Source organism: Copadichromis virginalis, linkage group LG11 (genome assembly GCF_057382275.1).
Source record: "Copadichromis virginalis isolate Kocher_CV1m ecotype Utaka linkage group LG11, C_Virginalis_male_GT1.1, whole genome shotgun sequence".
In the NCBI taxonomy this organism is placed as follows: Eukaryota; Metazoa; Chordata; class Actinopteri; order Cichliformes; family Cichlidae; genus Copadichromis; species Copadichromis virginalis.
The window spans coordinates 15,121,869-15,193,957 of NC_140628.1; the positions used below are offsets into that span (position 1 = coordinate 15,121,869).

The window sequence follows — 72,089 nt, forward strand, 5'->3', positions numbered from 1 at the left end:
GTCAGTCAGCGTTGGATTAAAGCACTGCTATTCTTTTCCAAGTAGTCGAACATTAAAGGAGGCTTGTCCTCAGTTGGATGTCAGGAAAGAGCTTACTCACCTTGGAACACTGTGAGGTTACACCACATGTGTCAGAAAACAATAAACATATTTTGGTGTCTCCTGTGAGTTCCCATGCATTAAAAGTATGTGAAGTGTAATGCTATCGGGATTCACTCGAATCGACACATTTCTGTTGTTCTCTTGGCGTGTGGTATACGTGGTTTTTCTGTTGTTGCCTATTATCTAAGAGTTGTTAAGGTTAAGTTGGAACAAAGGAAGGGTTAGGCCACTGAGCTGGCCTTGACTCAGTCTTGAAGGAAGACGTTTTTAGCATTACTAAAAGGTTTGGGTGGTGCAGCTCTGGTTTCTTAAAGCAGCTGTTGAATATTTGTGGTCTGTGTTGTAATGTCCATGTTGTTGCATTTTCAAGCCCAGTCAATAGTAACTGATTAACAGACTGCACTGACAAATCAGCTGTTTGTCTTTTTCCAGACTGTCAGGGCTAAGATTGAATAGTTCTTATCTCTGCGTAAGATTACAAAATCTTTTTGGGGTGTCGCAAGTTTTATCTAAAGACTTGCTAACTCAAGTCCTAGGGATCCACACGTAAAGCCTTCCAGACAGCTGATGTAAATGATTTAAAATGTCCACTTAACACATCTGTAATCTCATAGTAAACCCACCTTTACACTTACTGTTATTAACCAAATACAATCAGTGATGAAGATGTGTGTTTGCATGTATTTATCGCAGTCATCTTATATGTGATACAGTGGAACAATCCTTGTACTTTTGCCTCTTAAAAGCAATGAATACACTGACCAGCTCAGTCACACTAAAACACAATGGAAGAGAAGGATAGGAGGGGAAAAAGTCAACACAGTGTGAAGTCATGCTGTTTTGCAATGTGATATTGCATCCATACTGGGACACCAAATATCAGTATTTTATTAAAGAAATTAAAATACCAGTAATAAAATGGCCTCTCTCATGCACTACCATCCTGAGATAATGTTAGTTGAGCAAACTTATTAAATGACCTCAACTGAAAAACAATCCAAAACTGGACACACTCAGCTTGACAAAGATACCTGCTAATTCGAAGTAAGCTAATGGTTTAGTCACACGAGTAAAGGTAGGACAGCAACCACCTTGGATATACTAAAATAAATAAATTAATAAAACAACCTGCCTGGTGATTGCACAGGTCACCTGATAGGAGGCACCTTTCTGCAAACAGACTGACTAGGAGAGACTGCAATTACTCTCAGAGATTCTCAAAGGTTTGCAAATAATTTAATCTAATTTAAAACATTCCCATTTATAATGTTGCCATAAACATGTTTGCAGCAGTCTGAATCAGTCTCAACACCTTCAGTGGACTCGACTCAACTGACTGCCAGCTGGTTATTTTCATATGGAACAGGAATTGCTGAGCACAAACGTAAATATTAAATGTGAATTTCTGTCTATGTAGTCCTGACTATTTATCACAATTAATTGGTGAGTTATGAGAAACCGATTGCATGTAACTCCCAACTAGAGCAGGGCGATATGACCAAAAATATTTATCACGATATACATTTGAAAATTTGCAATAACGATATAACTGACGATATAACTGACACTAGACAAAATACTTTACAACTCCACAACTTTATTAGTGCAAAAAAACCCCCAAAACATCAATGTATTTTCACTTAAACAAGCAGGTGTTTTATGTGAATTAAAGTTATATAAAAATGTAACAGTGCAAATTCAAATTCCTTGCTGACAATTGTTGAGACAACGCCGGTCTCTGCGATTCTTTTGGTCCTGGTAGAGATCACGCTGAGATGTTTCCATGTTTTGCACAATCCTTTTATTACCAATTATTCTTACAGATGCATCTGGAGATCAGCACACTGCAGTTCTATGCTAAAGGCTGATCTCTAGAACTCCACACAACAGTTACAGTTATAACCTCTGGTCTCCTCCCCCCTACAGTAAACATCCCCACAAATGGAAATACACTAGTACAGTGGCCAAGGGTGCTGACACCCTGACCCCCATCTCCTTTTATGGTAGTGCCCGTTTGCCCTTTGTCTGCTCCTCACCCTCAGTAACTCTTGCTACTGTCCTGGGGGTGGGGGTTGATTGTTCTCCTGCCCTGTACCTCAGTTCTTTGTTCCCATTCCAAGCCTATTTTCTATTTTGTATTCTTACACCCATTAACCGCAATATTATAATGTTGCAAGCAATCACAAACTATATTCTCTTTAACTCTGATGTATGTTAAGGAATCTATTCTCAACACAGTTTAACCAAAAGGCATTTCCAGTGGAAATTGGCCGACATATCCTCAGCATAACCATGTATAATATCCACAAAACTTAAAAAGAGGTCATACACACACAATACGGTAATATTATGTTGAAGCAGAGTACGTATCACTCCGCCAGGCTCCTGACTACGATAGTAGTAATGCTCCGATAATCCATCAAGCAGTCCAGGTTCGTGGCTTAGCAAAGTCGTACTGAAACATTTGACAGATTTTCGAGCGCCGTGTACCACATAAAATCGTTTCTTTTTTTTTCTTTTTTTCTTTTTTTTTTTTTCTCGTTTCGAGGTCAGTAAACACAACCAGAATTCATACATAAGGCACACGGGATTATAAGGGGCACTGTCGATTTTCAGAAAAATCAAAGGATTGATTTTTAGTGTGCCATATTTTCCAAAAAACACGGTAATAACGACGGCCCGCTAGCATGCGCTACCAAAACTAGTGCTTTGTTGTGTATCTGACGGACGAAAGCTAAACCAGTTCCACACCACTGAAGTTGCGTTTCATTCAACGATTTGCTTTCGCTGCCATGCTTTTTCCGACGTGTGCGTATGAAAACAAAGGCACTGCGCATGCGCGTCTTACCCATATTCTATCGCGATATTTCATTTTTCTATCGTTGCCCAAAATTATACCGGTATTACCGTGAACGGTATGATATGGCCCAGCCCTACTCCCAACTTGATCCCATTCAATCACAGACGATGGCAGACTGACTCCGACTTAGGACAGGTTTTAATGACAGCATTGTTATGGCTATTATATTATTATATATAATATTATGCATTATCAATCCTGTCCAGGTATTTGTAGTTTTTTGTACCTCCTTAAACCACTGTCTACTACAACTAGAGAACATGCTTAAAATATTCTAACATGTCAACACCCTTGTTATCCACCCATATTAGTTTGTCCATTTACTTTTAAGCATCTGAAAATGGGGGACTACATATAAAAATGACTGTCACTCTGAAACAGTTAATGCAATCATTTCTTAAACCCCTTGAATTAAAGCTGAAAATCTGCCTTTCAATTTTATGTTTGTTTGATTGATTTAAGATCCTATGAGGGGATGTAAAGACACAAAAATACGAAAGCGACGTCGTCCAAAAACTTCTTGACCTTACTGTATCATTGTTGCAAAACCTGTGACATAATGAAAACGATGAAGTTGGTGGAAACTACACCTTGTCCTTGAGCCCTGGCTCCACAGCACGATGATATGTTGTTCCCACCATGTGGAATTTTGTGGCCATAACATAGTTGATCCTTGTGTTGCTGACCTAGTTATTACTGAAACTTAACTTCAAAGTACAGTAGTGCTCGGTCAGCATTACACTTGTATAGCAATGACACATCCTTCATTCAGGTTGCTAAATGTGACACAGTTCAATTATCTCAAAAGGAAAACACTTGAATGAAACTATTTAATAACAGCGTTGCTTTGTTTTTCTGCTTTTGTTGACTGATATCGGCAAATAGAATGACATTTATAGAATGACAGGCGTTTATTTTTTGTGCCGCATCAGTGTTGATCTGGTTAGTGGTTCTAGGACAGTGTGACGAGGCATTAAAAGGGGGAAAAAAACGTAAAAAAAAAGGTTTTGAGTGATTAATAAGAACAGAAAAGTGCCATTTAAGTATTGGTCCAGGACATAAAACCGAAAAAAAGAGGAATAAATGGCATCAAAAGCAAAACAAAGATAATAAAAATATCAATATTGGCATCACCTGGTATTAGCATCAGCTGCTAATAATAAAGATGCATGACGCAGTGTTTGCATTGATTTACAACAATTTTAATTTCTTTAGAAGTTGTGATAACTAAATTAAGACTTTTTTTTAAAATTCAAACATTAATTAAAACATTTAGGTTTTGACTTGCAGTACAAACTGTGGCTTGGTGTATGTTTTGCAGAGACTGTTGTCATTAGCAACAATATTTGGGCCTTTTATGATGTACATTTGCCCTTAAATAATGGAAACTCTGTGACCTAAATTCTGCTTCCCACAATGAGATCTTACTCAGTACTTCTGAGAGGAGGCCTTGGTGGAAAAAAAGACAGATGGTGAGAAAGAGAAGGAGTGTGGGGAAATACAGGGGAGGGAAAGGGAGTTTTAAAACCACACCTCCATGTTTTTTTTTGTGTTTTTTAATTAATGATGATCAGGAGTGAGCGTGTTTGAATGGCTTAAAGAGAAACGTAGATGAGTTCCTCTTGCTTTGGCAGCCTGGAGAGTGATGTGACTTGTGTCTGCCTTTTAGCTTGTTTCCCAGGTTTCCTTTTATCATAGATGCTGTGGCTGAATTGTTGTAGTTTAATTAAACAGTGACTTAATGGTAGTTATCCACTGCGTCACATTGGCACATTGGTTTTCCTTATACTGGAGTATGTGATTTAGAAGCATTTTTTTGAGGTGATGCTCTGGATGGCGTTGACAGTATACTGAGAGGGTTTTCTAGTATTTCATTTAATCCATGTATTTATTTATCTACCCACGAGTCACAACCTGTTAAAGTAAAAATAAAAACCTAATTATAACCTCCTCGGGCATAATTTTAGTTACATGCCAATTTAACTGGTTTACATTAGGTCATAGCGGTATACCTGACCAGCTGATAAGACAGGTTAAAGTCATGTCTATGACACTGTCTACACTCGAGCATGTGCACTGCTTCTTAGCCAATCATCCATCATGCAGAGAAGTGTGATACCATGTCCATAAATACTACAGCTTGCCCTTGTGTGATTGAGAAAAAGAGAGGATCTAAATGTGTTTTCACAGGGCAAACTAAATAATATTTAAAAACACACAGTTTTAACTTGAGCTGGTGAGATGTTGTGCTTTGTTTTACATGATTTTGCTTTTTAAACGCTGCGATTTTAACATAAGCGTTGCTAAATGTAATTCTTTGTCCTGTCTTTCAGACATTGTCTCTGCACGATCACAGGAGTCTGGTTTCGCAGCTGCCCCGTCTGTGCCTTGCTGGTGAGACAACCTGACCATTTCCGTCCTCCCCTGTCAAATAAATGCGCTCAGGACACTTCTAATTCAGTTTCTGCTTCGGCGGGTCCAAGTTTGGTCCATGGCCGGTCCTGTTTTTAATCGGTAATCACTCAGCGCCAAGCTGGACCCGAGGGCTCAGACTCCCCCCACCTGTTCCTGCTCCCCGCCCCCTAAACAGCCTTCCGAACACATACACGCATCCCAGCTCCGTAGCCAAGCGCGCCGATTGGCCCGTGAGGAGGAGGAAGAGGAGGAGTATGTCAGTGAGGCTGCACTTCAGAAGTTCACGGCCACCTACACAGATGCTGAGACCATTACTGGTAATTGCTGCATGCATATGTTATAACTGTTGGCAGACAAAACTTACTGGAACCCATTTGGCGCTGTTGTATCAGCACTGTGTGCAGACATGTGTATAATTCATCTGTCAGAAATGATCTCCTTTGGTCCTTTACAAGTCCATTTGGCTGCATTAATGTATTATAGAAGTTACACAGTACAGCACAATTTAACCCAATTAAAAGTTTACAGTAATGCCAGCCCCCAGTCTCTAATGGTTTTGGAGTAAGGTGTTAGGAAGACTGCAGGCTGATGGAGGTGGTTTGGATGAGAGTGAGGCCTTTGGAGCTGTGAGAAACTGTCCCTTTTCTGTGACCCTTCTCTAATGTAACATCCTGTCAGTGAAGCAGCTCCAGGGGACTTCAGCTGTGTGTGAGCCAGTATGTGAAAGAGAGAAGAGCTCTCAGTGGACTGTTTCCTCAATAGAGCAGGATGACACTAGTGTCCAAAATGTTGCTGTGCACTGGCCCTTCTCCTTTCTCTTTACAGTCTGGGAAGAACACCCACCAGACACTTTTAATTGAGTTGGTATTACATACAAAATTAATGAGTATTGATTATTTTTCTTTCCTTCTTTTTGCTATGCTAATCATGCAGAAGTCTAGATTAAAGGAGGTTGGGATTCTGCGGATCATTAGGGAGGGAGAGGGAGCTAAGTAGAACCTGGCTAAAAAGCTACTTCAGCACTTCATAAATGATGCCAAGCACTTATACAGCACAATAGTGTGTAACGTTCATACTCACAGGAGCAACAGGAAAAGACCCTCCCAAAGACATTCTTTTTCCACCCTTGGGCATGATCTCAGTTCCTTGTATTATTTTGAACAGCAAGGTCTCGCTTATTTTTATGTTACCAAAAAGGTCATGTAGGAAAGTCATACTCATATTTAGATTTAGTTACACTTTTAGAGTCAAATCGACTGCCAGCTCACCAGACAGAGCACCTCTGCTCGTTCAGCATGACCAAATCAAAGGTTTGCGCTTATGGCTTATTGGTGACCAGGTACACACATGTACTGTAGCTGGTGCAGTGTAGGGTTTCCCCATATATAGAATTTACTTGGGCAGGCCACCAAAGTAAATTAACACCCACCCAATATAAATGGCGATTCATATTATCCATTCTAGAGAACAGGGCCATTCTTGGTCTACAGCAGGGATGATAGTTTTTGTTCCTTTAGAGATCCACTACAAACTGAATGAACCGAATGGAAAGTTGTGAATTGTTATGAATTTGACGATACTGGTGTTTAGTGTATTCTGCCCAACAATCATGTTTTTAAGAGAGCTGAGCAAATCCCATGAAAAACATGCAATCATTTTGAAAGTGAAACATAAATGTTGCGAAATCTAAACTTTCATGGAAAACAGGCCGAAGTGCTTAAAGAAGAATTAATGGAAAGAACTGCATGTCTGAAAAGTGTTATATTTACTGTTAGAGCCCGACCGATGTCAATGGGGGTCAATAGCAGCCATTTATTGATATATCAGTATCAGCATTTACAATCACCTATAAATTAAAAAAAGAGAGAGAGATGGGAGAAACGCCCTTTAACCATGTCATGAGTGTTATGTAGGGCACTCTATCACTTCCCTGCTGGCAGCTCGTAAGCGTAAACGAGTAATCCCTGACTTGTATAATTAAAGAAAGATTAATTTTAAACTGCACTGTAATGCGATCTTAGTGAGGACTAATAAATTACTTCACATAATAAAAGTGAAGGATTATGTTTATGCTTTGTGTGTCTAAAGTAGAAAATATCTGCCGATATATCAGATGTTTAAATCACCCATTCCTCTATCGGTGATTCTCTGGTACGGACTTTTAGAAGACTGAAACCCCACAGTGCTGTGTACATTCATATGACAGCTTATTCGCTAAAAGTCAGTGTCCGACTTTTGTAGGTAGTCTGTTATACCCTAAACAGCCCTATAAATCTATAATATTATTGCTCTTTATTAACTTAACTTAATTTTCCTTTAACTGTTGGCTTTAATGCATAATTAATGCATGCTGTTTGAATCAAAAGGACGGTGTTTTTCTTTTTCTTTTTTCTTTTTCTTTAACATATACGTGAAACCCAGTTCTTGATTTCAGGCTGACAGGCTCATTCTTTAACAGGTCACTTGTATTTACAAAATCAAAGCTGTGGTAGGATCTACAGCAGCCCAGTTTTAAAGTTGGCTGAGGTGTTCAGGACAGTGCTGCCACCTGCTGGTTTGTGTTCAAATTTGCAGTTGTTTTGTTTGTGTCCTCATGTTTCCCTCTCTCAGCCTTCCATCTGTCATTCTGCTTCTCCAACTCTCTCTTTGAGTCTCTCACAGAAAGAGAGAGCTGGTGTGGGAGTGGGTACGGGCGAATGAATGAACACAATGAGCTGAATAGAGCAGCTCATTGCCATGCGGCAGTTTCTGGGTGTGAGATGAATTCTCCGTGGTTACCAGCCTCCGATGATGTAAAGAGTTGAGTAACAGTGAAATTATGGGATGTCTGATGTGGAGAGGACGATTGGGAGCAAACAGACACATAGAAAAGTGGCAGAGGACGGATAACTTTGGTAAGCGGCTGGCAAAGTTATGGCAAGTGGAAAAACGGAGTTTGAATCTGATCTGATGGGTATGGTCCCCTGGCTCTCATCCAGTCACAGCACGCAGAAACATCCACTGTGCTGCTATTTTTGTTTTTTCTCAAAGGAGTGCAGGGTTCTTCTTGTGTTTTCACAAAGACGAGTTTGGACCTGTGCTGACCCACCAGAGCCTCAGTAAAGCACTCAAAACACTGTGTGTGGAGATTAGCCTCTGTGAGCTAGTCAGTCTGACCAGTGCAGTCACTGTTTGAGGGAGTGTAATCATGGAGTGGAAAATTTTGACAGGGGGGGAGGGGCTGCTATACACATAAACTGAGGGTTGCTATGGCTACAATGTTTTTGTACATAAAAAACTATGAATAATCCAGCAAGAACAACTGGCTGACTGCACACTTTACAGAACAAACTGAACCTCATTCGTTTGGATTTTATCAATTCTGTGGACTTGAAAAATATTTAACATTGAGTTGAATCTGAATTTAACATTTATAAAATATGCACTGAGTTTGTGCCAGATGTAGACAGATGATCTCATCTGGAAACAAATGGAACACAAATAAGTGATTTCAGATATTTACATACTGTATCTGATGTTCTGTGAAGCTGATGCGTCTTTACTATTCTGGCTGATGATATTAAGGGTTAGGGTTAAGTGTTTACATATTTTATGTATTTTAATGTCTAAAGAAAAGTATTCCTTTGCCCTCCATTTCTTGTCTGTTAAAGCTGTCCTTTAAGCTGCGTCCACACTGGAAACGATTGGCTCGTCGTGCATCGCTTTGTAGCCAACGGCTGGTCACTTGTGAACGTTCCAGACTCCTGTTGCCTGCATCTGTATTTGTATAGATATATAAGTTGAAAAAATATCTCCAGTCACAGCTACTTTGTCTCGTCAGCGAATATTTTGCCCATAGTCGCTTGAAGTCACCGAACGGGATTGACTCTCTGTGGTCTCTGGTTGCCATGTCGCTTGCGGTGTGATGCAGCGTTGCCGTGTCATTCCACAGGATGACCAACTAATCAAAATCGCCAGCTCACATTTGTATCCAAGTAAACAGATTTGTATTATGTGGATTCTTACTTTTAAGCGCACTATTACTAAGAACAGATTGGTGTAACTTCAACATTCGTGGATGTTACTTAGACACACATCACCGGCACTCCCCGACAGCTGCTTCCTCCACCAGCTGGAGAGTTCACAAACAGCTTCAGAAACCAAGACACCAAAGCGCTGATCCCAATCTGATGCAGCATCTTCAGCTTGCCCCGGAACAAGCCCCTTCGATAGAGACCACTATCTTTCATCCCACAGGACTCAAATGATCCGGTGCCAGACCCCACAGCAGAACCACAGATCTCGTGCAAACATCCCTTGACCAGTAGGCACGATTGAGCTCTACACAAAGGAAGTTGGTTTTGCTCTGTGATTCAGGTTATCAGAAGTATAGTAGGCAACCACAGAAAATATATGCACATGAAAAAAAAATCTCTTTGTACTAACTGCACAAACCAAACGAGAAGCATTGCTGTGTGGAATTTTGCATGGTTTTTGTCCTGGAAGAGTGGGAGTCACTTGACCAAATATTTGTGATTTATAATCCACAGTTAAATCCTTCTTTGATGGAAATTGTAATGATTTATTGGGAAATCCAACAGCCAATCCCATGTTACGTTTGTCATTCAAGATGTTTACTTTCAACCTGTCAGGTAGGACTTGAGGGATTTTATTTTATTAGTAATAAACTTTTTATTTACAAAGAAAATAACACCTTAGCAAACACACTAGGCGCAGATTCACAGGGTTAGTGACATTTGAAAACCCTGGTTCGCCACCCACGTGTAGATGTGTGAGCTGCCGGTGACATTTGATAACACTGACGTACTACTGCGCTTTATTTCACGAGTGCACCCTCTGTGACCAGCAGCTGCTTGTGCTGCAATCTAAATCTGGATAACACTCTGCTGCAACTCCACAGAGCAGCACTACAACTTAAATGGAGGCAATTTTCTAAGTGTTAGTGGATTATAGTTTGCATCAAACCACCCACCAACTTCTGTACTTCCTTTTACTTGAAATTACCTCATTTCTAAAATGAAACATCTCAAAGATCAGTTACTTTGTGCACCACCCTAATCGCTCACATTACCGTGAAGTTTGGTAACTAGTGATTCTAAACTGATTAGTGCAGCTATTAGTCTGCTTCCAAGACTATTACGCATCAGCTTAGGATAACATGTAATCATATCGAGCTTTGTTTGGTGCCAAAAGCTGGGATCTGTGGGATTACAGGGAAAAATCTTGAGTGGTGTTTTGGCAGGTTTTCTGCTGGAGCTTTGCTCCTGTCGCGCACACACTGTGATTACTGCTGTAACGAGGAGAAACCTTTTCCGCTGGTCTGTTTTTGTGGTAGTTTAACACTTGCTCTCTAATATAGCAAAATCTCCTTTATGTTGAGTTTATTATCTTTTGGCTCAGGCTGTGTTTTCACCACACCTCGAAGCACACGCACACTCACACTTTTAAAATCTTGAAAGGCCCAATCTCTTGATATTAGTGTTTTAGTAATGGAGCTTGAGCAGCATCAGACCTGGTGTGGCCACAGTTGGTTTATACAGGATAGGGAAAGTAGTGTGTGTGTGGCTTTCAGCTTGTGTGCAGAGCCCAGCTGGGTTTGTTGGCTGCCAGAGTGTGGAAAAGTGAGAGAGTGGGGCGGTCCATGTGATCTCTCGTCATTGGCATGTCAAGCATGATGGGACCAGTTTGGTTGGCTCCGGCCGCTCCTCCCTCCCTCTTTTTCCGCCTCTCTTTTGGTCTCCTGCACTCTGTACTGTCCTCTAAAACTTTTAGTACTCTGCTCTTCCCATTTCCCACCCTCCCGGCACCTCTCTCTCTTTCTGTGTTATTTCCTGCGACCTTGCCCTCTCCAGGATCGCTGGAAAATGTAATTGGAGGGCAAGAGGGGGGCAGTGGTTGTCGTGCTCGGGCACCATGAGTGAGTACGCTGTGTGGAGAATGGTTTTCTAGCAGTTTCAGCTCATCTCTAGTGATAGTTATGAGCAGTCTGACTAACATCTGGACAGCTTGCTCGCCGTATCTTCTGGCTATCCCTTTTGTTATCTGTTTGTCGGGGACTGTTGCTTTCTTGTCTTTTTAACCTTGTATATTGAAAGGGGTGTTAAAGAGCTGGCTTTGCAAAGGAAATGTTTTTATGTTTGAATTCTTTCAATCTGTGAAAAATCAAAAGTGTCACATGTCGTCATGTGGGTTCAGTTTTATAGTAAAAGATAAGATTTCCAGGTTTAAACGGCTAAAAGCCTGTCAGTGAGTGTGTTTTAGGAAGAAGGGGAAAAAACCCTGGCTTTTCAAGCCTTGACCTCAGGGGGCAGAAGTGCATTGTTTTGGTCAACAGGAGGCAGCCATGTTGCATTTCAGATCTATGCTCTCTAGTTAAAGATTTGAAAGTCATGTCTGGGAGATTGAACGGTCTGACACAAACAACTCGTGACTGCTAACATTTCAGCTGATCCTAGTCAGTCAGTAGCTTTCCTTTAATATGATAAAACCCTCTCTGTGTCTTCGTAGCCTGCTCGCTGTGTTAGGCGGTGTGTTTATCGCTCAGACGGAGGGTGTGACAGGCCTATTTTTACATTTGAACTTGAACTTTCTTGTTGTGGTGTCCTCACAGCTTGTGTGCTTTGTGCCTCCTCTGTATTTACTTCAAAAGGTTTTACTATCCACTCTCTTATGAAGAGACGGTGCGATACAAAAAAAATACAGATTTTTTTTAAATGGTCCATAGTAAATGTAAAGGTCAGTTGTGTGATCTTCTTTCTGTCACATGAAAAAATAATTTCAAAAATATTTTTATATGTATAATTGTTGCATTTCCCAAGAGGTCCAGGTGATCTGCTTTCATTGCTCACCTATTCTAAGAGGGAGCCCCATTTGTTTCAATTTTTACACTGGACGCCCTTCCTGATGCAACCGAAAGGGACTTTTTCTCCTCCCAGGATCAAACCTGGATCTTTCTCTTGTTAGGCGAATGTGTAAACCACCACACCGTGGAGACACAAAGTAGTCTGAGCCTAAATGCTCAGTAGTATCAAATCACAGGCAGTTGGTACCTACAGCTGCAGAGAGAGGAGGAGCAATGGCTGTAACATTTATACATTTTCTATATATGTTAATATCAGAAAACACACACACGCATATTTCATCCTGCCTTTCTTTTTGCCTTTAAACAAAGCTCAAAACCTTGTTGGATGATATTTGCAGTGTTACCATTCTTAAACATCACCCAGTTTACTGTTCATGTTTCATATCAGAATCCAAATATTGCAGTACATTTAGGTATATTGAATTCATGCTCCTATAATGTCAGATTGTGCTCTGCAGGAAAGCTTTTAATACACTTCAGTTACAAAACTTCAGTGTCAATATAATTTTATTTGCTGCTGTACTTTGCGTAAAACCAAATGATCTGCCAGAGATGCGCTAATCAATCATAATCTTACTCAGAGAACTTTTACACAAACCAGAGGCAGCACAAAGTGGCAAAATCCAGAAAATTGTGAAATGTCACTTGTTCTGATGGAACTGGGTATTCAGCACTTACATCTGTGTTGAAATTTCTCTGGCTGTGCTTGCTAAATGTTTCCCCAGCCTCTGCTGTGAGTGTGTGTGTTCCCCTTTTCAGCACAGTCAGTCATTCAGTCTGCATTAGAAAAACTGTAAGAGCGCATTGTTGGGGAGACAGACAGACAGACGGGCAGATAGAGAGACAGAACAAAGAAACAAAGAACTTTATTTTTACTGTATGTTAATTCCCATGTTTAGTCTCCTTCTGTCAGTCCAAGAGCTTCTCTGTTCTATATTTGTGGAGGAGGGAAAAAGAAAAAACTTGATTTGTGTGTAAGCAGAGAGAATGTGTTCTCTAATAGAGCCAAAAATGGATGACGCTTTTAATAGCACACTAAAGTGATGTGTGAACAGAGAGCTGCATAGCTGAAAGCTTAGGTAAGGTTATTTAAGTTTGCACAGCAGAGCACAATTGTGAATCAGTGGTTCACAGAGGAAGGCTGCTGTTGATTTTGTGCAGGGGGAAAAAAGAGAGCACAACTGAGTGGCTCGGTGGTTAGGGCTCACGTGCCTCGATCCTTCAGTCCCCTCTTAAATCCCAGCTGACTGGAACTTTTGTGGCGTGTAATGTCATCCATCCATCTCCCTTTACTATCTCTAATCACTGCAGCTGTCATACAAGGGCTGAAAACACCCAGTAATTATTAAAATGATAAAGAAAGAGGCCATACAGAGAGCAATCCCAATTTGGGCTATAACTATGTAAGAGATGTATACATTTCACATCTTTTATTTTTATTTTTCACAGGAAAATATAGGAAAAAATTAAGACTGTTGATCTCAGGTTACTAGGGAAGCCCTGCAGCTAGTCGACACCTACTTACATCTGTTTATTTATTATGTCTGAGCAGGTTAATCTCGTATCAGTTGGCTGCAGAGAGACTGGAGACCTGATTTTGTTTTATCTTGTTTGGTATGCATGGCATCTTTATCTCTTTCGGGGTAATAATGGGCTTAATTATGGCAGAGAAATTATTTATTGTCTTAGATAAGGATGTGGCACAACACTGGATTCAAACTTAATTTAAACTGTTTGGCAAGCCAGTATTTTATAAAAATGATTAGAAATGTCTGACATCTAGCTCATTTCAAGCCTTTACAATCGCAAAGCTACGGTTAATTAGGGATACAAGGGCTGAAAACACCCAGTAATTATTAAAATGATAAAGAAAGAGGCCATACAGACTGTAGCTCAGGTGGCAGAGCAGGTCAGCCACTAATCAGAAGGTCGGTGGTTCGATCCCAGGCTGCCTCCTGGCTGCATGCCAAATATCCTTGGGCAAGATACTAACCCCATGTTTGCCTACTGGTGGTGGTCAGAGGGCCCGGTGGCGCCATTGTAGCCCCAGGGCAGCTGTGGCTACAATGTAGCTTGCCATCGCCAGTGTGTGAATGTGTGTGTGAATGGGTGAATGACTGAATGTAGTGTAAAGCGCTTTGGGGTCCTTAGGGACTAAAAAAAGCGCTATACAAATGCAGGCCATTTACCATTTACCATACCAACTCAACTTTTAGCTGGTCTCCTTTTTGGTTTTCTTTTTCCTGCAATTAAAACCTAACCAGTTCCTCAGTGGGCCACTAGAGGGCCTCATACACCCTCCGGTTCAGAAGACTGCATGAGTGTACTAAATGAAATATATTGTCCTGATTACTAAATTGAATAACTCAGAAGTTCTGGTGTTTCCTGTGTCCACTAACTTGATGAAAATGTGAAAGTAAATATTTCCAAAGAAAGCAGCAGTTATTCTTCACTTTGTCTTCTCTCCTTGTGCAGATGTGTGTAACAATACTGATTTGCCGGAGCTCGAGATTATCAGCTTATTGGAAGAACAACTGCCGGTGTACAAGCTGAGGGCTGACACCATCTTCGGTTATGACCAAGATGATTGGCTGCACACTCCCCTCTTGGGCCCTGACGCTGCCGTTGACCTGACTACTGAACAGATTGAGGAGACCCTCAAATACTTCTGTAAGTTCGTTATGCTGCGTTTTCAAAATATAATAACACGCGTGTCCTGTTGTTGGAGAGTGACAATGAGAGATCTGAGTGTTATGGCAACGTTAATGTTGTGGAAATGAGAGAGGGTGTTGACTCCATTGATGTCTCCGTTAGTGTGGGTGAACCAAGTGACCGTGGTTGCCAAAACAAAATTAATAACTGCTGTCTATCTCACTCTGGTTAATGTTTTACTTTTTCGTGCACTCAGTGCGCATGTTGTGTGGTTTTTTTTTTTTTTTTTATACTATCGTCAGCACTTGCCTTATCAAACTGTGGCTTTTGATTGCAATCTGTGCCAGCTAGAGCACGTACAGACCCACATACACACAATTTGAATTAAACAAACATGCACAGGCTCGTGATAACATGTGCAAACACTGCACATGGCAAACCAAGGGAGTGTAAAGTGTTTTTTTTTTTTCTTCACAATTAATTATTAATATCTAACTCATGTCTACTTGGAATAGTGACTCAGGGTAAAACATGTTCTAAAAATAAACCAAGCATCTTATAAATAGGCTTAATCAAGAGCTGCAAATACACCCGGTGCCCCATTGCCTGCACCTTCAATTTAGTATTGACATTCATCACAGAGAACCAGCCTATCAGGTGATAGCGAGGGGGCAGAAGAGCCATTATTACAAATCATGAAAATAGTTTTTTGCTGTACAGTCAATACCATCACTGTGATTTGTCATCATCTGTATCTCCACTTGGACTTTTACTAGCTATCCCCATCTGCTTCAAGGAGATGGCTCTGTATCGGCACCCTAAGCAGGAGTGATACATGAGCTAAGATCTTTAATGGTAAAGCTCAACTGATCTTGAGTGTCTGATTGTACAGACCATCACAAAGTGCCAACGTGTTACCATTTTTAAGCATTTATATAATGAAAAGTCCAGCCCAACTTGCATCTTAATCAGGAGCGCTGTGGGGGAGGGGGATATAGTACACGCTGTTGCATCATCCGAGTAAACATTGATTCGATCTGGTGCCTGAGAAGGATGAGTGTGAGGAGGTTGTGACATGAGGCAGCTGACCGATCGAAGGCAAATCCATGCTGTGATGACATAAAATGCACACGTAACAAAGACTGTAGACTGTCTGATTGGTAAATTTGTTTCACAGCCTCAGCTGGTGATGGATATTTTGTCAACAGAGTAACAGATAACATGTAGGAGATGTCATTTTTAAAAAGACTGAGGTTTTAATTAGAATAGCTGTATGTTCGGGATTGCGTTGTTTCCTATTATTTTATCTTTTGATTCAACTGCATACCTGAAATCAAATAGCAGCGCACAGATACGTATAAATGCAATGATAATACATGTATTAATGTGCAGGCTCACTTGGCAAGCAGCTCTAACTGATCCTGTAATGGGGTCTTATGCAACCTTACTACATTACATGAGTAAGCAGTTATATGACTCTACTGGCACATTAGCATAAAACCATGCATGTCACTTAGTTAGCAGCAGTTGCTTTTTTTCACACTGTAAGAAACACTGGCTGTTTTTAGCAAGCAGCAGGTTCACAGTATGTTGTTAGCCTTGTCTTAGCCCATCCTGTGAGCATGTAGCTGCTTTACGCTGTAGTTTCATAATGTGCTTCTCACTGGTTCCTCTCACGTGCTTTCTGCCTCCCATGCATGCGCTTCATCACTCCCTATATGACAAATCCCAGAATCCCCATTTTGGTTCATTCATTTTGAGTTAGCCACGTCACCCCTGCCAACGCTACACTGCCTTCTCTGCATCTACATGCTGCTCAGCCGTAGGCTTTGGAGTCTGAGGCTGTTTCCATAACAACGACGCAGAAGGACAAAGTAGAGGAGAGGAGGGAGGGCGAAATGCTGACATGTGAATGGTGGGCGGGAAGAAGCTGGTGAAATTCCCCCCCCCCTCGGCTACAGACATCCTTTTAGCCCACCCATCCCACTGTGTCGTCATTCTCATCATTTCTGCTGCAAAACCCGTGACTGCTGCTGCTGCCTTGCTCTCTGTATCTCTGTGTTTATTGAGTCATTGCTGGAGATGCGGTTGTCCATGTGTTGAGCTAAAGAATGTTACAAAAGGGAAGGAAAAGGTCATTTTGCGAACATGGCCAGAGTAACAGCTGACAGCAGCCGAAGGTGGCCTGACATGAAGCTATAAGTGGATGGACCTGATTATTTGCTCTGATTTGTTTTGGAGTGACTCTGGAAATGTGACGACAGAAAATAAGGAAGATGAGGGACATATTTGGCAGAAGATGGAAAATTTGCTGAAAATGGTAAAGACTACCTGACGGACTAAAATACAAATAAGTGACTCGGTGTTTTTTCCAGCTGACAGCTGATGACGCAAATAATGGGTTCTGACTGATGAAATCCAAAAATGGCACCAGCAGTGCATTAAATTAAGCATAACACAGCAACGGGCTGGTGTTACTCAGTGTGGAACAGAAAAGAAATCTGATCATGAGAACCAGATTCTTACCTAAAGTAACCGTGTCCATTCTGGTATCTGCTAAGCATGCTGAGAAAGAAGAATTGAGATGCTGACCTATTGACCACCAGACTCTACTGGAAACCAGTTAAAGTGACAGATGCTTGTTTCTGACCATACTGGGATGCTACAGTTAAGTATGCTGGGACATTGGCACATCTGTCTGTCAGAGCAGTGAGGATGAAGAGACGAGGCCAGACCAGAGGCCAGAGGTTTGTTAAGGCAGACTACTACGAGCTGGACTGGTACTATGAAGAGTGCACTGATGGTAAGAGAGCACTTCAGTGTGGATTAACATGTACAAGCTGAAAAGCCAGACACTTTCCTGGAGTTGGAAAGAGGCTAATTTCTTTATGTAGCAAGTAAGTAGCTTCTATTGGATAGCTGATTTCAAGTGGAAGACTGTTACTTAGACGGCTGTTGTGGGGATTGTATCCAAGTAAGACATTATTAGTACAGAACAGTTGAGACTGAAAATGGGATAAGAGCAACTACAATGGAGAAAGAGAGCCGTTTCCTGCACTTTACATACGTCAACATGTCAAATTGTTTGCAATCTATCTAAAACGAAACCAATTCAAAGCACAGGCATGGAGGACTTCCTGGAAGGTTAGCTGGGAATTCTTTGGCTTCAATTTCACACATATTTGAAGTGCTTTGAGGAAGTCGTGCACACTGAATATACATTTACTGTCTTTTAAGTAACTCACTCTTGGGATCCGCTTGAATGTATGCTAGTTTCTTTCCTATTTAAATCACGTGAATGTCACCTTGTGGCTTGGCATTCTCAGCAAAACCATGAAGGTAGGTGTTGTGGAAAGGACAGAGAGGAGCAGCATTATAAACAGTAGGTGCTGTAATAGGTGGTGTTTGGAAGGTGAGTCAGTGGCTCCTAATATAGAGCCAAGTAGTAGTTGTGGGTGTTAGGTGTTGGCGGTGTGACTGGACTTTATGGTGGTTCCTGTGTTTCTGGACAACAACTAGAGATCTTGTTGTGCTAACGCCAGCTCCCTCCTGCTGATGCAGCGGGTAGCTGGCATTAGCACATAGCGATAAAATGAATAAAGGTTATGTTGTGGAGATGGTGACAAAGTAACAAATTACAATAATCTAGTCTCAATGACATAACTGCAGTAAATGATAATTTCATAACAAAGAGCAGGATTTTTTAGAAGAAACCTGTAATTGCTTAGAAATAAGGTTTCGAGTTTAGATCTGTGCTGTTTAGATCTTTGCTGCGATCTGTGACCTGTCTTAGCTAAGTTTGCATCCATGTATATGTTTCTGCTCATATGCACAAAAATGAAAGCTTTTATCTGTAGCTTGTCCAGCAGAGCGGCGCCAACTCGGTCGTTATTGTACATTGAGGTCTCACTGTAGCACATGTAGCAGTGCACTGTGCAGATGGTGCTGTGGAGTCAAGCGGTGTCCTCACTGTAGGTTGCTGACTTGTTTTATTAGAAAATGCTGCTGGAGCGTTAATGAAGAGCTGATATTAGCTGATATCAGCCCCTGTTGGAGACCTAAAAACAAAACAAGCTTAAACTAATGCAACGTTATAAAATGATCCTTTATGTATTGAATTCCAGTGTGTTACAACATCCTGTGGTATTGTCTCAAAGTAGCTTTAGTGTGTGACTTGAAATGATTAAATACCAGATTGAATCTGCAGATTGATCCACATGGTCATGTGACAGGTGTCACTATCAGCAGGGTGCAGTAGTGGCTCGCTTGTTACCCTTTAGTGCTTTTTAGCTCCTACTCTTTCTTCACAAACATGTCCGTCTTTCTACTCTCGTCTTGGTCCTTTTTGCTCCCTAATTATGATGCACCTGCTTATGGTCCCTTTATTTAAAGTGGGATGTAACTGATTTCATGCTATACGTGTAGTTCTCACCTATAGTAATTGCTTTGCTTTTGGTTGTTCGCATGCACATATTTGTGCACTTTTTGTATTTTGACATCATTAAACTGCACACTTAATATGGATGTTGGAGGAGAAATGAGTTCATTGTCCTATATTATGCATTCTTACATAACAGTTTGAGATGGATTCCCAGTTCGAGCTGCGCAGCTTAAATGTTATTCACATGTGGCCAGCTGGTATAGCTTTTATTTCCAGTCTTTTTTAGGAACTGATATTGCCTGGTAGACACTGACAGTAGGTTTACTGTGTTAAAATGTTTAAATGCTGGATGAGAAGGGACACACGGCTTCTTTGATAAAGCTTTTCATGGAGTGTCGAGGCAGAAATAGATACGCAGCTGGTTTTATGTTGGGGAGGGATGAGGAAGTAGGTTGGCTTATATTTAGCCCAATGATTTGCATGCTCCTCCAAGCCAGTCTTGTTGATATCAACCTGACAACGACTTTTTGGCACTTCCAGAGGCCTTCAAACAAATGGCTTCATGGACAGAGGACAACCAGGACAGCTGGGCTCAGACTGGGGCTGGGGCTAAATAAAAGGGCCCTGTTTTTCGATTGGGAATGTAAGAGATGGTTCTAACAATATTTGAATTTCAAGCTCGACAGCAAATCCCAGAAAAATACTTGATATTGGATACCATTTTTTTGTGTGTGTGTGAGGGGAGAGACAAAAAGAAACAATGCAAACTATAACGTCAATGTTTGTTTAATACCTCAGTGTTATTCAAATTGGAGCTTTGACAAATTGCAGGTTCATAAAGTGATATTCAATGTTGTGAACGTCAGCTACTTCAGAGGGCCTGTGTGCCTGCCGCAGATGACAGAAAAAGATGAAGCCAATCCAATCTTTAAGTGATAACGTGATAAACCCTGCTTCCGAGTCCAAATTACTCTGCGTTTATTAAGGTTGTTGGGTTTTCAACGTTTCTTAATGCTTTTGTATCTTGTCCTATTTAATCTGAACAAGCCCCTAAAGGGAAAAAAAAAAAAGGTGGTGATCACTGTCGGCCTCTCTCAATTTTTATTACCACTATTCTACCACTATTTTAAAGCTCAGTTTTTAAAACCTTACGATGTAACTACAGCCCAGCCCATGCAGCAGTATATTAATGACTAACCTCGTACGGTAGATGGTAGATTATTTCAGTTGTTCTCCTGACTGAAGTTTGGTCCGTTTACAGCATCCTGCCGTGCAGACACCTTCGTCCCTAATCATTGGGAACCTTCCATTAACTTTTATCGAGTGGAAAAAAGTTAGCGCTCACCCTCCAGCTTCAGTATGTTTATATTATGCTAACGCGCTAACATAGCTGTGTAGCTAGCCACCACGTAGCACATCGTTATATACCAGCTAGCCCAACTTCAGTAACCATACAAACGTCACTACTGTTTAGTTTTCTGTCTTCATTTATGTCAGAAGTGATAGCAGAGCTTTACGTTTTAATTTTTTCACAAATCCCTCAGTCAGAACCTGGTATATCATCTTTAGATGGAAATTTGTTACACCTGGTAGCCACACAGATCATTTTATTGAAGGTGAAAGAATTCAGACAGTTTGTAACTCTCAGTGATGCCGCAGTGTTTGTTTGACTTTGGGACCTGAAGAGGAGTTTGGACCCGGACACGGCTAATGACGTCAGACTTAAAGACTGGATATGGAAGTACCTTAAACCTGCATTATGTCTCAAGGCCACCAGGTGGCGATAGCTGTGGTTTAGGGCTGCCACAAACGATTATTTTGATAGTCGACTAGTCACAGATTATTTATGCGATTAGTCGACTAATCAGATCATCATCCACTGGACGTAAAACTACAGCTTATTGCACCAGCAGCATCTGCTCTTATATAACTATCATTAGCTTACAGCTTTAAGCTTTTAAGGTGCTAACTAAAAATAAAGACAAGATGATAGTTTATTCAATTTTAATGAAATTTGCAGATTGTTTCGGTGAAGTTTAATAAACTCCTTGCTATCTAAAATATAACAGGACAACGGAGTATATTCTCCAGCATCTCACACTTCTGATAATCAGCTGTCTGCTTGAAGTTTATTCAGCTGTGTAAAAACTATAACTTTAATCTCAGACAAACCGATTTACTCAGGTACAAATAAAATACTAAAAAAAAAAAAAAAAAAAAAAAGCCAAACAACAACATTTTTAATTTATCTAAGTGACATATATATTTAACCTGAGTAGCGAAAGACGGCGGTGGGTTTGAAAACAATTTGCCGGGAGTCCGGTGTTCTCACCGCGCTAGTGAGCCTAGCCCCCGGCTCGCTATCGAGCTAGTGGGTAACAGACGTCTCCGAAAACGTCGGAGCGCTTTTGAAAATATGTGGTGTCCTGATAAACTGAGCCGATATTTGAGGTTTACACAGCTACATTCTCGCCTGAAAATATGTTAAACGTTTATTTTGTGACCCAGAAAGAATAATAAGAGTAATATTAAAACTAACTAGCTGCCGCCATTGTTGGAAACTAAGCTGGGCCGCGCTATGAATTCTGGGACACAGCTGCTTCTTCTTCTTCTTCTTCTTCGGGGTTTAACGGCAGCTGGCATCCTTGTACATGCAGTGCTGCCATCTTCTGTTTCAGTCCGTTATTACACTCTTAAATCCTGCTACTTATTCCTGCGTCTTTTGGGATCTTACAAAGCTTCAAACGACGCGTCGACTATTAAATCAGTCGTCGACGTAATCGTGACTAGTCGACAAATCGTGGCAGCCCTACTGTGGTTGCAAAAAGACGTCTTGTCCTACAGAAGTCTATGTGAAAACAGTGCTCAGTTTTGACTTCATGAACTTTCCTGCTGAGTTCATGAGCTCAGTCAGTCATTTTTGGTCATATTGAATAAAAAATTAAGTCTATTTTGTAAATGTTGGTGTTTCAAACAGGAGGATTATCCGTGGTACGAAATGGTCAAGCCCGCCCATTCTCATATCACAGTAGCTACGTCCATGTACCTTGTCTACGGTCCCTAGCTGAAATATGTAAGCTGAAAATTTTCAGCTTACATATTTCAGTTTGTGTGAAAGTCTTACGTTTGCTTATTGAAGATTATCAATTTCTCGGGAGGGTTTTTCTTAACTTAATTTGATATAAAATGTACATTTGATGCACCATTTAAGTGGATTAACAACAAAAGTCAACATTTTCCGAAACAAAAAGTTTTTTGGTTTTTGAATAAAAGACTCAGAGCTTATTGCAAAACAATATATTATGTTTCCATGAGAGCTAAAGTGTGAGAACTATTGGAGCATTAAGAGTCAACACGACCATAAAACAATGGGGGAGGTAAACGCTGCCTGGAGACACTGAGTGGTGTTTGTCCAGAGCTCTTTTGTTGCCTGCTGTGAAGCACCCATAGGAACATTGAGCGGAGTTACTCAGGCATGTGGGACAGTATTGAGCTGTCATCAGTGTTCTAGACCAATTACTATAATTATAACAGTTGATCGCGGACGAATGAGCAGAAGACGGAGCTTCTTTCATGTGTCATTTTTGAAGACTGGCCCCTCTCAACAGCTCAGCTCAGACATGTGGCACTGACATAGATCATATATATATATTTAATCTTTTTTGTTAACATGCAATGAATATTATGGTGTCTTATGGTAATATCTTCTTTCAAATGTTTATGTTTTTACCTCACCTCTTCCACCGCAACTATTTAAATGTTGCGATAAAGGTTATAAATTTACCATTAAGCTGATGTCACAAATTTACTGGTTAATTTGTGGTTTAATTTAAGCCATCAAACTATTTATTGGTCTTTATTAAACTCTTGAAATGTTGTGAAGCTTTGCTGGAATTTTTTTGTTTTGTTTTTGAACGGCTTGTTTCATGTCAGCGGTTGTCTTGTTGCTCAGGAACTTGAGGCATGAGATTTGATGCCAAACTGAAACTCTGCCTGTCCACTCTTTGCAAACTCTTTTGTCGTTGTGTCTTAGTCATCCACTTCCTGTATGTCCCCATTCAATGAAAAGAAATATTTTTGCTTTTGCATCACACACTGGGCTAACAAGCCAGAAGGAGACACAGATGCCTTTGGGGTTGCATCAGGAAGGGCATCTGGTGTATAAAATCTGCCAAATCAAACATGAGAAGCTACGCGCAGTAGCGACCCCTGGGGAAAAGGGGAACAACCCAAAGTAGCTTTATTATAGCTCACCTTGTAAATGCAGTTCATGCAAGATTAGGGTTCACAGTGCCTTGTGTTTTGTAGGGTCAATTTGTATGGCTGTACAAGTAGGTCTCATGCACTGTCTCATGAAACGAGTTTATTCTTCAGTATTTCTTCTGATTGACTTCATGGAAAATCTCTAAGCAGCTCAGCTCAAAGTGCCCTTGCTTATCTCTTGACTCTCTTGATAACACTGTCTGCACGTTAACTATAGTATGCAAAAACATTCACCTGTGAAGGTGTGTGTTTGTGTGTCTGGCCCAGCCCTGGAAACAGGTTGTGTGTTATTTTATGCCCTGCCCTATTGTCACCATAGAGCTGAGCAGGACTGTACCAAGTTATTTTGTGGGTGGGGTGGGGGGTGGGGGGGGGGGGGGGGGGGATTGTAAAGTGACTGGTGTTTGTTGGGAATTGTTCAAGGAGAATTCTCTTTTGGTTGTCTCTGTTGTTGTTGGTCTGAACCACAGCGACCGCACATTAGTAAACCACTGGATGGATAACACAGATGAGACTTAAAGGCATAAATATTATGCATTTTCAATGCCCTCATCTGCTTGATTAAATCTGTTTTAACCTATTTTTTGTTAAATTGTTTGTTACATTGTTGACCTGAGGGAGTGTGCCAGTTTACCCGATGTTTGTGGCAGAGTGGAGAAGGCCATTCACTGACTGGCCACAGAGAAAAAGGGGAGGAGTTTGGTTGTCTCACTGAGCTGCCATAGAAATGACACACACGCTTAGAAATTCAATTACAAGCAGGTCCACGCACACAGGCTTTACCAGACATGTACCATGGAGTGCACAGAGAGGCACATGACATTTAGGGAGAAACTCAGAGTCAGTCAGGCATTGTTTGCATACTTTCACACATACACACACACACACAGACTAGGAGATTAAAACACACACAGGTAGAAACCATGGCGTTGTATCTGGTTAGCTGAAGCATCAGGGGAGAGGATGGCACTCTTCTTGTATGGCGATGAGGACAATCTGGATTTGCAGAACGAGGATAAAGAATATTTTTGTTTGCCAAAACATGACAGCACAGAGCAGGAAGAAGAAGAAAAGGAGAAGGAGGAAGAATATACCAGTTTTCCCAGTGATGGAAGGTCCGAAGGGGATGAAGAAATGGATGAAGAGCAGCAAGTTCTGTGTGAAGGTAGCAGTGAGATGTGACTAAATCTCTTGATGTTACTTTTGTTAATCCTTATCACTCAGTGCAGTAAGACACCTGTTTATACGATTTGGAACTATATAAAAATAACAGACGCCATTTAACCTTCCTGTAGGCATCTGTAGGCTATCATATCTCCTGTGGCTGTGGTTTCATCCAGCGGGTACTCTCCCTGATGTTGATTATTTGTGTGTTTGGCTTCAACACAGCACGGTTCACCTGACTGCTGGGCTGACAAGTTCAAATATGGGCTTGGCTTTTCATCTCAGCTGTGACTGTTGTTTTTGATATGAAGAGCCAGCAGGCTGCAGTTTGAACTGCAAACGCGCTCGTTCTGTGTTTAATCCTTCTAGGGTTTGTTTCAGGGATCCTTAAAACGAGATGAGGGAGAAGGATGTGCATCATGAGGGATTTGCACATACACTCTAATGCCAATTTGTTAAGCAAGAAAAAAAAAGTCTCTTCGCATTAATGTTCGATAATGTGTGAAGTGTTTGGTCAGCGCGTTTACGTCGGCTGCTGTTACATGGATATGTTTTGCAGTGGCTGTTAAGATAAATACGTGCTGCTCCAGCTAAAGACGTGGTATTTAATGGTCTACACAGGCTGTGCTTGGGGTATTAATGTCAATAACAGGGCTTCCTTTCTGTTTTCTTTTCTTTTCTATGAACCTGTGTGCTACAATTAAGGTTATTATAATGTCTGTAACTCCAGACTTCAAGCGCACCCACTACTTCTGCTGCACACACAAAACCGAAGGCCACGAGGGTGTGCTCACGTGGAGGTTTGATTACATTATGGCTCTAAATACAGAGTCACCAAATCAGATATCTGTGTTTAAGGTGATTGTCTTTAGTCCTACATATCTCCAAAACCCACATAGTTTTCACAGCTGCTGAATAGGACCACTTGTCTGATGTCCCCTTTCCTTTGTCATCGTCTTGGAGCAAAATAAATAGAAAGAGATGGCGTGTGCGTGTCTTAAGTTACCCAGACTTTGGATAATATATCAAGAAAACATCCTGCTCACCTCTCAGAATTAGGTTACGCTTCCTCTTTGATAATCCAGGTTACAGTCACCTTCTCTAACCTGTGCCGTTTGTCTTTAATGCCTGTTTCTCACCCGACTGGCTTATTAAAGTCAGTCAGTAATAGACAGACTTTCTGTAGTCAGATCAGCTTTTGTTAGTCAAACCATCCTCACTTTTTTCAGCTTAGCCGTTTGACCTGGGTGGAGTGTTACCATGGAACCAAGTCAGCATGGAGAGTTTGATAGATGGGAGGTAAACAGGCTGCACGCTCACTATCCGCAGCAGAGTCCTCTATTAGGCCAGATATCAAGTAAATAAATGTCTTGTGGGTGTTGGGTCTCTGTGTCTGTGCGTGAGTGCACGTACACAGGTTTCCTCATACCAAATTATTCCAGCAACGCAAACATGAGAAAAGACTGAGCGTGGATGTTTCTCTTTGTGTGTGTGTGTGTGTGTGTGTGTGTGTGTGTGTGTGTGAGACACACTTGTGTCTGACAGATAGTTAGCCTTTTGTGATCAACCTCTTTGAAGTGGGACTGTGTTTTCTTTTTTTCCATTTATTTTTAGTATTACTATCAAGGTAGCTTGAATATTGGCATGTCAGTGCACTAGTGCCATCCATCCATCCTCCACTTATGCAAGTCAGCTCACAGCAGGCAAAGCAGGATATTCGACGTTCTTCTCCCTACACTTTCCAGTTCCTCCAGAGAGATCCCAAGACTCCTCTCAATAGAGATGAGATGCAGCAGGTGCATGATTCCACATGTGCATGCCTGGAAAACCTCCAAAATGAGGCATCCAGAAGGAAGCATAACATTCCTGAACCTTCTCAACCGGCTCGTTTTCACACAAAAAGGCCAGTTGAGGTTTCAGTCCATATCTGTAACTCAACAACTTCTTTTATGCTGAAACGTGACCCAAGCAATCCGGATCGTGAGAGAACAACACTTCCTGACTTTAGAGATCCCGTGTTTAATTAACTTATAATAAACTTGTAGTGCTAGCAGACAAATGTGGGTTTGGTAATAGTCCTAACATTATATGTACTGAACCTATCCGCTTATCATTGTCTCTGTAAAAAATGACACAAAAGGCACAAACGACAAAAACAGTAAAAATAAATAAATAAAAAATAAATAGAAATAAGATGCAGGGTTTAGGTGAAGACCTGATTTGAAATTGCCCGTGAAACTTTTGGCAAAAAGTAAAGGGCAAACAAGCCAAGGTGCCCTTATTTAATCAAATAAAATGCCTTGGTAGTGCTTCAACGTTTCCTACCTTTGTTAGCTTACTTAGTTAAGGATTTAATCCATTATTAACTTCTATTTCCATCAAGCATCCTTTTCCTTGTTTCCAGCAGTCATATGAGGACTGCACCACACAAGGACATGAAAATCTGTTGTTTACATTGGCCGGCTCTCTTTTGCATTCTGCCAGAACGTCACACAGTTTAGCATGTTGATGAAATTACTTATTAACAATTTATTATTGGTTACAAATAACATAATTTATCTTGGTGAGCTTACCGACATATTGCAAATCTATCAGTGACAATTTATGGGATTACAACTAAAATAAGCCTGATCAAAAAGAGATGATCTTAAAATGGAGTTGGTACCTTTTTAGAAATGTGTGTAACTAGTGGGGCTTGATGGCTCCATACTACTATGATTTGCATTTGTATAGCTTACAACATTTACATTTTAAAGGCTCCCCTGGGCCTGAGCAGGGGTATGGGGGTGAACTGCAGTCCTTTCAGGCTGAAACTTGGTGTGAAAGCATTCTTCCCTGCCCCCGAGTTTCTGCTGTTAATGTGCATTTCCACAGGAATTTATAGCAATGTTCATTTATGAAAGTCTCACTTTTCATGCAGTAGAAACTTAAAAAAAAAAAATAAAAAAATCTGCACTCACAAGTGAAGATACTTTCTAAAAAGGTTGCTATAATTTTTTTTTTAAATCAATTTGAATGAAACAAGTTGGTATCAAGGAACAGACAAGCTGGTTTTGTTGTTTTATGCAGGTTATCTGTCTATGAATCGTTTCCAAATTAAACTATGAAGTCATACAGATGTAAACTCCTCTGTTTGAGGACTGAGGGAGTTAATAATAAGCAGCATGGCTGAGGCGTGGCCCTTCACTTTGACCTCTGTGTCACTATTCAATAACTTATCTTTTCTGAGTCATTTGCTAGGAACAAAAACCCTGAGCTATGCAGAGGGTCATTGTTGGCGTATTTATGCTTTCATGACTTTAGTGCTGTCAAGTCCAGTCTGCGCTGTGTGCTGCACAGGGCTGTAAAACTGGGCATATGCATGTAGATAAATAAAGCTAATGCACTCCACACCCACAGCCCACACCCGTTATAACTATGAGCCGTATATGAGGCCTTTTCTTCCAACACATTATTGTACAAATGTCTTAATGCATGCTCAATCATCCAGGTAAGTAAATCCCAAAACTGGACATGTTTATAAGTATTTACTTTTATACAGGTCATGTTTGTCAGGTATAAAAATAGAAACTAACTCCTTAAAGCATCCATCCTCTTCCTATTATATTAAATGTTATATTTAATTTTCTTTGGCGGTATCTGCATGTATGACAAAAATGGAAAATCTTTAAAGAGGCAATAAATTGCCCAAAAAGCTGCCCATAGTGCTTTTTTCTGGCTTGAATGATATGAAAGCATACATGAAATCAGCCTAGATTATGATTTAATAACATGATTTATATTATAGTCAAAAAAAAAAAGAACTGTTAAAGCTTCTGGAAATGTTCAGCACTCAGTTGCTTTCACTGTTTCTGTGTCTGCAGTGTTGTGTGCTGACAGAGTGGGCCAGATGACGAAGACCTACAGCGACATTGACGCTGTCACTCGACTGCTGGAAGAGGTACAATTCAATAAAGTAGAATAACCAGGAACCCAGGACACTGTCAGAGGGTCTGCAAGGCCGTTCGGTCACATGGTGTTATGTCATAGTCAAAACGCGGGCGGATTTATCAGGGTTGCGACAAAGAAAGCAACGTCATAAAAGCTGTTTCCATCGGCTGATATTCAAATGTAACTTCATCCTCCTCAGCTGACTGCGCTGACCAACAGAATGTAAAGCAGGGAGGAAAACAGGGTGACGTCACTGTTAAAGTATGAACCTGAGCAACCGGACAGCATTGTGAAAGCATGGCTTAGACAAACAGCACCATCACCAAACACATGACTTCCATTACTGCGAACGCAATTAATGTCAGATCTGTATATTTCTGATCATGTCAGTTATTTTTATTTCTTGTAGCACATGAAACTATTGCAGTATTTGCTTTGCTAGTAGCTTTTAATAGTACAATAAATAGTCCTGTTGATGTAGTGATAGAAACAGGAGTGGCTAGTTAACAATAAGCTTTTAATTATTGCCTCATGTTGACTGACGGGAGTTTTCCAGTGCGGCTGATGTACAAAGGTTTCCTTTTGAGGTTCATATTTAGTGATTTGTGGATATTGTGTTGCTTTTGCCACTCTCTTTTGTTTTGTCCTTTTCTTCACTGATGTATTTGAATTTACCCAACATTTAAAGCTGGTTTTAGTAATTCTGATACACGCTAAGAAGGGTTGTCTGGTGTAAAAACTGTGTTAAATCAAATATACAGATCCTTGAAACCCATTTTTCTAATAAAGGAGCAGCTGAAACAAGCATCTATATATTAAACTAGGCTAATGGTTGAGGGGTTTAGTTTACGTAGACCTGAAACAGGGGGAAATTACTAACACGGGTCTTTGCAAATGTTTAAACTATTGAAATTCATTTTGCTAAACGCAGCTTTGTCTCTGCAGAAAGAGCGTGACTTGGAGTTAGCGGCTCGCATCGGACAGTCACTGCTGAAGAAAAACAAAGCCCTCAGTGAGAGGAATGAACTGCTGGAGGAGCAAGTGGAGCACATACGAGAGGAGGTAAACAACGAATGTGTGCTCATCAGTGCTTCAGTATTTGGTGGTGGGAACTGTGTAATAATGTATGTCTGTGATGAGCTGAACGTCCTGCATGCCCCCCCCCCATCTTCTTCTGACGTCAGTCGTCTCCTTATAGGTGTCTCAGCTGCGCCATGACCTGTCCATGAAAGATGAGCTGTTACAGTTCTACACCAATGCAGCCGAAGAAAGCGATGGCGAGTCGATTACCTCTACACCGTAAGTCTCCTTTTATTACCTCCTTTCCTTGCTGCTCAGTATATTTCCTCATTGTTCCAAAAAAACAAAAAATTAATTCTAATAATATCACATTTTAACTTAAGGTTCTTTGGGTTTTAACAGGTTTTTTAATGAAAATATATAAAGTCTGTTGAATGACTTAAACTAACAAGCACAACTCTTTCCTGTGTGTTCACAGCGTCCGTCCCAGTGAACCAAGTGTGTCATCACCAAACTTTTTCCCCCTGGAGTCGTTGCAGAAGAAACTCAAGGATTTGGAGGAAGAGAATAAATCATTGCGATCTGAGGTTTGGTTTTTTTTGCATGATAGTCTAACGCGCATGCACTAGAAAACTACTTTTCTTCTTCTTTTGACTACTCAGTATGTCCTCCTTCACTATATCCATGAATTTCCACTGTCATCTTCCTCTTTTCCTCCTGCCTGACGGCTCCGTCTTCAGCATCCTTTGTCCAGTATATCCACTGTCCCTCCTCTGCTCATGTCCAGCCTTGCCTCTTTAACTTTGTCTCCAAAATATTCAACTTGAGCTGAGCTGTCAGTCTGAAGTACTCAGTGAATGACTCAGACCCACACGGCGTTCGGTAACTGTTTAGTCACTTTTATTTATATGTCACACACCCAATGTGTTTAGATCGGCACTGCTAGTTCAGCCATGGCCAGTTTTCCAGCTGGCTCCACGCTCACACTGCCGGTCCCCGACATCACTAAAAGGGAAAAGAGAGTTCATCAGCCTAATTCCCTTCACCTGGACCTCAGCCTCCCTGACACTGCCCCTCGAGCCCGCTGAGCCAAAAACCACACCCCTGCCACATACTCATTTCTGACTTGGTCCATTCTGGTCACTTCCATTGAAAATCTTCTAACTGGCCCCCAGTCTTTTTGTCAGTGTCTCCAAACCATACATCATAGCAGGTCTCACTACCATCTTATAGATTCCCTATAAAAAACATTCATATAAGAAAGTCTTATATGAATTATAAGCTTGATCTTATCTTTGCTGTGATGTGAAGTTATTTTCATTTTCCCTCCAGGCGAGTCATTTGGAGACAGAAACGATCTCCTATGAGGAAAAAGAGCAGCAACTTGTCAATGACTGTGTCAAAGAAATACGTGAGTGGCTTTTTTTGTTTATTTGTTCCCCCCCACACACACACACACACACAATCACAGTCACTCTTTAGAAGCAGTGTGGCCATAAGCTGTATTTTGCTGAACACCTGTTCTCATTCCCAGGCGATGCCAACCTGCAGATTTCCTCTCTGGCTGAAGAGCTGGCTAGGAAGACTGAGGACGCCTCCAGACAGCAGGAGGAGATCACACACCTCCTCTCCCAGATAGTCGACCTCCAGAAGAAGGCCAAGCTTGTACGAAAGTCCCGATCTCTGTCTCAGATTACATTAAACGCTAAAAATACTTTGAATGCAGTCGGTTTCACACCTGTTGTCCTGTTTTGTCTGCCGTGTTGTCAGTATGCTTTGGAAAATGAGGAGCTGACTCAGCACTTGGGTGCAGCCAAAGACGCCCAGCGACAACTCACTGCTGAGGTAGGGCAGTCCAGGGCCTGGTCACCATGGCAACAGCACTGTGTTTTCTGCATTGCCAGCTTCTGCCAGATGAGGCAAATTTGTAGTGTGACAGTTATATATATTCCTGCCATCAGATTTGTATTTTTTGTTAGATTTTATGATTTATTATTAGGATGCTAATTATAAAGTAATCATCTTCCACATGCTTCCATCAACACATGTTATTGGTCCAGTAGAGATGCTGCTGATGGCTTCTCCTGTCTTCACATATTATTATATCACCAAATTTAGCACTCACAGTATATTGTCCTTTTTAAAAACATATTTTATATCATAATAAAACAGCATGCAAAGCTCAGTCTCTCCGAGAAGCAAATTGTATGAAAATCAGTCCTGTCACTGTTTAAATGTAACTGAGAGATAAACAGGAGACAAATGACCTCCAGGCTGGAGGTGAAACACTCTGCTTCAGTGCGTTTCATTTTCTTCTCTGTAAAGCTCTTCCTCCTTTCTTCACTTTTAGTTGCAGGAGTTGCAAGACAAGTATGCAGAGTGTATGGAGATGCTGCATGAAGCTCAGGAGGAACTGAAGAACCTGAGAAATAAAACTCTCCCGCTCAGCACGGCGAGGCGTTTCCATTCCCTGGGCCTGTTCCCGATGGTGAGTGATGGAGTTAAATTTTTAAGGGTTTTTACAATGCAAAAGAAATGTACGTAGTTAGAAGAGAGACTGTCTGTCTGCATCACAACATCTTCAGTTCCCAAGTAGCAATTTGTTTCTTCTCCAGGACTCACTGGCAGCAGAAATAGAGGGCACCATGAGGAAGGAACTCCAAATGGATGATCCAGACGTAGAAGAGCAGAGGTACATATCCTTTTTTTTTTTTTTCCTCCACAGTATGATCTGATTCAGATGTTAATCATTTGTAATAATCTAAAAGTCATCCATCAACTCCATGTTTGTGTGTCTGCAGACTGCATCCGAAGCGAGTTTTCCAAACGGTGAAAAACCTCAATCTGATGCGTCAGCAGCGTTCTTCTCTAGCCCCCTCTCCTCTCAACATCCCAGGCTCCAATCAGACTTCATGCTTCACCTCAGGGCGTTCCAGCAGGGTGGGCACGCCACGCTCCAACTCCATTTATGGTAGTGAAACAGGAAGTGGGATCATCCTAGACAACAGGACTAGGAGTATCCTGGAGACGCCTGATGACGGGTATGGACATCGCTCCCGCTACGGACCGTAGATTTGAATGATGAAGCATAATGACCTGATGAAATGTATTTAATTTAGAAGCATCCCAGTTAGGTAATTAACAGAGTGCTCATTTGCAGCTGTTTTGAAATTTGATTAAGGTTCTCATTTCAAAGTTTGGCAAACACCTTGTAGTTCCAGTTTCACAAATAATTTCCCGTGTTTATTTGTCATATATGACAGTAAGTTGAAAAACGTAGTTTCTTCTCTGATTCAAACGTTTGGATTATTTTTCCAAATGACTTGTGAGGATTTTTTATACACTTAAGAGTGAAATAACACAATTATTTAAGGGTTCTTCTTATTTTTCCCCTTTTGATAGTGAATTAAATTAAACGATCATTTTATTATCTCAAAATAGAGATTAACTTTGCAAAAAACTGTACCGCTGTCTGTCTCCCTCTTCAGGTCAGAGGACTCCAACAAGCGCCCCCCTGGTACCCCTGGGACTCCGGGCAGCAGGGACTTGGAGGCAGCATTGCGTCGCCTGTCGCTCCGCCGGGACAACTACCTCTCAGAAAAACGATTCTTCGAGGAGGAGAGGGAGCGAAAGCTGGCTTACCTGGCCAAAGAGGAGGAAAAAGGAGGACCAGGAACCCCAACGGAAAGCTTGTTCTCGCTTTCCTCACATACCTCAGTTGGAAGCATCTGGTCGGGGTACTCATTCACACCCAGGTCCTACCTGCCGGAGAAGCTGCAGATTGTAAAGCCGCTAGAAGGTGATTATTCCTCTCAGAGTCACAAGTCCTCGAATCTTCCACATGATGAAAAACTAAATCAGAATTTCAGCAGTGAAAAAGCCTTTCGCAATGAAAATGAGATTTTGAAGGAAAAACACAATGAAAATCAGAACCAGGTGCAAAATTCCAGCCTCACTCCTCCCAGAGCACGCAGCCAGGGCTGTGAAACCCAAAGTCAAGCAACTCAGAGTGAGAATCAATACCTGATTTTTCACAAATGCAATCAGTCCAAGATCTTTCTGAGCGCCTCACCAGATCCTAACAAGCTGCGAAGGAGCTCCAGTTTGATGGAGCTGAGCAGTTTCTCAAGCTCACAGCCTCCGCTGGCTGTAGCCACAGGTCTGCTGGAGAGGTTGGTGCAACAGGATGGTAGTTTAAATCTGCAGCACTCCTTTTATTTTAGACATACGCAGTTGCGCTGCAGCTTTGAAATATAGGTTAGCCTGCTGTGTGTGGAGCAGTGCACTGGTTCGAAGGCTGCAGTTTAAGAATGAGAATAGTTCAATGAACGTTGTGCACACAGTAACTTATACAAAGTCGATTTAATGATTTCTTTTCCTAATATTTTATTCAAGTGTTGTACTTGGATATTGGAGCGTGTCTCAAACTATAAAGTTGTGCACAGCCATAATGTGTTAAAAAGCCTACCTAGCACATAACAACACATGCTCACTGACACATTTGCAGTGAGTGATTTCCTGTATGGTATTTGAAATGCACTTTCTGTATTTTTGAACACATGCTGAACATGTTTCTGATGCCTTGTTCTAATAGAGGAGCTTTATTTATTATTTATTGAATTCTTAGTGTTGGATTGTAGATACAGAGCAGTTATCACTATATTTATAATCTCAGAACCCTGTTTTTGTTAACATGTACTTGTTGTGACCTCTTCAATCATCCATCCACTCTCAGTATTGTCCAGTGGAACTGAAAGCTTCCTTACATCTTGTACGATGGCACCACCTAGTGTCCAAACTTGAAGTTGCAACCATTTGCGTCATAGGACAAAAATGTGTTCTCCAAGCACGTGAACTTATGAAAATGTAAAAAACAAAAAGAGATGGAAATGTTTCATTTCAAGTCTAACAGCGGTGCAGAAATAAGAAGTAATATAGAAACAATCTCAGGTGATTATTTCTTAAATGTTCATCTGTCTTCATAAATTTCTGAGCCTTTCATCAGTGTCATGATGCTGTATGTACTGTCCACCTCTTCCACTCGTCATTTGTTGGCCTTTCAGTTCACTTTGGTCTTTGCACTTTACTCTTGTTCTATTCTCCTTGTTTGCTTTCTTTGATGATTTCTTGAATAAAGTCTTCATCATTTTCCACTTTCCTTTTCTCTCATTTCTTCTGCGTTTGTTCTTTTGCACTGGCATCTCTCAAAATGCATCTCTAGTAGAAAACCATTTTTCTAGACTTGAAATTCAAGCAGTCCGGTGTGCGAAGACACTTTGGCCTATAGACATTCCTCCTTTGTCGTGACATCCACCCTCAGTGCTGTGTGCGAGAGTCTCTGTGTGCTGCATAAAGAAACGCTGTGACAGTGTTATAATCTAAGAATGTGCATTTGTTGCATATGTATGCGTTCTCGTCTCTACTTTGGAGCTTAGCCTAGTTTATATATGTGTATATATAACGTACTGACAATAATTTTCTAGTTTTCAAGCACATTTCAACACATAAACAACACCTACTGAACATAAGTGACGTCTTCGTGTTCACCTGCAATAATCAGGTGCTTTTAGAGTTTAAACAGATGTAGTTTGTTTAACCTGTGATCATTGAAAACTTGATAAGAACATATCTGTAATCGATAATCACAGATTTTGTGGTACTTTTTCTGTATGCGTGTTTAAAGGAGGTCACGAACTTGTTAAAAATAGCTGAAGCTGCTGTTGATTTTCGTGTAACTTGAAGATGTGTTTTTTCCTAGGCTCTGCTACGCTCCACGCATGGCAGCAGCTGGCTCAGCCTCACATGGGTGCTCTGCTGGATCATCGGCCCGGTGTGGTCACGAAGGGCTTCCGCACTTTGGCGCACGAACAGGAACAGGAACAGGAGGACAGCTGGCAGCTGGACCAACCAGAGGAGGATGAACTATCATGTGACTCATTTAGAGCCGTGCTAGGGGAGAGCCCTGCTCCCACGGATCTGCCTCGCTCTACCTCTACTCCCGCAGTCTGCCGCAACAAAAATGGCAACATTGAAGAAATCAGCCAGTCAGACGCACTGAATGGAACGATCTGCGCGGCGGCAGAAGCAGTTCAGGGAAATGATGGACATGTTGCAAGCATGCCCTTTCCTCTCTCCAACACGTCCCCTTCCTCTCCGCTGCCTTTTTCTCCCGAGATCAACGGGCATGTGGACCCCAAAGAGCGCCAAACCTTACAGCCAAACACTGTGGACCGCATGCCTGGTGAGGGAGCCTCTTAGCTGGGGTTACAGCACTGCATCAAACCATAACACCTTCATGTTTGCCCTGGAGCATGGGGATAAAGGGGACGAGGGTGAACAGGAGGGGTGGCGGGTTTAGGGGCAGGAGAAAGGATTCATTGGACACGTGACATCCCATCCTGCATGATCACGCTCATGTGTACACACCTGCACACGCACCCACCCCAGGAGCTGTCCCCGTGTATGCAGCCAGCGAACGGCAACGAGACAGAGTACATGTTTTTATTTTTGTTCTTTCATTTCCGTCATTTTCCATCTGCAGCCTTTCTTCTCAGTTCACACTTTCTTTTGCTGCCACTTTTTTTCCTTTATTTCAGCCAATTACGCTTACACTCAAAGTTTTTCATCTTTTGCAAAGTCTTTAGTATCTTTAGGTATATTCTATAAAACATTTTAGACACTATTTAGGAGCAGGAGGGTTTAATATTTCATGCTAAGCTATACTGTTTTGTAGCACACAAGCACGCAGATACAGAAAGAAATTTGGCAGGTCAAGTGCTGTTGGGGCAGCTGTTCGAGTCACATGAACTCGTAGCGCTTGCGGCTAGCTAATATTGGAGCCTACTGAGCAGCTTTGGTGTGGAGGACTGCCGTGCCATTGATATTCTCTTGTCCCAGAGTACAAATCTTGTGGGAGTGGGTGGCTTTAACTTTACGGCTACGAGCCAAAAATGAGAGAGAGAATTTAAAACCCAAAGCTTTATTTTTATTAAGTCAACATGGTACCATTTAAAATGGAGAAGAGGCGCAGACTTTGTAGTGCTATAACTGTAATTAATATGAATGTAAAAGCAGAGCACAACTTGAGAGGCATGGATCTCTTTATTAACACTAAAAAGTTAAAGTGTTGCAGTGAATCAGCCCCGTGTGGCCTTGGTTGTAACTTTAATACCACTGCAATGAAAAATCTGCCTCATAACTTAACTCTTCTACCTCATCTAAGTGTTTCATAATTTATAAAAGATCAAAGTGGAATAAACGCATCTTTATGCTTTAGGTATACAAACTGAATATTCAGTCACATCAGATGAGTGTGTGACTGATTCAGCTGCTGCTTCTTGTTGTCGAGGCTCACCCTTAGCAACTACATTTTCACAACCAAGGCTATTAGCTGGGATAGACTTCGAGTTTCTCTAACAGAAACAAGTATACTGGGGGGGCTAATGTTAGCTGGGGCTTTCGCTCGGGTCCTGTACTATGCCCACGGTCTATTTTCTCCACGTTGTTGTTAACATTTTTTTTGCCTCGTTGTGTTTGGTCTATTTTGTGTCAACACTAAAAATCTTCCCCTCTCTTCTTTTTTTCCTTCCCTTCCTTTCTCCTCTAGTTCTTTTCCCAGGGAAGTGTATGTCCCACACTAGCTCCACATATACCTTCACCACCTGCAGGATTCTCCACCCCTCTGATCAGCTGACCACTGCATCCCCCAGGTAAAGAATAAATAAACACATCAACACTTAAATACTTCATTGATAAACCTTTGTCTTTAGCCTGATTTGTGTAATGACAAACAACAGCTGGCAGTCAGACATATTGTTTTGTACTAAATGGCAGACCTGAAGTAGTAGGTAATTGAACGAGCCAGGTTTTCTCTGATTTTCATTCCAGACAGGGCTTCTGTGTTGCCGTAGACCTGGCGCATAACGCTCAATGTCTTGATTGGCTTAACAGGTCATGTGACGAGGAAGAAGAACTGGAGTTGTATCACATGGTTGTTATGGCCGAAGTAGAGCAGACCCATTGAGTGCACCTACTAGTGTGCGCATGGGTGAGGAAATGCATGGTAGTGCATTTCTAAAGATTTGCTGGTGTGTGAAGCAGAATAACTTTGGGGAATTTGCACCGTCTCTCTTTTGTCTGGTCAAACTTAGTGGGCAGCGACTTGTGGGCAGTGACTTGTGGGCAGCTGCGTGAGGCAAATTTCACAAGCACTAAACTGTGAAAAAGCTCTGCAAACACAAACATGTCATTTTTAAAAGCTGTGTCCTCTAGTTAGTCACTGGACAGTGTGCTTCTTATTTGCCTCATAAGTTTCCCTGTTAGGAAGCCGCTTTGTAACTAACAAACCTGACATCCAGGAATCCAATCACTGATCCAATCTGATTAAATCTAACTGTGTTATACTCGGTGGAAATAAACTAAGCAAAGAGGTCCATTTTTTTTTTTTTTTTTTTTTTGATTGAACAAAGTGTTCTGAGAATTGGCTGAAAGGAGATCACTCACTTTTAATGCTTAAGGTCAGCTTTCATCTTGGAGTCAGTTAGTTTACAGTCTCAGTTTTTCTGGCACTTTTCCTATTAGATAAATGTCACGTGACGGTGTACTCCCTGCAGAGCGGTTAAGGGCTACAAATTGGACTGCTGTGCTTAATGTTTCTTCACCATGTATACGGGGCTTGATTAACTAACTTTCTGTGTGATTAAATTGTTTAATGTGTGAACAATGTGTCAATCAGACTTGATGTTTCTGAGTTTTAAGAGTACAAATCAATGTGCAGACTTGAGCTTAAACTTGTGTGCACGGCTCAGTCTTCCAGAACAGGATAAGATTTAATAGTCATATTAAAGGCTGGTGGTGTCTGTATAATTTTGGTTATGCTTACTCATCATTTTTCTTTTGTTGTCCTTCCATTCCTCTCCAGCCCAGCCATGGCTGCGTGTCAGAGCAGTACCTGCCCGGGCACGCCTTCCCTTACTGCCTCCCCTGTACCCTTCTCAGCCCCACCCACGCCTTCCTACACACCCTGCTGCACACCTCGCCGCCTTTCCCTCTCCCTCTCCCTCGCCGAGTCCTCCACCAACCTTAGGGACTCCACTAAAACCACCAGCACCTCTCTAGGCCTGGTGCGCCTCCTGCTGGAGAATGGAATTTCTGCCTCAGTGTACAACCCACGCAGCTGGGACCGAGGGCTGGATGCTTCGGCAGTGTTGGGAGGGGTTCAAGCACAGAGGTGCACAGAGAGACCGGAGCAGGGTGGAGTCAAGCACCTGGGAAAACGTCCAGACACCCTCCTCCTCCTTCAGCCATCCAGCCCACCCAGCTCACCTCACTCCAAATCGGCTTCCTCGATCGCTACAGGCCCCATGTTTCAGTTCAGCCCTTCCGATGACGACCCGCCGTTCTACGATACCTTCCTCGCTTCTAAGCCGGCTCGTACAATTTTGAGGGAAGTGCTGGGGGAGGCAGAAAGGGAGAAGGAGGGCCAGGTGGACGATGACAACCAAACAGAGATGATCAATCTGCGGCTTGTGGACAAACTGAAGAGTTTTCGCACCCTTTCCCCACATTCTGCTTCAGCTTCATCTGGAAGTACTCTGTTAGGCCCCTTTGGTTCTGCTGGACTGGGGAACAGCGCACTGGGTGGGGGGCTTCCAGGACTGAGGAGGAATCGAAGCTATCCCGCCATGGTGGGGGCCAGCATGGTGATGAAAGACCCAGGAGGCCCCCCCAGCACAGAGATACTCATACCGCATACGATGCAAACCTCACATACACAACAACTCACAGCGCACACACAGGAAACGGGCAAAGTGCAAACAAAAAAGAAGACATTGGTCACAAAAGGCGTGCACGTACCACAGACTCTAAATGCACTGGAAATGGTCACATCGCAGACGATAATACAGAGACACACCAGGCCAAAAGGCGAGGTGGGGGATTCGACCACACACGACCAACACAACGATGAAGAAACCGGGACATAATGGAAGCATTAAGCGCATTACATCATATTACAACACACAGTCTCGCGTATTTTACAGAGCAGTACAGTACTTATGACACGACCACACGTGCACAACCACACACACTCATTTACAAAACAAAACAGCATAAGCAACTACACCGCAGTCATCTCTCCCGGACGAAAAAGGTTAAAAAAACAGATGAGTGACACAGTCCAACTACAATTATTCATCTTTCTAAACAGTCATGATAAGTGAGCTGGGATGGAAATACTGGCTAAGAACTGTTACACTGTGTTATACTCATATTCTGTCAGGCCAGACTAATGATGTTGCCTTCTTGTCTGTTGTAACTGCCCAGTATATTGGACATACAGTATACTGTGTCATATAGTATAATATTAAAGGCCCAATCTGGTGCACGTGTCGCCCACGTTACCTGTTTTTGCAGAAAAATGTAACAAATTCTTCTTGATTTATGCAGAAACTGGGGTTCTACACTGTGTACTGTTGGACTACACAGTCGGTGCATTCACACCACCAGATGTAATCTTTACTTTTAAGATTACACATGGCCATACACCAGATGTAATGTGTATGTCCTATGTAAACCTGCTGATACTACAAACAAGATACTCCTCCAGTTTTTGGCTTTGCTTTCTAACTTTTAACTCGATGTGCAGCCAAGGAGTGTTTGTCGTGTCCAGTCCAGTGTTGCCAAAGACCGTCAGCCAAAGCGAAACTAGAAGAGCTTCAGTTTAGGAACTGGAAGAAAAAAGTTTTGAATGACTGTGATTTCTGCAGTGACGACTCATTAAATGTAATCTGCTCGATATTTAAGTCGCGGTTAGAGACAAAGGCAATCTGACTAAACTAACATACAAACAGTGGTCCTATTAATGTCTTTTTTAAAACCTTTCAGATCGTGCTTGTCTCTAATTGTGACAGATGTAGTCCAGACTGCATTTTATGAATGCTACTCCTGCATTATGTGTGTGTTGCAATGCAGTGGAGTTAGCTGAAAGCTATGCTACGTAGCAGTGGCCATGGCTCTAGAGATCGAGATTATTTTCTGCCAGCAACCCCTCCCCTCTTTGTAATTTATACTTTCAGAGAGAATCCAGATTGGGGCTTTATGTCCTCTTGCTGTGACTGAATTTTCTTATGTGCCTAAAAACAAACATACTGTATGTCTGTAGAATATGGATCTGCGTTTGTTTTAGTTGATTACTTCATATTTTATGTTGCCTTTATTATTATTATTATTATTATTATTATTATTATTATTATTATTAATATTATTATTATTATTGTACGGTATGCAGTAGAGAGGGTACATAAATGTACCTATGCCAATTTAAGGTGTTTGTGGCTCTGTTTTTGTCATTTAAAAAAATTGGGGGGCGTTTGATGCACATGTGAAGGGGGATACAGACCAGGTCTAGATACAGACATCTGCTAAAGCACTGTGACTACAGACCTGCAGAGAACACGAGTACTCCTCCCCCCCCCCCCCACAATTTTGGCTCACCTCTGTTTTTGTATTTGTCTAGTCAGCTGGAGGACGACAATGAATGTTGGGTGATTTGATTGAGATTTCGATGCATGAAGTGGTCGATAACATTTTAAGTCCTGCAAAATCCAGATGGAAGCTGCCACATTGCAAAAACCTCTGCAACATGCTAACCGCTGAGCTTTCACCGTAAACCAAAGTTATATGCTGGTGAATACTGGGAGGGACCATTGTCGTGCAGGCTTGAAGTTAGTTTCCTTCATTTCTTTTTTTTTTTTTGCTCATATTGCATGTGCCCCTTGTAGCAGAATAATTTGCATACATGCTGACACCTTTGTTATTTATTCTGTCAAGCATGCGCAGGAGTAAAAAAGGATTAAAGCAATATTAAACAAGACTTGATTTCTGAATGTAACTGTAAAAAAAAAAAAAGATTTTTAAAAAATGGAGCGACTTGAAATATTCACGCTGGTTTTAATAGCTTGTTGTTTCGTCTGCAACAGTTTCCTGCTGATGGTTTGGTGTCACTGAAGCGGGTCCAGTTGCTGCCGTTTGAACTCACACTTTGATGCTCGCTTATGAAGCGGGGGATTTTTAAGCACATCAACTGTCATATTTTCACCCATCCGATTTGTCAAACAGACTTTCTTTTGTTCATTGCCACTCTGACATTTTGTTGTGCACATTGTTTCCATTAGAGTTCGAGTTTGGGCATTGCACCTGGACCAGTGAGTGTTTAGTGGGATGAATGGATGCTGACCTGCTGTGGTTCTTGATGATTAAATGACTAAACAAGCAAAGGTTTTTTTTGGTGGAGGGGGGGGAAACGGATACTTAGCAATCATTGAAGTATGTGGATTGTAAAAAGTAAGCACATCTGTCATGACAGCTGTTTAAATGAAGGAATTTTGAGGATTTTATTTATTTTGAAATCTCATAAAAGCATTTGGAATCCTTTCATTCATTATATTAATCAGTTTTTTTGGCACTTATATTAAAATCTTAAAAACATTTCCATTTCTAACAGTGGGTAAAAACCCGACAGTACACTGATGCTGCTCAATGCTTCATGGCAGAGCAAGGTGTTTGTCAAAATCAGACCATTTTCAGTATTTAAAAAAACAAATGATAAGACTGAAGAAACAAGGAGATGGCGTATGTGTGTTTGTGCGTGTATGCTTTGCTTTTGTGTGTGTGTGTGTGTGTGTGTGTGTGTCAATTCATCTGAATGTAATTTATGACAAACAGTAATCCGCTGTAGGGCCATACATTTGTGTACAGTATGTTGATTTAAGTTCCGTTTGTGTTAACCTCATGAAAGGGAACTATTATTGCATTGTAAATGTATGCAACACAGATAGTCATGCTAACTTGAAAAAAACGAAGAGGCATTTGAGTTGTTTATTTTTGGGTAAAGAGAGGAAAACTGATGAGTTCTATTCTACAGAACTGACTGTACTGTCAAATAAATAAATAAATAAATAAATAAAGACTTTGTTTTGCTTCATTCCATTAAAAGTACACTTTTTTTTATGTGTCGAATCACAATAAGTCACTTCAAGCTGCTCGACGTTCTAAGGTGAAGAGTAGTGCTGTGTGATTGTGCAAATACCAAGTACATACAGAGCCAATATTACCGACACTAATACTTAATGTTACCTATAAAGGCTGATGGATGCGGTGTAGGGGAGAGTAACGCGTTATCATTTATGAGATCATCAATTTGCAAATTCTGAACACATTTTAATGGCCACATTTTACTTAATAAAACAAAAATCACCTTTCATATTTTCATATATTGAGTGTTAGTGGTTTGGGGACTGGTTGGGGTTGAGGGAGGGGAGGCGAGACAAAGCCACCAGAAATTAGTAATAAATAATGACTACATGCAGAGCGGTGTGTAAACACAGGGCATCATGGGAATCCCCCAGGAGCCAAGGGCTATTGAAGCATAACTGAGGGTGGGTTTAGGGTCACCTGATCCAGCCCTAACTACAAACTTTGTCAAAAATAAACGTTTTAAGCCTAATCTTAAAAGCAGAGAGGGTGTCTGTCTCCTGAATCCAAACTGGGAGTTGGTTTTAAAAAAAGCTGAGGCCTCTGCCTCCCATTACTTTTAAATACCCTAAGAACCATAAGCCAGCAGCCTGGGAGTGAAAAGCTCAATTCGACACATAACTTTACTTAACTTTAGTATAACTACAAAATCTCACCAAAACCCACTAAATTATGCAGAATTATTCACCCCCTGCTTGGACTACAACAGTTTTGTGCATCTGCTGCCAGAGCTCAGCAGCTGGTCCAGGCCTCTCTCATGCATCTCTCTCCACACCTAAGTTGCCAGACCCTTCACTCAAAAAATAACAGCTGCACTCCTTTGACTCTGCTGCCTCGTTTTCTTCTTTATACAAATGAGCGAGCATATTGCCACGAAACGTGTAACACCTTAGAGATCGTCTAGTCAACGGGGTGGAGCCCTTTCATTGTAACTACTTTTTAAGCAATCCACCTGTTTACTAATTTAAGTATTACTGCGGGCATTTCTCCCCATAAATGAACACCAAAGAACAGTAGATGGCACTGAGTTTCTACTGCTTTGGTTCTACTTACAGTTGTATTCCACAGGGTGGCGCTGTCGCTCAGACCCAGAATGGACAGCTGGCATAAACACAAACCACAGCCAAGCCAATAAGCCTTCAGAAAGAAAGTAAACCAGCAATCAAAGATTAAGTGAAGGTCTAGTAAACCCACATGTGCTCCTCTTGGCCTCGATAAAGATCAGCAGATCTCTCCCAGGCTTCTTTCTTTAAGGCTGCTTCAGTGATGCTCAGACACACCAGCATAATAAGTTACACCGTCAGTAATAACGAATATTAGAGCAGCCAAAGGAACATGTTCGGGTGTCCTGCAGTAAATATGATGATCCAAACTGAGATGGAAAATGTGACTATGTTAACGTAATGATTTCTTAAAGATCATGGTGGAGGGATCTCAGCCGAGACAGAGCAATCCTGCTCACTGAATGAAAAGAGAGCACAGATGGATGGGGAGCACCGGTTAGTTGTGAGGTGGGCTTTAATGCTTGGAGAAGCAATGGCCGGTGTGTGTGTGTGTGTTTGTGTGCGCGCTCCCACAGAGGATATGAGAGCATTCTGCAGATCTGAGTCAGCCAGAACATGAACAGATGGAAAAGTAAAGATAAGAAAAGCTTGTGTCGTGATTATATTTGAGTTTAGATTAACAATAGTTGGTTACAGTTCATCATCTGTGGAGGAAGATCAAAGTTACTGCAAACTTAGTGGAAATGATGGAGAAAGCAAAACACCTCCTAAAAACCCCGGCTTCAAACTGACTTGGTGAATCTGTCCTGATGTAAAGTAGCGCCACATCTCCAACTCAATCACGGTGTAATTAACAACAGCTCGGTAAGAACCTCGACTTCAGCAACAGTTCATGTGATCGTAGCTTCAAGAGGCGAATCCCGATGGGGTGAATACTCCAATCTTTTCCACTGTGACAGAAAGCAGAGTACTCAGGCCTCTTCCAGAAACCTCAAACAAACACTACAAAATCAGATAAATATTTTTTGTGTGATTTGTGATGAAAATGATACGGGCCACTTACTTAGCTTCATCTCTTCCCCTACCAAATTAAATTTGGAAGAAAATGAATCCAAGAGGTGTTGAGTTACTGACTTTTAGCTCACACTTTCACTGGCTGGGAATTTGTACAAGCATGCACCTTTTCCACAAGTGTAGTGTATGCCCTTGGGGTGCAGAGGCATTGCTGTAAAAATATATCATTTAACATAAATGTTTACAGCACATTCAACATCACATTTGTCACAAAAGGCTTAACTGTAACTATATCATATAGGATATGATATACAGTACTGGGCAAAGGTCTTGTGCCACCATTCATTTTATCTAGGAATGTGGGGAATTGTGTTTTTCTATCCAGGTATTGCATGGTGGTTCAAAATCGTACTATTCTGCTTTCATCATTCCATCAGTGTTGATATGATCCAAACACCACTGTCTGAAATGCAGCGGAAATCATGACAGTTACCAGCAAAAATTTCAAATTTGGTTTCATCACTCACTTTATCCCTTTGCTTCCAGCCAACCTCCAACTGAGACAGTTTCTGATGAGGCTTCAGACTCTCAGGTCCTTACTCGCTGTTTTCCTGTTTCTTAAAGAAATGACTGAGACTTTCATCTGCCGTGGATAGCTTTTCAGGCCTTCCCCTTTTTTCTTGTCCTACACTTTACTCAAATTTTCAAGGAAACCAAGCATGCTGACACGCTTGGTTTCTTTTTACTTACTCTTTTGGAATTATCTTGTTGCTATAAAAATACTCTTTTATGCTTTTTAAACTTTTATTTTTGGTATCTTTTATATGTACAAATTAAGAAATTGGAACTAATTATGTATTTTTCTCAAAAGCTGCTGGTAACAAAGTGTCTAAAGATACTTGGTTCTTTGTTAAGTCGTTTGCAGACACAACACTGGTTCATCCCATGAGTTAGGTGCACTTTTAATGATTGATTCATTCATAGGCCACTGTTATATGACTTAACAAACAAGCAGGCAAAGAAAAAAAAAGCAACTACTGAAAATGATCAAATACAAGGCATGGACTGAAAATGTGTGAAAAACAATGTGAAAAGAAAAACTTTGAGAGACCTTCAGAAAGCCTGCAGAACTATTTGAGCAAGAGTTCCTCATTGAAAGAAAGTAAGTTGGGCTCATCAACATAGCACCTTGCTGCAAAGCTTAGACAGTAAACTGAGTACCTCAGTCAAAGACCTTCAAACACTCTAAAGAAGACACATATACAAGTTAATCTCTCTGTTGCCTGACTAAATGTTTATCACTGACTTTGGGTACTTTGAGCCAGAATCACAGAATGCAACAACTGACTCTATGACACCAGTCAGCCAAGTTTTCTTTTAAAAACTCTTCTCAAATTCATTTTGTTTCACGCCACATTTTCCACAGTAGTTTCCCCTCATGACTCATGTTAATTAACCTGAGACAAAACTGGTCCCTCATTCATATTCATATCTGCAGAGTGTGGACACAAAAGTGTAATGCTTCTAATTCTGTAAATATGCTGCAGAAATATACTCCATCCATCCTTTCGCTTCCGCTTTAGAAATATACTCCTTAAACTAATTTGCTGATTTCCCCCCTCCAGCAACTATTTGCTGTATGATCTTAATGTCTTTCCTGTTACGACTTAGTCTGATCACCACATCTGTACAGGTGCTGGGTTGTATTGTCTGCACTGTAACACTAATTTTACACTCCACATATCCCTTGTTCCAGGTTCTTTCACTTTAGAACTTTGTGTTTCCTGTTTGAAAAATAAGGCCCTCCAGGCACCTGTTAAGTCACCAGCAGCAGGAATGTGACCCACTTCCATTGACTGTGTTTACATGCAGGCACTCACAGGCTGCTAATTGTCTGGTGCTTTCCTCTCTCTCTCATTAACACAGTGATGAGTTGGAAGCAAGAACTGCAATCAAGCATTTGTGATAACTGGCAACGAGTCTTTCACAGTTACTGGGAAAGAAATTTATACACAAATATTTGTGTATGTGTTTGTCTTAAAGTTCCAGATTGAAGCTGAGAAAAGTATAACAGCAACTAGACAGAAACAGTGGTAACCTACCTGGTGTGGCAAGTTTTGAAGCTCATTTATGGTTTGTCCCCACTTTGACTAACTCACTTCAACCCCTTTTTTTAGCCATTCAGAAGTCGCCCTGCTGTGTGTTTTGGGTTATTGTGCTCCTGCCAATAACCCAAGTGTGCTTTAGCTTTAAGTTGTGAAGTGATGGCAGGAAATTGTCCTTCATGGTCCCATCAGTTATGACATGTTGTTGACAAATGAACCTAATATGCATCTATTTGGACTGACAGTGAACCTGTCAAAATGACTCCAGCTTGCCAGATCTTCTTCCTGTGAGTTACCAAAATTCTGCTACTTGCTTGTTTACAGTAGGTACTGTAGGCAGCATATGTACGCTAAGTACATATGCTAGTAATATAAAAAGTCTCATATTAGGTTACTAATCATTACTCAAAAATACCATTAGATTAGATAATAGTTTGGAACAGCACTGACACAAACAAACAGTGTCAGAATGATGAGGTTAATGTGGTTCCTGCCCATCTGTAATATTACTAGGAAGTGTTAAATTAGCAGAATAACAGAATTTTTGTGTTTGAATGTGTTATGTTTCTCTTAAAGTACTGCACTGAAGCCTACCTTACCAATTCCATAAGATAAGGTAATGAAATGTGGCACCAAGTTTAAAAAGCACATGACATAAACGGGTCACGGCTTCAACAGCAGTCGTGGAGAGAGGTGAGAGAAAGGACCCAAGTACAGGCACCGACAAAGGACTTATTGCGAGTGAACCTTTATGAAGATTGTTTAAATAAATATTACAAGTCTATGCAAATTCACAACCCTAACAACATAACCGCTATAAAAATGTAACTTTTGTACCACCATATTTTCACATACTTACATTTAAAAGTGTATTCGTCTCCCGGTTTATCTTGTGCCGCCATCGTTACGTGAATGAAGTTGTTCTGGGCTGGCAAGCTATCGAGCCGGTGGGGTGACAGACGTCACCGAAAACGTTCCATGCACTTTTGCAAATATGCAATATCTTGACAAACAAAGCAGATATTTGAAGTTTAAACACCCACATTCTCGCCTGAAAATATGTTAAAAGTTTATTTTGTGACCCAGAAAGATTAATAAGAGTAATTTTAAAACTTAGTAGCGGCCGCCATTAGCCGGAAACTGGAGCTTGGCTGGGCCGCGCTATGAATTCTGGGATATGGTGGGCCACGAAGGACACACCCGACCCATCCTTCAAATTCGGAAAAAGGAGCACGCATTTGTCGGCTGCATTCGGAGGGGTCTACGAATTTGGACAGCCTTCGGTGCGTCGCTGTGACGTAATCGGTCTACAAATGCGGCCTCAGGAGGATGCAGCCCATGAATTTGGACACGACATTTATTTACAGTAAGGAAATGAGAAACAAACACAAGCAGAACATAGCAATGACTAGACTAAAGCAGAAACCTAAACTAGGAGAAAATAAAAGGACTCAGAGGAACAAAAACATGAGATATAGAATACAGACATAGCTGGACTGGCCATCGGGCATACCGGGCATTTGCCCGGTGGGCCGCTGGCGATTTTTTGTTTTTATGGGCCGATGGATTTTTTTTTTTTTTTTTTTTTTTAGGAAGGGTATATATAATGAAAGGTGTTGGATTGGCCAATTGGTCATCATCGACTCTGGGCTGGACCAATTACAGCCGAGGAGGCCGGATGCACCCTCCCCCCTGTTTAGCAATCACGTGATTTTCGCGCATTGCATGCCGGGAACTCGTGGCAAAACAATCCAAGTACCGCATCAAATGCAAGCGTTTGCAGCACCGCAAAACGTTCATTCTCCGGTTCCAATACCTTCTTGTTTTTTCTTTGCCGCACAAAAAAGGAATGTACAAAACAAAAGGAGAACAATGCCGGTCCGTACAAAGACAGACTCGACGAAAAGACAAAGAAAAGATACGAGGAAAAATCAAAGGAGTGAAAGGGTCAGACCCTTACGAGCACACAGAGGGACAAAAGACGTTAGCGTGCTGCCCAACTTTCACCACGCTCATATTTATAATTATACGGTTCTTGGAGTGAGTGCATACACTCATGAAGTTTAGTAACTTCAGGTCACTGCAACAAGCCCAGGTACAGTTTACCGACGGATGGGTACAGGACCTTGAAATGCACCGTGTAGAACGAAAGACCATCGTACGAACAAAGGTAAGTTTACCAGTCTCACAAATTGTCGTCATAAATACACATTCGTTAACCGTTTATTAATATAACCTTATGTTTTTGTCAATGTACCATAATAACAGAAGCGAAACGCAATATTGTGTCAGGACAATTTACTATTTATGCACAATAAATAAAGGAGCATAGCGCGACAATTTCTGTTCAGCACCAGACTTGTAACCTATATCACCAATTATGTTAAGAAAAAGGACGTATTAACTACTACAAAACTCTGATCTTTGTGGGAATGCTTGGAGCAGACTAACATGTGAGCTGGAGTGTTCTGGGACGTTATATTTGGTATATCCAGACCATCCGTCGGCTCTTACTTCGGAAACATGGCTTAAAAAATTTCTCTTCAACTACGTAATCCGATAAAAAAAAAAACGATCTCTTTACCCGTCGGCTTTCCATGGCTGTCATGCGACCAGCTATTGCAGTTAATAATACAACAGCTTCTTGGCATTTTTTGGGTTTCTTTTTATCGCTAGTACCTCTTGCCACAAGTTCCCAGAATCCTTTGCAGTTTTACCCCTGAATGACGTCACATTTTCAATCTTTATCCTGGTGGGCCGGTCTCTAGTCAAAATGCCCGGGCCAATTTTTTGTCCCAGTCCAGCCCTGAATACAGAACCTAAAGACAGACAACAAGGAACCTAGAGCCTGGAATATGACTGAAACATAGCGGGATAACAAGCAGAAGAAACACAGACAGACCAGCAACAAACAGAAGAAAAGACAAGGCTTAAATACACAGGCAGTAACGAGGGAGTGAGAAACAGGAGGGAAACACAGCTGGGACTAATCAGACTTAACGAGACAAAGGAAGCAAAGCAGAACACAATGACAAAAAATACAGACTGTCAAAGTCGAACAGGAAGCATAACACAGAGACATGGACTTGACACTGAGACATAGAGACAAGAACTGTGGGACACGGAAACAGGCACAGACATAACAGGGAACACAGTGAAGGCACTTAACCAGAACCTAAAGACTAGAAATCTGGAGATACTAAAGAACTTAATTTTTTAAATAAAAGCCTCTTAAATTTGTCATTTTCCCCACTGTGGTGTTGAAAAGTATTTTCCTGCATTATCAGTAGTCTGGAATTCTAGTTTCGTGATAACCCCGGTCCAGGTTATGTAGAGTCTTTGTAATAGTAGCTCTGTCCGACACATGCTGAGACATTAGCTTCATTTATTTAGGTTGATAACGTTATGTATGCAATAACTGCTATATTAATAATCATAACAATCATACTGCTGTATCTTTTTAGAGTATTTCCACACTGTTATGTAATCACTGTAATATTCGTATTGTTTGAGAGAATATGACCACAAAATATCTTCCCTCCGTTTGTTCACCAGCAGCATCCTTCATGTGATTAGCAGCTGATCCAGAGGCAACAACAAAATGAGGGTTAATGTCTTCCTCTTCTGTGTGAGGCAGGTCTTCTTCCTTGCTTGCACCAGTTATTACAGTTTCACTGTGACATTTTTAACTTTAACAACATTTAAATCATATTATTAAAATTTGCCAGACAGCAAATTGAATCAACTCAAATGAAATAGAATTGCATTTCTCTCAGTCTGCTTGGGACACAAACGTTAGCTGACATTTACTCCTGACACCCTTTGAATGCTTGCACAACAAAAATGATTTCACAAAGACTGAATCACAATTAAATAGCGACACAACACCTAAACAAAAGCATGATAGAGTGCCACCGTCCGTGTCATGTTGAAGCCTCTATTCCGGGATGCAATCGGCCTACATTTCTCAGCATTGATAAAAAAAAAAAAGGCTAAATCTTTAAACATCATTTGCAAAAATCTGATTTTGTCAAACCTACAAAGTCAGAAAGCAAGGGAATAAAGTGGAAATTTACACAACTTTTATTTACTCAATCTGAAACTATTTTAGTGATTTAAGTCTTGTTGTCGCCACCTATATATGCTGTTTTGCTGCCAAAACAACCCTGACCCGTTGAGGCATGGGCTCCACTAGACTCCTGGCACCAGGATTTTAGCAAGGGATTCTTTAAGTCTTGCAAGTTGCAACTTGGGGCCTCCATGGATTGGACTTGTTTGTCCAGCACATCCCACAGATGCTCGATTGGATTGAAATTTGGGGAATTTGGAGGCCAAGTCAACAACTCAAACTCTCTGTTGTTGTCACGGTCTGGCTGGCAGACCATGGGGATGTGGGGAAAGGAGGACCCAAAACGCAGACTCTGCGATGCCAACAGTGCTCTTTATTTACAGTGAAAGGCTGTAAACACAATAACTCCCCGTTGCTCCCTTGAACCCCGTGTGCGTGCTTCCCTCCGACGTCTGTGCTCGTGCTCCCCGCTGTTGTGTTTCCGCACACCCCGTGCGTGCTGCCTTTCTGGACCACTCTTCCTCCTGCAGGGAAACCATAGAAGCAGCCGTCAACACTAACCCTCAGCGGGCATATACAAACAGCACAGACATATGCTGACACACTAACTTGGTACAATAACTCAATAATCCCACACCAGTGGGAGCTCCAACACTCTCCTAAGTAGCTCCCCCGACGAGCCCTGATCACCAACAGGTGTGGCAGGAACTTCAGGTGTGGCCAATCCTTTCGCAGGGCCACACCCATCAGGCCTGCAGGTGGCTGTGCTCCATCCTCCAGCCACACCCGCAGACATACACACGTACACACCCACACCCTGCCTATACGCCTATACATACGAGTGGGACACAGACTAACACAGCATTGTGCAGAAAAACACACACATCACCAAATAATAATAATAATAATAATAACAACAACAACAGTCAAAACTGCTCACGGACCCCCGAGTCCTCCAGAGCCGGGTCCGTGACAGTTACCATTACTGATTCATTTCTACTTTGTGTCAGGGGACATTATCCTACTGAAAGAGGCCACGGACATTACAGATACCGTAAGGGTGTGCATGGTCTGCAACAATCAAATGTGTATTTCACATGTTAAAAGTACCCAAGGTGCATTTAACATGTGACCCAAGGTTTCCCAGCTGAACATTGCCCACATGCATCCCCGGCATGCTTCCTTCTCATAGTGCATCCTGTTGTTGATTCCCAGGTAAGCAACATACACACACCCGGCAGCTGAGCAGCTTCTGTAGGTTTAATGTGTGGGTGTCCCGGTACTTCTGTCCAAGCAGAGTACGCTTATGTGTCCATAACACATTAAAGAGCCGACTGACACAAGTCTCCAAAGCCGACTGCTTAGGAGACTTTACAGATTAAATAAAAATAATGGCTAGTTATCAGTTATTAATATTTAGGTTTATGCATGTTTAAGTAATGTCCCTAAACGTCTAAAATATCTAACAGTTGCAAAGAGAGAACAGGAGCCAAAACTTTGTTTATTTTGACTGATTTTGATAATTGTAAGAGATGTGTCAGAAAAAAAAACCTCTTTTAATGTTGATTCAGTAGCAAACAAATGCTCATAAAGATTGCCCATAACTATTTATGTTCAACAAATATTACTCATTATCTGTGACCTTTAATAAATTGCGTCAGAAGGTCAGATCTTTTTTTTTTTTTTAGCTTTATCACAGCACTGATTCTTTGCTTTACTTGTTAACTGATGTTACATTTCCCTTGAGTCATGATTACCCATGGCTTGTTTGACATCTGTCATTTACATGCACTCACGTATGCAAACTTTCTATTGCAGGCGTTATTCAGCAAAACACACCGCGGGTGGCAATTGTAAGAAACGGAAAGATGATTCATGCTGATGTACAGCGAGGATGTAAGCTGATTTCACGAGTTTACTTTGGGCCACCAGGATGTAACTGGTTTATGTTTGAAAACTTGATGAGGTTTTTAATCTAGGAATGTGACAGTGGTGACATTTCCAGTGCAAAGCTATATTTAGCAGACCCTGCTCGTATCATCTGCGTCATCAGAAGGATGTAGAACAAGATGACATGACATGAAAAAGGAGATGGCACTGTTATTTATTTGTGTGCATCTCTGTGCGTGAGTGAAGAGGATTATGTTTGTCAGAATGATTTAGACATTTATTAAATACAGTACTACTTAAAGTGGGATACAGACGAAAGGTTGAAAAATGAAATTCAGTTTTGGTCTGTTAATGCAAGAAGCTTTTTGCCCGTGCCTAAAAAAATAAATATGTATTGTGTGGAGGAAGCATGCAAAAATAAGATATTGCATCTTAAGTGAATCTGACAGAACAGTTATGAGAAAGGCATCAGTACCAGCATTATATAAACATAAGTGTATTTGCAGCAATATGCAAGCAGTCACATTTAGAGTAAGTGAAACACATTAACTTGTCTTTTCTTTCCTTTTTACACTTGAACACTTGTTAATCATTGCGACGTAGTTTTATGGGTTTATGTGCTTTGCATTTTTTCAAGTACACATGAAGACATAAACTTTTAATATTAAATAGTCTCAGAAGGAGGTTTTTTCCCCCCCTTTGGTAAAAACCATCAAGATTTGTCTCTATGGCTCTCATGCAAATGTCCCACAATAACCCAGCCAAGGTCACACATTAGCGTCTGCTGTTACAGTATGATGACAAGACTGCCAGGTCACATTGATGTCCCTTGGCAGCAGCTACACAAGTCTGATATGACAAAAAAGAAAATAAACACTATAGATGCTGCACACAAGTCTGCAGGACTGACTCAAATCAGAGTAAAACAAGTTTCATGCCTTTGAAATTAAGCCTCAGGAAGCTGTAACTGTGCTACTGTGAAACTGTTACGTTGCCGTATTTTTGTTACAGTTTCTTGCTGTATTTTTTAAAGATTACTTTACGTTGCTGTGCGCAAAATAAAGTAGTGGGAACTTACAGGATCAGATATAAAAATGACCATATTCTCCTGTAAGATTGTACATGATCATTAGTTTTTCTGTTTTCACACAGAACGAGACATTACAGAATGTAATGCATTTATACGGAAATCTGTTAAAGTCAGGATATTGATCATTTAAATGAGGGGTGTCAAACATAAGGCTGGAGGGCCAGAATTGACCAGCAAAGACTCCAATCCACCCCACTGAATCGCTTTATGAAGGAGGGCGCAAATTTTAGCCTTTTAACTGCATTTTCTGAAATGTTGCTACTAGAGATGGCACGATACCACTTTTTTATGTCCGATACCGATACCGATATCATAAATTTGGATATCTGCCGATACCGATATGAATCCGATATAGTGTGTTTTAATCAATAAAACTGTTTTTTTAAAAATATCTTGCTGCATTTTGTATAAGTTCATACTCAAGTTTAAAACAACAACTACACTAAAGCTATTCTGTTATACCTGTATGCAAAAAAAAAAATATTTATAGTTCAGCAATACTGATCAATCTAATAAACTTAAACCTACACCATCCTCCCTATTCTGGTATTTTAAAGAGTACTTAGCGTAAATATTAAGCAACCTAACTAATAGGGTTCCAACTCCCAGCAACAACAAAAATAAAAAAATAGGGAACCACCCCTCACGCTCCACCTCATGATGCTTAATCAACGTAATCAACCTTAATTTGATGCAGTGTGAAAAAAAAATGCACAGAAATCAATTATTTTTCAAGAAATATTAAATAGATTCAACATCTTTCTTCAACAAAATTGCAGACTGCACAGATGGTACCTTCCCAAAGGAAAAAGTACTATAGCTTACTAGGGTATATATATTAGACTTAATAGTCACTATATACAGTAATTGACTTCTATTCATTTTACATCAAATTAAAACTTTCGGTGTAAGATTCGGATAATTATTTATTAAAAGCTAGACATTTTAAATGAGAATAAGAAAGAAAAGTATGTCTTTGTGCCCCCTTTTCCCTGTTAATGCCCTATCGGCCCCCCTGGCTAAACTTTGCTAGATCCGCCCCTGCACAGTTACCAGCCGTCAGCTACGTAGAAAAAGATCCTCGAGTAGAAAGTAATAATAAATAAATTCTAACAACAGCTGATCAAGCTTAAACGTGCTGCTGTTGTTTAGCCGCTGGTTTCCTCTTTCTGGTGCAAAGTGGGCCAAAAACAAACCAGAGAGATGGACTCGCGACAGAAAAGCCGATCAGCTGATCGTTAAGCAGTTTCATGATTGAAGTAGCAGCAAGAAGAGGCAGTCGCTCCATATATCGCTTGTTAAGCTTAATGCAGGAATGCTTTACAAACATTCAGAGATGGACTTACACACTTGCTTTACTTCTCTCGGGATAACTTTGTCGGAGATGAAATGCCGGGTTGCTAGCGAAGCTCCAAATGCTATCCAGACCACCGACAGGTCCCGCATGCCACAGCCGCTCTATCACGTGATGCCTACTGGCGAGTTACGGCGTGTTGCAAGTTTTGTGAGGTGCTTTCGTGATATTTAATGGATCGGATTACATTTTTTATTTTTCTCCGATATCCGATCCAGTAATTTAGGTCAGTATCGGACCGATACCGATATGTAATATCGGATCGGTCCATCTCTAGTTGCTACAGTCATATTATGCAACTTGATTAAGTAACAGAAACATAATGAAATGACAGAAAACGTTTTCAGTAAGAAAAACACTGTTGGGAATTAAGAAAAATTCATTTTATATTTACAGACAATCTGAGCATTGAGCTGCCGGCAGTATTCCTGCAATATTTCTTTCAACCTAACCCCACTGAGTAATTCTGACAGATTTCTTTCACTTACTACAGCAGCATTTCTTTATCATGTAGAAAAACTGGGATGTATGATTGAAATTGATCTTCTATTCCTTATATTAAGAAATCTCAATGTAACTACTACAGTTTGTAGTTGAGCTTCTTTAGACTGACAGGAAAAGGAGTTTCACTGGGTGAGCCTTGAGCCAACCATTGTGATATGGCGCTATATAAATAAAACTAAACTGAGAGATCAAAGTCGGCTGTATGTTGCTCAAAACATAAACTCGAAGGTATCCAGCAGTTACTTGATATAGGCAAACCTGCTAGTTTCTGAGCTTTCACAAGCTGTCATTGTTTCCCAGTGCATAATGTTTTTCACATTGATCTAAACTGTACATCACAAATGGACTTAACAAGAGCTTAATGGTATTTTTTTTAAATCATTTTATCAGCACCAACATGCAACAAACAACAAAGTGTGAAATCAAAACGGGTTTTATATCTTAGATCCTTAAAAATAGCCACACTTTGCTTTGATTACAGCTGGGCACACTCTTGGCATTCTCTCGATGAGCTTCACAAGGTACCTGAAATGGTTTTCCAACAGTCTTGAAGGAGTTCCCAGAGATGCTGAGCACGTGTTGGTCCTTTTGCCTTCACTCTGTGGTCCAGCTCATCCCAAACCATCTTGATAGGATTTAGGTCAGGTGACTGTGGAGGCCAGGCCAACTTGCGCAGCACTCCATCACTTTCCTTCTTGGTCAAATAGTCCTTACAAGCCTGGAGGTGTGTTTGGACTCATTGTCTTGTTGAAAAATAAAAAATGATGGTCCAACTAAATCCAAACTGGATGGGATAGCATGATGCTGTGGTAACCATGCCGGTTCAGTGTGCCTTCAATTCTGAATAAATCTCCAACCGTGTCACCAGCAAAGCACCTCCACACCATCAAACCTCCTCCTCCATGCTTCACGGTGGGAACCATGCATGTAGAGACCATGCATTCATCTTTTCTACATTGTACAAAGACACAGGGAGTGGAAACAAAGATCTCAAATTTGGACTCATCAGACCAAAGCACAGATTTCCACTGGTCTAATGCCCATTCCGTCTGTTTCTTAATCCTAAACAAATCTCTTCTGCTTGTTGCTTTGTCTTAGTAGTTTCTTAGCAGCTATTTGACCACAAAGACCTGATTCACAGTCTCCTCTGAACAGTTGATGTGGAGATGTGTCTGCTACTGGAACTCTGTGTTGCATTTATCTGGGCTCTGCTCTGTGGTATGTTGTTAACTTGCGATTTCTGAGACTGGTGAATGTATCCTCAGCAGCAGAGGTGACGCTTGGGCTCTTTTTTCCTGGGGCCGTCCTCATGTGAGCCAGTTTCATAGTAGTGCTTGATGGTTTTTGCGACTGCACTTGAGGACACATTTAGAGTTTTAGCAATTTTCTGGACTGACTGACCTTCAATTCATGTAACGATGGACTGTCGTTTGTCTTTATTTAGTTGATTGGTTCTTGCCATGAAATGAATTCTAACAGTTGTCCATTAGGACTGTCAGCTGTGTGCCTGACCTCTGCACAACATGACTGATGGTCCCAATCCCATCAAGAAGACAAGAAATTCCAGAAACAAACCCTGACCAGGCACACCTGTGAAGTGAAAACCATTTCAGGTGACTACATCATGAAGCTCACTGAGACAAGGCCAAGGGTTTGCAGCACTGTCTATGAAGCAACAGGTGGCTACTTTGAGGAATCTAAATTATATGACATATTTATTTATCAATTTTTCCTTTGCTGCATAATTCCATATATTATGCTTCATATATTTAATGTCTTCAGTGTGTATCTACAATATAGAAAGTAGTAAAAATAGAGAAAAAGTATTAAATGAGAAGGTGTGTCCAACCTTTTGACTGGTAGTGCATATTTATTAAGATTTATCAGAAATCACTCTTAATGGAAAATGTATTTTCGGCTTGCTGACTAAAGTAAACATAATTAGCACACCACTACACGAGCTTTCCTTTTACCTTGCAGCGAGGCCAGCATAGTGCCTAATATAACAAATCAACAATGACAAAGTGATAGTTTTATTATTACTCTACCGTCTCACACAGATTTTCATATCAACCATCTGTATGTCACATTTATGAATGAAGCTTGTTGGCTTTCTTATCTGTTCACCTTTATGGCCAGCTGGATATCAAAAGGGCCTGGCTGATCTGTGTACTTTACACACACTGGGGCCACATCTTACTCATTTGAACTGATGTTTTATGATTCCCACCTTCTGCAGTTGCTGACTAATGTCTTTATGGCCACTTTCAATAGCCAACGCACAAAAAAACAAAAGGAAAGCCCGATGGAAGGAAGACGAGATTGTGTGCCTAAAATACACACACACTGCTAATCTATTTTCTATAGAGTGCTACTTTTTAATTTTACAAATGTTGAATAATGCTGCTTTTAACATTGCACTGATTTTAATGAGCTAATAGCAAAACACAAAAAATTCTTTGAAATCCAAATGCAACCTTTCCATTCACTTTAATAAGAGTCTGTTGACATCTTATATATTGCTACGCCAGAAACACACACTATTCTGCATTTTGTGATATGAGGCTTAGTTTTTTCTTTGCATAAGGCAATAGCTCCAAGACCTATACATCTATATTAATTCTTGGGCTCTGCAGCCCTTGTTGCGGTATTTGCCTGATGCATTGTGGCATTGTGATTTGCATTTTCAGGACACTGGAATCTAATTTAAAGCGACATATCGAATAAAAAACATCCAAAGAGTAACTACTGAGCAGCGGGAGGCCTAATCAATTTAAGGCCTCCCCTTAAGAGAAATACCTCCTCCTCTTTTAAAGAGATTGTGCAAATATGTGTGTATCCAACCATTAAAAAAATGTTTCCACTTTCATTTAGTCAGAAATCCTCAAAACTACAAGAGCGAAGAAAAAACTCAGGCCCTTATTTAAACGTGTGTCCTCGTCACAGCACACATGACATCATCTGCTACGCAATTCATAAGGACCAGACGTCAGCACACTCACGCAGGCATCGTAAAAGGATACATTCGTATATACACAGATTAGCAAATTCCTACATTTATAAAATAATACGCTCATGGAAAAGAAAGTGAGTCACAACAAATACAAACTTCTGTGTGCCTGTGCTGCTTTCACTCTTCAGTACGACCACTTGACTTTGAGCTCATGACAGTGGTTAGTATGCAAAGGCACGCCATTTTGCTAATCAGGACTGCTCGGATCATGAGTGGACTCTTCATCTCCATCTGTCACTGCAAAACAGGGTGGGTCAAAAACCACAGTCTGCATTAGGCTCTCCCATTATGTCTCTGCTACACTGCACGGCTTCACTTTGTATGACCCGGAGAGTGTTATTGTTTCTTTCTGTGCACTGGTGAGCAGAATTTCTTGTACTTCTGCAAATTATGAAGCTGCATATTTTTCACTCATGGTTTAATCAAACATGTTCATTAGTGTTATTCTTGGGGGAGCTGCCCTTAAATCAGAAGTATCCAAATACTTCAGATCAGTGAAGAGTGTTTGAATTTTAATATCATTTGGAAATTAATCGTTAAAAGACACACCACTGAAGCGTCAGACTCTAGAGTCAAAACTCACTATATGAATTACAAGCATGACTGTATGAAGTGAAACTTTAACATCTGACATGTGATAGAGAGACCTGTTTTTTGGTATCAAGTGGATATATATTTTTCACTCTTTACACCTAAAATTCAAACAAAATACACCCTATAATAAACACAACAGTCACCATGATGTGCGTGCAAAAGCCTTTTTTGAAATCTTGGCACCTCATTTAGTCAAAACAAAGTGGATATCTTGTCAGATATACAGCTACATGAGCTGAACACTCATGCTGGAGTTGTTTTTTTTCTGCACAATTATCATTAATCTTCAACATCAATAATGTGATCTACGACTCACCTGTGCCACTAATAACCCGACTCCATCATGCGGCTCCCTGATCGATCAGCGGGTTTGTTCTTGTCAGCAGGGCAGTGCTTGTGATTATTAATGGGAGCTCATAACCATACGCATCAAAAGGATCAAAGATTAAAGAAAAAAATCGGTTTAGTGAATGATAGCGTGTTCTCTGCTGCAGGCTTTCAGTTATATTTGCTTACCAGCAGATGAGATATCAATCATTGATAGCTCCAGCCCAACCTGTGCTGGAGCTGCTGCTGCAAGACTTTAACTTAATTTATTCTTGAGATACATAAACCCATCATTTCTGCCAGGGTTGCATTTCAGTTCAATGCGATTAAATTAAATTAAATTAAATTTATATAGCACTAATTGCAAAAAGGTTCTTTAGATTTTAAGCTAAAGACCCAACAAGAAAGAAGAGAAAAAACCCCAACAATCAGATGACCCGAGTATGAACAAGCACTTGGTGACAGTGGGAAGGAAAAACTCCCTTTTAACAGGAAGAAATCTCCAGCAGAACCAGGGTCAGGGAAGGGAAGTCATCTGCTGCAACCAGTTGGCCCTGATAGGACAAACCTCACCTAAGTTGACCCCCTACTGGGCTTGAGCAGCGGGTTTGTTTTTTTTAATGCAAAGGCTGCATCAGTTAAGTTTGCTAGTGGTTTCAGCGTAGCAGAGACTTCTTAAACCTGAGAGCTCTTCTCAGACCAGACAGGTTGAGCACTAGAGATGGACCGATCCGATATTACGTATCGGTATCGGTCCGATACTGACCTAAATTACTGGATCGGATATCGGAGAAAAATAAAAAATGTAATCCGATCCATTAAATATCACGAAAGCACCTCACAAAACTTGCAACACGCCGTAACTCACCTCAGAACGTTAGCATGTCGGAGCAGTATGCATCACGTGATAGAGCGGCTGTGGCATGCGGGACCTGTCAGTGGTCTGGATAGCATTTGGAGCTTCGCTAGCAACCCGGCATTTCATCTCCGACAAAGTTATCCCGAGAGAAGTAAAGCAAGTGTGTAAGTCCATCTCTGAATGTTTGTAAAGCATTCCTGCGTTAAGCTTAACAAACGATATATGGAGCGACTGCCTCTTCTTGCTGCTACTTCAATCATGAAACTGCTTAACGATCAGCTGATCGGCTTTTCTGTCGCGAGTCCGTCTCTCTTGTTTGCTTTTGGCCCACTTTGCACCAGAAAGAGGAAACCAGCGGCTGAACAACAGCAGCACGTTTAAGCTTGATCAGCTGTTGTTAGAATTTATTTATTATTACTTTCTACTCAAGGATCTTTTTCTACGTAGCTGACGGCTGGTAACTGTGCAGGGGCGGATCTAGCAAAGTTGAGCCAGGGGGGCTGATAGGGCATTAACAGGGAAAAGGGGGCACAAAGACATACTTTTCTTTCTTATTCTCATTTAAAATGTCTAGCTTTTAATAAATAATTATCTGACACCCAAAGTTTTAATTTGATGTAAAATGAATAGAAGTCAATTACTGTATATAGTAACTATTAAGTCTAATATATATACCCTAGTAAGCTATAGTACTTTTTCCTTTGGGAAGGTACCATCTGTGCAGTCTGCAATTTTGTTGAAGAAAGATGTTGAATCTATTTAATATTTCTTGAAAAATAATTGATTTCTGTGCATTTTTTTTCACACTGCATCAAATTAAGGTTGATTACGTCGATTAAGCATCATGAGGTGGAGTGTGAGGGGTGGTTCCCTATTTTTTATTTTTTTATTTTTGTTGTTGCTGGGAGTTGGAACCCTATTAGTTAGGTTGCTTAATATTTATGCTAAGTACTCTTTAAAATACCAGAATAGGGAGGATGGTGTAGGTTTAAGTTTATTAGATTGATCAGTATTGCTGAACTATGAAATATTTTTTTTTTGCATACAGGTATAACAGAATAGCTTTAGTGTAGTTGTTGTTTTAAACTTGAGTATGAACTTATACAAAATGCAGCAAGATATTTAAAAAACAGTTTTGTTGATTAAAAAACACTATATCGGATTCATATCGGTATCGGCAGATATCCAAATTTATGATATCGGTATCGGTATCGGACATAAAAAAGTGGTATCGTGCCATCTCTATTGAGCACACACAGACATATTGTTTTCATATTTTTGTGGAGACATCTAATTGACATAATGTTTTCCCTAGCCCCTTACCCTTACCCTAACCATCAAAAATAAATGCCTAACCCTAACCCAATTGTAACCCTGACACTAAAACTGCATTTTGAGTCTCAAAAATGCCTTCAAACTCGTGGGGACGGGGATTTTGTCCCCATATGGACTGTTGGTCCCCACAAGTATAGTAAACTTCCAATCTTTGGTCCCCACAAATATATAAACATGGTACACACACACTTACACATCCACACACGTGCACAAACACACACACACACTTGATAACAATTGAAAGCACGTGTGCTCCACAGCAACTCGGGAAGATTGTGTTCCTAATTTGCTGCACAGCCTATCAGCTGTGAGTCTCAGTGTGTCTGGCGGAGGATGAGGTTGATTAGAAACTCACGGCAAATGTGCCAATAACTCTACCTGGCTCTGCTTCCTACTCTGTTACTTACTCTGAAGTCACTTTTGTTCAGTACAGAAGTTTTTAAACCATAGAAAACAGTGTTTATGCTGGCTTAGTGTTTTGTCTAAATAATGCTTTAACATTTAGATGTCAGTGTTTCCCACATCTTCAGATGATGTCAAATTAATATACTTTGGCTGTTTTGAACAGTTGTTATTTTTAAAGTTGGGTTGTTATTTAGGAAAAAACTAAAAACTGCATATTGATTCAACACCCTGAAACTTGTCTCTGTGTGGGATACTGAAATGATTAGGCTGACAGACTTTGAACTTTTCTGAGCCTGAGAAGTTCAACGACATTTTCAAGGACTTCTAGGCAGAGGTGTTATGCTGCACAGATCCCGATGCATCTCATAACTTATAGATAAAGGCCTTAACAGATACCACTAACTGTTTGCTCTGTGAAGTGACATCTCCTTGTCTTCCTGAAGGTTAGATTTCATACAATACAAGTTATACAAATTCATGATGTTTCTGGAGTTTGTCTTTTCTTGTGTTTTGATTTTACTTTCTTTATGACCTCTCCGTCCCCACAGAGTTTGGTTCACTCCTCCATTTTTGAAAACAAAATAAAAATCTTGAGGCCACATCAAAGACACAGCTGAACATGCAGAGCAAACCTATACTGGCAGTCATGGTGTCTAAATGTGTCCAAAGCTGCTAGCGAAGGCAGAGGTGTCTGATGGACTAAAGCAGTGGCTCCACTCTCAGGTCAAAGATGTAAGTGAAACAAGTTTCTTTTATGTTGGGCTGAAATTGAAATCTGAGCTGACAGCAGCCAGTAGAAGAACTGAAACTAAAAAATTATCTTTTCACATCAGATCTTCTTTTTCATATTTTAGAAACTTTTCAACTTATCTATGCTTAACAAATGTTTGTTCCGATTCATTATTTCTTCTGCCAGTGAGTTTATGAGTTTACCCAAAGAGTTTTGGGTAAACTTCAGTATAATGCAGCAGAATTTAAGGATCAGTGTTTGTCTCCTTTTGGCTTAAATAAGAAAAATGATTTCATTAGACATGTCCACTGAGGGGAGTGAACAGCACTTTTTGGCTGCTTTAACCGGCATCATTTCAGTCTATGTACTTCCGTGTTGGATTTTTGGATGTGCTTTATGGGGCTTTGCTAAGACGGAAGCTATAAATGGATGCACAGATGATTAATATAGTAAAAACATGCACAAATGGGTATACTGATGATGATGACAACTGCCCTAAAGATTAGTTCCACACAGATGGATTAATAGAGTAAATCTATTTAAAGAAACACTGGCAGGACTCTTTACTCACGGGTAATGAGTATTTAGCTTCAGATTTATAACAGCTGAGTAGAAGAAAATAATATTATAAAATATTACAAAAAAATCCCAAAATATAAATGTTTTAAATTATATATATATATATATATATATATATATATATATATATATATATATATATATATATATATAATTTAAAACATTTATATTTTGGGATTTTTTTGTAATATTTTATAATATTATTTTCTTCTACTCAGCTGTTATAAATCTGGAACTCAATGGGGATGTGGCGTACAACACTAGAGGCCAACTCCAAGCCCATAGCACAAGTCACCAAGGAGATGCTCTGTCCCCACTGCTGTTCTGCATAGGCCTGAACCCCCTCAGTGAGATCATTAACAAGACTGGCTACGGATACCGACTACGGAACGGAGCAGTTGTCAACCACCTCCTGTACATGGATGACATCAAGCTGTATGCCAAGAGTGAACGAGACATCGATTCACTGATCCACACTACCAGGCTATACAGCAATGACATTGGAATGTCGTTCGGACTGGAGAAGTGTAGTCGGATGGTATCAAAGAGAGGGAAGGTAGTCAGAACTGAGGGGATTGAACTACCAGAAGGCAACATTGCAGACATAGAGGACAGTTACAGGTACCTGGGGATCCCACAGGCGAATGGGAACCATGAAGAGGCCGCTAGAAAAGCTGCAACCACCAAGTACCTGCAGAGGGTCAGGCAAGTCCTGAGGAGTCAGCTGAATGGTAAGAACAAGATCCGGGCCATCAACACGTACACCCTGCCCGTGATCAGGTACCCTGCTGGGGTAATAGGCTGGCCAAAGGAGGAGATAGAAGCCACTGACATAAAGACAAGAAAGCTCCTTACCATGCATGGAGGGTTTCACCCCAAGTCCAGCACCCTGAGGCTGTACGCTATATATATATATATATATATATATATATATATATATATATATGTATATGTATGTATAGACCACAGCGACCTCCCTGAACAGGGTCCAGTAACCATCACAGTGGCAGATATCCAAGAAAGGGTCTCCAGTATGAAGAGTTGGACAGCACCAGGGCCCGACATGGTTCACGCCTACTGGCTGAAGAAGCTGACTGCACTCCACGAGCGTCTGGCAGCACAAATGAACCAGCTGCTAGTTAACGAGAGACACCCGGAATGGCTAACTGAAGGCCGGACGGTCCTGATCCCCAAGGACCCCAAGAAGGGACCGGTCCCCTCCAACTACCGACCAATAACCTGCCTCAGTACTACATGGAAGTTCCTGTCAGGCATCATATCGGCTAAGATGAACAGGCACATGGGTCAATACATGAGCGGGACACAGAAAGGAATTGGCAAGAATACCAGAGGCGCAAAACACCAGCTACTGGTAGACAGAACAATCAGCCAAGACTGCAAGACCAGACTGACCAACCTGTGCACTGCCTGGATTGATTACAAGAAGGCCTATGACTCAATGCCCCACAGCTGGATACTGGAATGCCTAGAATTGTACAAGATCAATGGGACCCTAAGAGCCTTCATCAGGAACTCAATGGGGATGTGGCGTACAACACTAGAGGCCAACTCCAAGCCCATAGCACAAGTCACCATCAAGTGCGGGATCTACCAAGGAGATGCTCTGTCCCCACTGCTGTTCTGCATAGGCCTGAACCCCCTCAGTGAGATCATTAACAAGACTGGCTACGGATACCGACTACGGAACGGAGCAGTTGTCAGCCACCTCCTGTACATGGATGACATCAAGCTGTATGCCAAGAGTGAACGAGACATCGATTCACTGATCCACACTACCAGGCTATACAGCAATGACATTGGAATGTCGTTCGGACTGGAGAAGTGTAGTCGGATGGTAACAAAGAGAGGGAAGGTAGTCAGAACTGAGGGGATTGAACTACCAGAAGGCAACATTGCAGACATAGAGGACAGTTACAGGTACCTGGGGATCCCACAGGCGAATGGGAACCATGAAGAGGCCGCTAGAAAAGCTGCAACCACCAAGTACCTGCAGAGGGTCAGGCAAGTCCTGAGGAGTCAGCTGAATGGTAAGAACAAGATCTGGGCCATCAACACGTACGCCCTGCCCGTGATCAGGTACCCTGCTGGGGTAATAGGCTGGCCAAAGGAGGAGATAGAAGCCACTGACATAAAGACAAGAAAGCTCCTTACCATGCATGGAGGGTTTCACCCCAAGTCCAGCACCCTGAGGCTGTACGCTAAGCGGAAGGAAGGGGGCCGGGGACTGGTGAGTGTCAGCACCACAGTCCAGGATGAGACAACGAACATCCAAGAATACATTGGGAAGATGGCCCCAACTGACCGAGTGCTCAGTGAATACCTCAGGCAGCAGAAACCCAAGAAAGAGGAGGGAGACGAGGAACCATCATGGAAGGACAGGCCCCTGCACGGTATGTACCACCGGCAGATAGAGGAGGTGGCTGATATCCAGAAATCCTACCAGTGGCTGGACAAAGCTGGACTGAAAGACAGCACAGAGGCACTAATCATGGCAGCACAAGAACAAGCTCTGAGCACAAGATCCATAGAGGCTGGGGTCTATCACACCAGGCAAGACCCCAGGTGCAGGCTGTGTAAAGATGCCCCAGAGACAATCCAGCACATAACAGCAGGGTGCAAGATGCTAGCAGGCAAGGCATACATGGAACGCCATAACCAAGTGGCCGGCATAGTGTACAGGAACATCTGTGCCGAGTATAACCTGGAAGTCCCAAGGTCAAAATGGGAGATGCCCCCAAGGGTGGAGAATGACCGAGCTAAGATCCTGTGGGACTTCCAGATACAGACGGACAAAATGGTGGTGGCTAACCAACCGGACATAGTGGTGGTAGACAAACAGAAGAAGATGGCCGTAGTGATCGATGTAGCGGTTCCGAATGACAGCAATATCAGGAAGAAGGAACACGAGAAGCTGGAGAAATACCAAGGGCTCAGAGAAGAGCTCGAGAGGATGTGGAGGGTGAAGGTAACGGTGGTCCCCGTGGTAATCGGAGCACTAGGTGCGGTGACTCCCAAGCTAGGCGAGTGGCTCCAGCAGATCCCGGGAACAACATCGGAGATCTCTGTCCAGAAGAGCGCAGTCCTGGGAACAGCTAAGATACTGCGCAGGACCCTCAAGCTCCCAGGACCCGAGCTTGAAGGATAAACCGCCCGCAGGGGCGTGCTGGGTGTTTATATATATATATATATAATGTACATACACCTTACATTTCTATATTTTTTTAAATTAAAATAGCGTTGTTATTAATGATATTGTTTGCATTTTTGTAATCTTAATAAAATTTGCCTTTTGAATATTGATCATTCCTTTACCTGTGATACTGGAGATTTTTGAGTTTTCAATTTTTGTATTGTAACAGTGGGTTCCACTAAAACGCTGTTTCCTCGGATTTGCTCTGGGAACTCAAACACATCTGATTTTCCTCCATGTCCTCTTCAGGAGTTTGATGCTTGTGCATACATACTTCCCTGAATAGCAGCTGAAATGTATTTCAGAGCCTGGGGCCCACAATCTTTGTAAATCTGTCACACTCAGTGTCTTTGTTCTTTAAGATGGTGGCTGAAGTGTGGACTATGTGTGGCACCTATATCCAAATATTCTTTTCTAATCTTACTGTACTGATGAGAAAAAACCCCTAACGGTCTTCATTTGTTAACCCTAACATTAACATTGTTAAAATTCCTGTGGTGCATTTAAGTTGCTATGATACTGACACGTCTTTTCATTTTGTGCGTCATGCCAGTACATTTACTCTGCCATCAGTGAAGTCCTCTGATGTACAATGACATTTGCAAAAACTTATAACATGGATTGGCAGTTTGTTTTGTGCCGACAACATCAGATCAAAATATTTTTTTAAATTCTTTTTTAAGATGCGTTCATTCCCTCCCAGATAATTTTCCCAATGACTCTGAACTCTTACTATAAATACAATTTTTTGTAACATATATAATGATTATAATCTGTCACTGTGCTAGCCTTAATGATGTAAAAACATAGATAAGTTTTCTACAAAGGAATGTCATGGCCAGAGTAAGAACAAAATACTTTATTGTTCATTCTGAGAAAAGAGATTAAACTTAAAATACTATTTGAGTACTCGATTTTTGAGAATAAAGTCACAATGTGAAGACTAAAGCTGCCGCTACAAGTCAAAATCTGCCACGGCTACAACCCAATCTACAGAATGCATTGTGTAGATGAGTTCGTGAAATCGCACTTCAAAAGCGGTTTTAGTAGCAAGGAAATGGTTTCTCTTTTAGCAGATAAACACAGTCAGGTGATTTGTATAAGGATGTTGAAGAGATGGTGCAGAAAGATGTATTTGGTCAGATGGAAAAAACACAAAGTTAAAAGAGTTGGCCAAAATTAATACACCGATGCAAGGATTTTGATGGTAACACCCCCGTGCATCATAGGACAGCTGATCAGGTTGTTTCACTAACTCATCCACACAAGGCTTTTGCAGAGGGTACAGCAGCTGTAGAAGTTGTTGGATTCGAAAGAACAACTGTAATCTACACATTTCAACTTTATTCTCAAAATAGTATTTAGATTTTAATCTTGAAATTTTGACTTTTTTCAAGATGAACATGTTTTTTTTTTTATTACTCCATTGTTTTTTTTGTACTTTTTTGATTATTTTTGGTCACTTCTGTTGTGTTCTTGACAGTGAGCCTCCTATTTTCCTCATTGCTCACACCCTTCCTGCTGCTCTGTTTGTATCCACTGAATCAGCTCATCAGTCACGGATGCTTTGAAATAAAACGGAATCTGACCCAAAATGCTGAAAACCAAATCTGACAACTTTTACCCCTTCTGGGAGCTCAAGGGTAATTCTCTTACAAACCGCCTAAACAATCCCAGAGATTGTTAGCAAGACTGGAAGACAGACAAGGTCAACACACAACACTCCAACTGAATGTGGCAGCACAGCCATTACACCGGAGAGTGTTTGTCTTATAAATGAGTATCACTGTCAGGGTGTATGTCAGATGAGCATTTCTTTGATCTCGGTGAAACACAAATGACTCTGCAGAGTGACTCAGACCCAATTAAGCCTCTCACCATCTAACAGTGCCTTTATTCTTCAAGCCTTCCCCAACCAATTGTCTCTCCAATCACGACCTCAGACGTGCGCTTTAACTGCAATCTCCCCTCTTTGACCCTCTTTCACAAATGTGTGAGAAAAACAGAGTATTTTGGCTTATTAAAAACTGCATTAGTGGTTTGATTAGCCTTTGGTTAACTGTGAGAATGAGCAGCATATAGAGTTTGAGGCACATACCAGCTGAGTACCTGATGCCCATCCGTGTCTGGAGATTAAGCATTCCCAGTCGTGACACAAATATGTAAATCTGTTTTGATCAGAGAAAAAGCCAGATGCTGTCAATTTAGCCCACAGCGATCAAGATTCAAAGTCCCAGCTCTTTAATTTTTACTTTTTAAAAAAGTCTTCTTAATATAAGCTGACGTCAGGAGTCAGCTCCCGAGTGTGGATCAATTACGAAACTGTCTGAAACAACAGTTTGCATGATGACAAATGATCCACTGATGTCTGCGTTACCTCCGCCTGCCTATGGAGTTATACAAGTAAATCCAAGTAATTAAATAAATTCAGTAATCTTTTTTTAACAGTCCAAATAAGTGAAATATCTTGAGTTCATCTAACATTTTCTTTCATTTGAGTTAGTTCAACTTATTATTTTTGATCAGCTTCAACTGTTTTGCCTATGAAATACCTGCTGCTTAAAAACAGCATTTATTCTTTATTTATTCTTTATTTCAATTATACGGCAGTCATCTTTGGAAGGCTTTGATTCCTGGGGTCCCAAACATAAAAGATATGTCTTTAGTCTCATATAAAAGCTGGACTGATTTAGATTCTGTTAAAAAGTGAACTGTCCTTGTCTTTTATTAGCTCTTCACAGGTTCCTGCACTTTAACATTCACCGAACACCAGAGTTAGCATTATTATACAAAAAAGTAATGTACACATTACAGTTTAGTTTGCTTAAAAGTTTGCAGTATGTTACTTATAGTAGTAACTTATGGAGAAAGTCACCCACCTTACTTTATCTTTATATGTCTTTACTGTGCATTTACTTAAAGACTGGATGTACCATCTTTTTTGTCACTTCTACCTTACTCCTCTGGCAATTTTAATAATGGTAAAATGTGTAGAAATGCTGTCATTTATACCTAACCTATGATACTTGTAGCAACATTCAATAGATGTACAAATATTATATGAAATGTAAAAGATTTTATTTGATGTTTGATCAGAAAAAAACACGAAATGCCAAAGACATATATAAGACTAATTTATATTCACTATTCAACTTCAAATGGTTACAACTCGTGAAAAATCTCATAAATGAAGTTGCTTAACAAAGTATATTTGCTAAATTGCAATTGCCTGCCACTATAATGCCATCCAGTGTCCAGTGTATGACTACAGTGGCAATTTGGTGCCAATTTGTACTTGTGTAGTTGTCCCATAATGAATTAGCTTGTTGCAATTCGTATTGCATTCATAATTTTTGATCGGCTTCTCTAAAGTTAGAATGCAAAAGTTCCAAAAATGCCAAACAGATATTTACTTCTATTAAAGCTGATAACCAAGAGTTGTTAAAAATAGATTACTACATTTAAAATCCGCTGCCCAAACTGTTGACTAAATATAGCACTGCAGTGAAAAAGAAGGGATACCCAGAGATAAAATATAGAGGTTAAATGGTAAATGAGAAACCACTGACCCTATTACTAAAACCAATACATCATAAGAGAGCGGGATCATTGAGGAATATTTGCGCTACTGATCCAGCTGCTCTGTATCAAATTACATAGAGACCAGAGTAACAATAGCCTGTTGATCCACTGATTCACACGCAAGGGTCGTCTGCATTATGAAGACTGATCACTAAACCAACACTGGTGACAGCACTGTTAGACTTTTTGTGTGTGAACATAAAATAAAAGTATGAAGTGCCTCCTGCCTGCAGTCCTTTTACAAACATATCTCACCCCTGTGGTTAAGCTAAAGGGAGAGAAACCCTGATTGTGTACACTGTCCTAAGAATACAGCCAAAGCTACTCAATAACAACACAGTACCAGTGTACAGTGTTACATAAGACCGACAGGACTATAAATGCAACACTATGTGCTATAATTTGAATATAGTAACATTGTTTAATTTACTATGTTTGCTCACATTAAAGTACATAGAGCAAGACAGGAAAACAACAAAGAGAACAGGTCGTTGTTCTATATTAGCACGGTTCTTGTTCTGTATTATGACATCTTACACGGAGAGTGTTGCCACTCAAAGTGCCAATTTTTCCTAGTGGTAGCTCTCAGCATTACATCAAAACAAACCAGAAGTTTGTAAAGATGTGTGTGTAAAAAACAGGAAACTTTCGTCTGCAAAAAAGTTCTGCTTTAAATCCTTTTTGCAGAACCTCTCCACAGCCTAAAGAAGTGGGTTTAACTGTTGTTACACATGTATATATTAAGTGTATATGTTTTTTTATTATAAGAATGCCAGTTTGACCACTTCAAAAATGTCAGTTGGGGATACCTTTTTAGATACTAATACGTGTTTCTTTGTATTGCTTTGCCTGGTTGTGCAGCTGGCAAACTGACATATTTAACCTCCTAAGACCTGAACTCTTCCACAGCATGCATTTTTAATTTCTCTTTGATATTTGGGCATGTTGGGACCTGATGAATGTAAAAACAAAGAATTTCCAGATTTTTAAAAATTTTTTTTTTACCTGATTTTTGTTTCTGAGAGAAATGACATCCACATATAAGGACATTTGTTTTAAATGTTGATAGAACAGTGGCAGTATAATGTCCTCATATCTGGATATCAGTCCCTTGTAGAGCAAAATGTATTATTTTGCTCTAGACATCCCAAAATATGATGTCTACATACATGGATGCCAGGAGGTTAAATAAGGTTGGTAGATGTTGTTTATATGCTTAAAATGGTCATTTTAGTGCATTTCTAGGTGGTTGTTAGATAAGCATGATTTATACTAAAAATAGGTGCCTTTTTTTTTTTTGTTTAGCAGCGCCCACTTGGTTGAGCAGCAAACCCATATGCCAAAAGACTGCAGGGGCCTCGGCTTGAAAAAAGGACATTGCTTGCACGTCAGTCTCCCTCACGCTCTCCCTGCTTTTCCTGTCTACTCTACTGTTGCTGTCCAATAAAGCCTAAAAATGCAGGAAAACAAAAAACAACAGGTGATTTTTACTAGGCGATGGTTTCATAACATATCATACATAATTCAGTTTTTGTTTATAAGGACGGGATGTTATTATTAATGGATAAAGTTGTTACAATGCTTTTCTAATATGTTATAGCTGCACAAGTGCTTTATTTTAGTCTGTTGCTGGGTGAATGAAAGGGTGCCTGGTAACATCATGGTATCTGATACAAATATGAACCTTCATGGACTTGTGTGCCAACTTTGGTTGTTCAGCTCCTGATGGTGTAGGATGAGCTG

General features: G+C 40.9%; 1 protein-coding gene across 4 annotated transcripts; it reads left to right on the forward strand.

Moving 5' to 3' along the window:
- Window positions 1-5,492: 5,492 nt before the first annotated feature.
- Window positions 5,493-42,616, forward strand: trak1a (trafficking protein, kinesin binding 1a). Of its 4 annotated transcripts, none has more exons than XM_085473282.1 (16): window positions 5,493-5,694; window positions 14,715-14,909; window positions 28,563-28,639; window positions 29,575-29,691; window positions 29,828-29,928; window positions 30,128-30,236; window positions 30,982-31,060; window positions 31,184-31,314; window positions 31,420-31,494; window positions 32,000-32,137; window positions 32,265-32,341; window positions 32,451-32,690; window positions 33,138-33,448; window positions 35,408-35,890; window positions 37,256-37,358; window positions 38,570-42,616. In XM_085473282.1, exons 3-16 carry the CDS (start codon window positions 28,589-28,591, stop codon window positions 39,630-39,632), a joined length of 3,078 nt encoding a protein of 1,025 aa, XP_085329408.1. In that variant the 5' UTR covers window positions 5,493-5,694; window positions 14,715-14,909; window positions 28,563-28,588; the 3' UTR covers window positions 39,633-42,616. The 4 variants fall into 4 exon arrangements, with proteins under 4 accessions (XP_085329408.1, XP_085329406.1, XP_085329407.1 ...); XM_085473280.1 differs by lacking the exon at window positions 5,493-5,694 and adding an exon at window positions 11,138-11,294; XM_085473281.1 differs by lacking the exons at window positions 5,493-5,694; window positions 14,715-14,909 and adding an exon at window positions 16,832-17,694.
- The last annotated feature ends 29,473 nt before the right edge of the window (window positions 42,617-72,089 follow it).

Coding starts and splice junctions, on each gene's coding strand:
- trak1a (XM_085473279.1), top strand. CDS start 24,499: ATGGCACTCTTCTTGTATGGCGATGAGGACAATCTGGATTTGCAGAAC. Junction 24,701..28,562: donor GCAGCAAGTTCTGTGTGAAG/GTAGCAGTGAGA, acceptor CTGTGTCTGCAG/TGTTGTGTGCTGACAGAGTG. Junction 28,640..29,574: donor TCACTCGACTGCTGGAAGAG/GTACAATTCAAT, acceptor TTGTCTCTGCAG/AAAGAGCGTGACTTGGAGTT.